The sequence below is a fragment of the Amaranthus tricolor genome, chromosome 10 (assembly GCF_026212465.1).
Source record: "Amaranthus tricolor cultivar Red isolate AtriRed21 chromosome 10, ASM2621246v1, whole genome shotgun sequence".
In the NCBI taxonomy this organism is placed as follows: domain Eukaryota; kingdom Viridiplantae; phylum Streptophyta; class Magnoliopsida; order Caryophyllales; family Amaranthaceae; genus Amaranthus; species Amaranthus tricolor.
Window position 1 is genome coordinate 23,213,915 of NC_080056.1, and position 72,089 is coordinate 23,286,003.

Consider the following 72,089-nt stretch of genomic DNA (forward strand, 5'->3'; position numbering starts at 1 on the left):
CACAACACTATTCGATTTTATGGAATTTTATGCTTTTTTTGGACTTTTGCGCATAAAGTAGCTCAAACTTTGGTTTGTTTTGCACGAAACATTGCACACAAGACTATTTGGTATATATTATTGTGTTGAAGTGGTTAGAATTGAAAATCATAGTCATATGCTAGAAATTACGTGATAAGTTGCGATTTATGGGTTTATAAGCTTTTTTCGCACTTTCGTGCATAAAGTAGCTCAACCTTGGTATCTTTTGCACGAAACTTGGCACACAACAGTATTTGGTATATATTATTGTGTTGAAGTGGTTAGAATTGAAAATCATAGTCATATGCTAGAAATTACGTGTTAAGTTGCGATTTTATGGGTTATTAAGCTTTTTTGGCACTTTTGCACATAAAGTACATCAAGCTTGTTTTGTTTTGCACAAAACTTGGCACACAAGACTATTTGGTTTATATTATTGTGTTGAAGTGGTTAGAATTGAAACTCATAGTCATATGCTAGAAATTACGTGTTAAGTTGCGATTTTATGGGTTTTAAAGCTTTTTTGGCACTTTCACGCAGAAAGTAGCTCAAACTTGGTTTGTTTTCCATAAAACTTGGCACACAACACTATTTGGTATATATTATTGTGTTGAAGTGGTTAGAATTGAAAATCATAGTGATATGATAGAAATTATGTGCTAAGTTGCTATTTTATGGGTTTCTAATCTTTTTGGGCACTATCGCGCATAAAGTAGCCCAAACTTGGTTTGTTTTGCAAAAAACTTGGCACACAACACTCTTTGGTATATATTATTGTGTTGAAGTGGTTAGAATTGTAAATCATAGTCATATTCTTAATATTACTTGGTGAGTTGCGATTTTTTGGGTTTTTTAGAGTTTTTGGCACTTTCGCGAATAAAGTAGCTCAAAACTTGGTTTGTTTTGCACGAAACTTAGCACACAGCACGATTTGGTATATATTTGTGTTAAATGGTTAGAATTGAAAATCATAATCATATGCTAGAAATTACGTGTTAAGTTGCGATTTTATGGGTTTTTAAGTGGTTTTGTCACTTTCGCGCATAAAGTAGTTCAAACTTGGTTACTTTTGCACGAAACTTGGCACACAACACTATTTGGTATATATTATTGTGTTGAAGTGGTTAGAATTTTAAATCATAGTCGTATGGTAGAATTTACGTGTTAAGTTGCGATTTTATGGGTTTTTAAGGTTTTTTAGCACTTTCGCGCATAAAGTATCTCAAACATGGTTTGTTTTGCACGAAACTTGGCACACAATACTATTTGGTATATATTATTATGTTGAAGTTGTTAAAATTGAAAATCATAGTCATATGCTGGAAATTACGTGCTAAGTTGCGATTTTCTTGGTTTTTAAGGTTTTTTGGCACAAACATCTATTTTCTCTTAGTGCTTTCGACAAGCTTATAATTCCGTTGATTGCAGCTACTACACTCTCAAATACATGGACGATATCTTACAATCCGTGAAGGAGGTTGGAGTTGAAAACATAGATGCCGTAAGTATTTGTTACGTTCTTAAATTATAATATATATTATATATTTACTATTATTGGTAAAAGCTAATGTTTATGTATCTTTTAATTATATGTTATATTATAGGTTTTATACGACATTCCAAGGGAAATATGCCCTTTGAGAAATACGAAAATATGCGAATTGAAAGACAAGATTGCTGCGTATCTTGCTAATTTTTGTTCTTTGTAAATAATGTAATTAGTTTAGATTTAGGACTTTAATTTGTATATGTATATATTATTATATTATACATACGATCGAGAGTTTACAAAGAGATTATTGGTGATTACTGGTGTTAATTGGTGATTATCATTGGATTATTGGATTAATAATTGTTTATTAAATTGTACATTACTGGATTATTTATTAGTATTAAACGAAAAAATCAAAAAAAAAAATAATATAAATGTTGCGGGCCTCCCTAAAACCGCAGCATATAGTTTATGACTATATGATGCGGTTTTAGGGAGGCACGCAGCATATAGTCTTACACTATATGCTATGGTTTTGTGGTGGCCCGCAGATTATGGTTAACTTTTTTGCTGCGGTTTTTAACCGCAACATTTAAAATAGGCCATCTGGTGCTATCACTAATGCTAGGGGATAATAGCGCAACATAATATGGCCAAAAAACCGCAGCAAATGAGGTTTTTTTCATTAGTGGTATTTTTAATGTTAGGTTACCCTAATTTGCATGGATGCTCTTTTTCCATGACATACACCCAATTTTTTACGTAGTGTTATTTAAAATGTCAACTGAACTTTTTTTCTTAACATTCATTCATATATATATATATATACTAAATAGAGTATTTCTTATACCTCATCTTCGCTTTCATTGTTACATCATTCTTCAATTCTTTCATCTAGTAAAGCAAGTATAGACAGAGATAAGTTATACAATTGAGCCATTAGTAACTCCAAGGTAATTATTTTTTTATTTGATTTTGTTTAAGTGAAATTACTATGAGTTATATCCATTTTCTTGCATGTATAAAAAAATTTATTCTTTTAATAATTGTCTTACAATTTTATTTTTTATTAAAAAAGTCAAAAGAAAGAACTTTTAGCTAAAACGAATAAAGTAAAATTTATTTCACCATTAAAACATAGTAGTACAAATTTCACAATTGGATTCTACTCGATGAGTGAGACGATGATGATGCTCTAAAGACCAATAATAACATAATGGAAATTTTGTTTTGTAAAGGGAAAAATGAAGCTTACTGCTGAGTACTCCGGCAATGTAGTGATGGACAATAATACTTCTTATCCGGGCTTTTACATGGTTGAACATGAACCAGTTATAGCCAATAAGATATTTGAAGTTATTCACAAAAACGCTCATTCTAGTTTTGCGGATTGTTTTCCTCCGGTTTGTAGCTGGGAAAAAATATGTTTTAGCTCACCGCATATCTGGAACAACCTTAGCCACGTGGATGTTCAATAATCGCTCTAGCTTGGTGTATCTTGATTATAATGGAATCCCTATTCAAATGACCGATATGTTAAAATTAATTATCCTGTAAGTATACTTTTTGTAAACTCACTTTTTCAAATGATTTACTTCATTTTTTATTATATTATTAACATTTTATCAATAACATATGTAGAGATTTGGGGTTTATGGTCGTGCATGGTTATTCCTCTGGAATCAAGTTATTTTTGGACAAGAATAGCATCTATATAAGCAAGGATAAGCCTTATCGTGTGTTAGCGGTTGCAGAATCAATTATACAAGGTAAGTGCGTTGGTGTAACTCATTAACCTCACTTTTTTATTTAATTAAGTGTTGTAATCCATTTATTAAATATGTAATTTATTTCTGGATGTGTAGATGGTGGAAAGAAGACTTGGACGGATTTGAGAAGCTTACTGAATCAAATTTGGATAGATTATCAACTCATCAACAATGATGAAACTAAGATGATAACTCACACTTTAACAGAAAATTTTGTTATGGGGTAAACTTGGGTAAACTTTGATACTTCGTACAAAGTATTATTTTTCAAAGTTCATTGTATCATTCCTATTTAATTTACTCCTTTTGATGTGAAAACAAGTGAATTATCATTTTAAAAACTAGGCCGTGCCCATAGTGTAAATTGATTTTTATTAAAAAAAAAATTAAAGATATTAGTCTTTAGCTCTTTAATAGGGAAATTCTGTCGTAATATTTAATTAAAAAAATCTCGGATTCTCTTTCCTCCTCTTCTTTTTCTCTTTCTTCCGCCTCTTTTTGGATTCTCTTTCCTATTCTTTCCTCTTATTTTTGCTTTTCCCCTTTCTCTTTCCTCCTCTTTCTACTGTTTCTCTTTCTCTTTCCTTCTCTTCATCTCTCCTTCTCCTCCTCGATCTTCCTCTACGCCCCTCCTCTACTGCCTTCTCTTCCTCCACGCCCCTTCTCTTTCCTCACTTATCTTCCTTTTGCAATGTTTTCCAGCCGGTGGTGTGGTGTGGAGGTGTGACGGCGATGTTTTCTCTTCCTCACAAACCCTAATGGTTTTATTGGTCAAATTCGACCATGAAAATTCTAGATCTAGGCTTTTCATGGTCAAATTTGGCCTATTTAAACCAAATTCAAGCATTTAATGCCAATTTCGGTTACTAATGTATGTTTTTCGAATCTTTATTTTTTTTTTTTCGGTTATTACTGTGGTGGATGTGGATGTAGTGACTGGTTCCGTGTTCGGTGGATGTGGTGGCTAGTGCTGCGTTTGGTGGATGTGGTGGTTGGTGCGTTTTTTGATTTTTTTAATCGTGGTGGGTTATCAATCATAGAATTCATGAATACAAGACCTAAGAGGTTTATTTTCGAGATTCGTTTGAGGATTAAACACGAAAAATAACTAATAAACACAATTAACAAGGAATTCATGCAATAAAAACAAACGCTAGGGGTTCCGGGGTTCCAAACATGGTTGACATATCAAAATAATGATAGAAATCAAGCTTAACTTGCTAAGGAATATAAAATTCCACCTAAACAATTCATTCTCATGCAATTGTTCAAGCAAATAGATAATCGAGATCTAATACCTATATTAAATCACTCTCGTGCATACAAAATAGGCAACAATTCAAATAAGGGAATTAAAAGTGCAGTCAACAATCTCAAGCAATTAATAGCACAAATCATCAATTCAACACATAGTAATCAATCATTCATCATCATCTAGTCAACATTAATCCATGCTCTTTACCTCCTTCACCTATCTAGAAATCTAGCCTAGAGAAGGGAAGAGAACCCATTGAGACAAAGCTAGAATAAACAACTAACAATACAAATATAAACATCATTCATTAACAAGGATGAACAAAACAGAGCAACAAAACTAACCATAAACTAAGAAAACAATCAAAATAGAAAGCAACAAAAAAAATAAGAGATATAAGGGTAGTAGATTACTAATTGAAAACGTGGATTGAAATAACTTGAAGTTCAACAATGGAGGAAATAAAGCAAAACCCAAACTTTCTCTCTCTACAACTACTCCTAAACAAGAGAGAGAAAATCCTAATGTAAACCTAATCTTAATTAGAGAAGAGAGATAAATGTAAAAAACTTCCTTAAGGAAGTCTAAGAAGTCCTCCATTTATATTACAAGAAGAGAAAGAAGTAAATCCGGATTTTTAGACCCTCTATGCGCACCCACTCCCTTCTTTTGTTGGGTTTCATAGTGACCCACACTACACGAAATGAAACCCGCCAAGACCCGCCCACATAATAAACGCAATTAACAAGCAAAACATAATTAAAAGCATAATAAAGAATAAAAGATTATACCTTTGATGCGTGCTTCGCTCAACTATGAGCTCTTACTTGAACCTCGACAACACGAGGTCTCCAACGGGATCATAACCTCGAACTCGACCCGAGCGTCCTATGTTTCGAAGGTTAGTCGAGACCCGGACAAATAAAACTATTAGTTTTATGAATTAAGGTTTACTCAAATCAAGAGTTGCCTTTTAATTCCACTTAAGGTTGTTCTTTCCCAAATACCCAAAACTTTGGTATTTATAGGGAAATGAACCCTTGATCTTCATTTCCCAACCAATGTGGGAGAATGAATAATTTTGATAACTAATTTAATTCCAATATAATTTTATAATTAAATCAATCACAATGCAACAAGTGTCAAGGGGAGAGAGAGAGAATTAGGTGAGGATTATGAACCTTTTGGGGGACCATTGCCTTGCTCCCCAAGGCATGCTCCAAGCCTTTGGTCCCCACTCACCTAAAACCGCCTCAAGCAATGGGGTGAGCTGGCTACTTGCTTTACTGGCCAGCTAGCAAAGCTAGCCCAGCTAACAGTCCAAGCACTGCCAGCTAGCCCAGCCAGCCAGCATCGCCGCATCACCCCAGCCAGCATGTGCGTGTTGCGCTAGGCGGTGCTCGTGCTGCTGTTGCGTGTTATCGCTGGGCGCTGCTGCCCAGCCCCTCCACGCACACACTCACATAGCAATCACACTCATAGCCCTTCGCACTCCTAGTTGCATGCACATGCACAGGCCCTCTCGCATAGCAAGCACAGCCAAGCTAGCATACGCATAGCCCAGGCAGTGCACTCACGCACGATAGGCCTAACATGCGTGCTGCTAGCAAGCCACGCATGCTGGGCTTGGGGCTAAGGGATGGTTCATATGCTCACGCACTGAGCGAGGCTAATGCTACTTGTTAGCTTCATGTTCTTGGTGCGGCCATGCGAAGGCACGTACGCAAGCACACAACTATGCGAATGCTCGGTGCTGCATTGCGAGGCTGCTGGGCGATGGTGCACATACACACGCACACACACATCTGCCTAGCACTGCGAATGTGCTGTGCGTGGTGCTAGGGCTGCGATGGCACCTAAGCATGATGCTTGGGCCGCGATGGCGCCTAGGCATCATGCTAGGGCTTGCGATGGCGCCTAGGCATCATGCAACGCCTAGTACACCACAGTGTGCCTAGCACACACATGGTGCGCCCGGGCTTGGGATGAGCCAGCCTAGCCTAGCTACGGCTATGCTCGTACCCTAGGCTCATTAAATCCTTCGGATTAATTCGTCGTCTCGGATTGGTTGATCGATTGGGTTCGACCCAAAGGGTTTAGTTAAGATTAAGCTGTAATATTAATTATACCTTCATATTACTGATCAGAAGTGGCCTCCACCTATGCATTCCGATCACTTGACCTTACTGAAGAATTAGCTCTATAATAATTCTGAACCCTTTATCAGAATAATACATTTGTTGGAAGGACATCATTCCTTTCATCTTTACCGCGCCCGCGGCATGGCCTGGAAAAGCCTCTACGAGCCGTCTCCAAGGCATCTCCATATTTTCCAAAGGCTGGGAAAAAAGAGGGCCGCGCCCGCGGCACCATTAGCCTTGGCCGCGGTGGCTTGGGCCACGCCCGTGATGGCTGCGTCGCCTAGCAATGTGTTGCAGATTCAAACGGCCATAACTTCTGGTCTAGGAGGCTACTTGGGGCGTGAAACCTACTGTTGGGAAGGTCTCTAAGTCTAGTTTCTAAAGCAATTTAAATCGCCTCAATCCAATTTGTAGATCAAAAGTTATGGCTGAAGGAGTGAATAAGACTCGATTTAAGGCCTTTTACGAACTTCAAGCTTTCTTGCCTCAAGCTTCTTAGCTTCAAGCTTCTTCTATTAAAATTCCTTGCCTTCTCTCGGGTTATAAGCATCAAAGAAAGCCCCAATAGACCGAGAGAGAAAAGGGTGAAAAAATACATAGGGAAACACGTAAATCTGCTAGAAGTCGAGCAAAATGCATATTATTCACAACTTAGGCCTAAAACCATAATCTAAGACAAAGATAACTAAAACAAGACTAAATGTACTAGATATAACAATAAACACCGAAATAGACCTAAAACTAAGGGAGGAAAATGCTCTAAAATGTGTCATTAATGATACTTACCAGCCCCCAAGAGAGGTGGCTGCTGAAGGTATTACAAGCTTTAATCCCTTGCCCTATCCTTATAGATTCAAATTCAATCATCAATCGACCAGTACGTCTGAAAGCAGCCGGTTAGTAGGCCGAATTTACAACATCTATTTACAAAGGGTTGAATGTGCAGATGTACCCCAAAGGCCGGATCTTCAACAGCTGGCCAAGAATATGCTGAGGCTCATCTCCCTCGAGGACAGGGAGTCTGTTAGTGGAGTCGGCACCCTCAATCTAGATTCCATTCATGCTCTCCTATCAGAGGTACTTTATTTATTTTTTTATTTTTTGCACAACTGTTTGAGTCGCCTGGTACTGATATTTTCCCTTCTTAGTCGGATGCAGTCTATGCTGCAAGTGCACGGTCTTAGAAAACCAATCAGCTAGAAGACCAAAGAGGAAGAAGCTGCGAATGCTCGGTCCACCTCTTCTATAGAAAAGACCAAAGAGGAAGGAGTCTGATTAATTGACAATTCTTACTGGTTGTGCCGGTTAACTATTTTTTTTCGACCATGAGGCACACTAAGTTTAAGAACCATTCGGCCATTAGGCCGGTTTTGCCAATTTGCACTTCCTTTGAATTTTTGCATCTCATAGATTTTAGCTAAGTATAACTTGCTTTTTTTTATGAAGATTTTCAATTTTTTACTATACCGGCTATTTCCCCTAGGCGGCTGTGCGCCTGGTTTTCAAAGGTAAATTGATTGACTTGGAAATTTTTGATACTTTAAAGAGTATGACCGAGTTTCAAGTTAATCAATCACTAAGTTGATTGCCCCAAACCAGGCGGAAAAAGTCGGCCATTGCACAGATGGATAAGTGTTCAATATTATTAGATAGTTCTAAGACGAACAATGCTTAGCTGCTATGTTTTTTTTGACTTAGCTTATTTTATTATTTGGAAATTGGTCGTTTGTATTATACCTTGGCTATAACAGGAGTTAAATGGGATATCCAACCAAGATAGTGGCCGCTTGTTATATTACAAGTGGCAGCTTTTAGTTATCATGGTTTTCTTAACCTAAGTGAGAATAATGGCCGAATACCGGCTAGTGTCATGAGACATGTAGTTTTGTTCATACCATTTAGGTTCCCTTTTAGGCTGTTCAGATCAAACGACTATGAGTTAGCCCTTTTTAGGTTAATTAGTCTTTGTCGCTTGTTTTTGGGTTTATAGAGCAATGTGCCACCCAAATGGGAGATGCTCTCTGCAATGAGTTGTGGGAAAGGGTGATAGAGAGGAGAATTAGATAGGAAACGGTGATTAGAGAGAACGAATTAGGTTTTATGCCAGGAAGGTCAACAATGGAGGCAATTCATGTTTTGAGGAGAATGATGGAGAAATATAGGGACCGAAAGAAGGATTTACATATGGTGTTTATTGACTTGGAGAAAGCGTATGATAGCATACCATGAAGTGTCATCTGGGATAGCCTGAAAGCTAAAGTTATTTCCCCAATGTACATTGAGGCTATACGGGATATGTACGACAGAGTGTCAACTAACATCCAAACATGGGTGGGGATAACAAAGCCTTTCCCGGTTAAAGTTGGGCTACATCAGAGATGGGCTCTAAGCCCGTTTATTTTTACTGTCATTAATCATTATGGAAGAGATTTCACAATCTATTTGGGAGATAGTACCGTGGTGCATGCTTTTCGTGGACGACATAGTGCTGTTAACAGAAACTAGAGAGGAGGTTAGTAATAAATTGGATGAGTAGAGGGAAGCTTTAGAAGGTAAAGAGTTGCGCATTAGTCGTACAAAGACGGAGTATCTGCGATGTGACTTTAGTGGGATAGCACCAGTAGGTGAACCAGAGGTTCCCATTGCAGAAGCAGTTGTTAAATGTATGACCAAGTACAAATATTTGGGATCGATCATTCAAAGGGATGGAGAGATTGACGGAGATGTAAACCATTGCATACAAGTGGGTTGGATCAAGTGGCGTGCAGCCACCGCGGTGCTATGTGATAGGAAATACCCAAGCAGGCTAAAAGGAAAATTCTACCGGACGACTATTAGGCCTGCTCTTCTACATGGGACCGAATGCTGGCCTGTTAAGAAGATTTTTGAACACAAGATGGAAGTTATATAAATGCGTATGCTAAGGTGGATGTGTGGGCACACGTTGATGGACTGAATTAGGAACCAAGAGTTTAAAGACAAACTAGGAGTAGCCCCCTATTTCTGGAAAAATTTGCGAAAATAGATTAAGATGGTTTGGACATGTGCAGAGAAAGACTCTCGCCGCCCCTGTGAGGAGAGTAGAAAGCATTATAGTGGAGGGTAAGAGTAGCCAAGGAAGACCCAGGAGAATTTGGGATAAGCAGATAAAACTTGACTTGCGAGAGCACAACCTCTCCGAAGGCCTGACAAGGGATAGGGGTAGCTGGAGGCGTCATATCCAGGTTTTAGATTATTGATGTCCTCGTTGACTTTTGCCATCCTGCTCCTTTCACTTCGTTATTAGTTTATTAGTTTTATTATTTGTTTATCCCCTTTTGTTAGTTTATTAGTTTATTAGTTTTTTTCCCCTTGTACCTACGTCATCGTATCTTCCTCAAGCCGAGGGACTCCTTTGGCCGCGCTCTCCTCTATGGGTATGAGTTGCCACCGTCTTTCCCTCCCCAGACCCTATCCATAGTTTTTTCTATGTGCGGGATATACTGGGTCGGATGATGATGATGATGATGACTAGAATATGATATTTTTCACCAACTTTCTAAACATGTTCAAATATTACTAATTAAAATACTAAAAATACTTTTAGCATAAACATACTTAAATAATCTTAAATATAAATTCATTAAACTAACATCTCACTTAAAGATACTCATCATATTTGATACTTTGCATATAATGTAAAAATTCCACATAAAGAGTAGGGTAAGAAGTTATACCATACTAACACCAAGGAGTAGTAGTACTAAGTACTAATAAGCAAATATGATCCTCCAAGCTAATTAAATACTCCAAGTTACATGCTCCAAACGTGATGTTATTCTAAGCTCCCAAAATAATTATCCAACTCTAAAATGATGATCTTCTAGGTACCAAAAATAATTATCCAACCCAAAAATGCTAGGAAAATAATTATTTATACTCCTTCTTCTTGAATTTCATTAACTATATAAAAAAAAATTGGGAATTTAGTACTTGAAATTATAAAGTGAATTTAGGAGGAAAATGGAAGAAAAATTATGGGCCATGAAATTGTAGATGTATACGTAGAAGAGTGGGAAATGGATGAGTTTTACTTCAAATTTCCAATGTAGAACCCTTAGGTAAAAGCTAGTATATATGGAAGGTATTTAAGGGAAAAATCTTAAAGAATTTGGATGAAACATAAAAAAAAAAAAAAAAAAAAAAAAAAAAGCATGCTCCAAATCTAAGTCCATATAGTAAGTATACTATTTTAAAATATTATGGTAGGTTTTGACCAAATAAGTTTAAGTATTTAAAAATTAGTTTTGGTATTAAACTAGCTTAAAAACTTATTTAAATTTATTATTAAAAATATAATAATTTAGAATAGTTTAATAAAAGTGTTAAAGTCATCAAAATAGTTGTTAACGAAATTATTTAAGAAATAAGAATTTTAAATTTAAAGTTTTAGTAAACTGTAAACTAATTAACGATTTTGAAATTTCGTAATATAATTAAAGTAATAATCAAAACTTTTGGGCTCATAAAAAGAATCATATTCAAAAATCATAAAAAAAATTTAAAGTTTCATATTCAGATTAGTTTAAGAAATCGGACAAGTATCGGGAATTCAAAGGAATTAAATAAGTTAAGAACTTGAAAATCGAATCGGGAATTAAACATGAAATTTAATCAAGAAATAAAAATATGAATAGTTGAAATATAAAATTTTAAGGATTAGATAAAGTTGGAGTTTAATAATCAAGAATTAGAAATTAAATTAAATGAATTAAGAATGAATCATAAATTATTAAGATTTGGAATTTCGAGTCTGTTACAACTCTTCCTACCTTAAGATAGTTTCGTCCCGAAACTAGATCTTACGAAAAAGGTTAATGTATCGCTCTCTCATGTATGTGTCCTTTTCCCAAGCAGCAAGCTTCCTCGACTCTGTGGTTTGACCAGATAACCTTAACCAATAGAAGCCTTGATCATTGGCCATTAAGGTAGTTGTAGAGTCGGGTCAATCGGCCCACTTGAGTCCGAACCGCGTCCACTTTGACTTGCCCTCTTTGTCGTCATGTTGTATGTGGGTCTTCAAAAAAATTATGTTCAAAACGTAACCAAATTGGTATAATAATGTAGAGTATGAAGAGAGGAGTAAAAGTATGTAAAATTTTTTAATTTTGGGTCCAGCGAAATTAAAATCACTAGGCTCGACCCTAGTCAGGCGGGTTCTCGCCCAGTCGGGTGAATTTTGACACTTTTTCGTTTTTATTCTCTAACCTGGTCGGGCAGCTTCTCGCCTGGTTGGTTGAATTTTGCTCGTAAACAGAGTTCCTCTCGCGCTCGGTCCGACTTGCTACAGCACTATGATTCCAATTTTCTTTTCTGCTTTTCTTCAAAATTTGGCTAACTCTTTTTCTCCAACTTGTACAAAATACTCTAAAACACATTAAGTTCCCTCTCTCTTCTTCTCAAGAAAAACAAAAATAAGGGAAAAATTATACTAAAAAGCAAGAAAAATACGGGTTGCCTCCCGCAAAACGCTTTTTTATCTAGGTCCCGCACAACCCTCTTACCATATGTCGATCAAAATGAGATGGAATCGTTTAGGTGAAGTAACTCAACTACACCACTCAAATCTCCTTCATGGTATAATTTCATTCTTTAGCCATTCACCTTATCACCCTCTTTGAATTCTCTCGAAAGGATCATCTTATCATGTCATTTCTTGGTCTTCAATTTCTTCATATTTTTATTTGATTGGGAAAATGCCGCCCGATCGGGTGGGATTTTCACTTCGGGCTTGATTTTTGCAACTTGCTCATTTTTCTCCATCTGTTCATCTTCAAACCCAAGCCCTACACAGTTTTTCCTGTGGAAGATGCAACAAGAGACACAGGCTCCAAGGGGTCTCTAACGAGAGCTTGGGGCTTATTAGAAATATTATTTACATCAACCACACCAATACTAAAGCACTTTTCCTCTAACATGGGGCTTTTAGGGAAATTATTTAATTTAAAAGTAATATTGTCATCCCCTACACATAATGTAAGTTTGTCACTTTTCACATCTATTATTGCCCCTGCAGTATGAAGGAATGGTGTACCCAAAATAATCGAAATTTGCAAATCTTCCTTCATATCAAGAATAACAAAGTCAACAGGCATATAAAATTTACCTACCCTAACAGGAACATCCTCTAAAACACCTAAAGGGTATTTAACGGAACGATCGGCCATTTGTAGAGTAATATTGGTAGCTTTATTAATAATCAGATTACCAATGTGACAAGGAATAGAAAAGCTACTCGGATTTTTTAGTTTAGGTGGAGATTTATTCTGTAATATAGCACTACATTCTTCAGTAAAATCAACTGTCTCTACCTCACTAATAGATCTCTTTTTGGTCAAGATTTCTTTCATAATTTAGAATATGCAGGAATTGAGTAATTAATTTTGTGAAAGTAAGTGTTACCTGCAAAATCTTGACAACCTCCAGAAACTTACTAAACTGCTTATCTAACTTACTCTTAAGATGTTTATTTGGGAATGGAAGTTTGATAATTGGTTTCACACATCTCCACCCTTGCCTTGAGTTGTAACTTTCTTAATTTCGATTTGTACCCTGCAATGTGTCATCATAAATGTTAGTTTTACTGTAGGGACCTGCAGGGCTAGTAACAACAATATTCGGTCTAATGAAATCGGGGTTAGCAATTTTTGTAATGATAGGTTCATGATCTTTGGGCAAAGAAGTCCCATCGTATTTTGAACCACTTCTCAGAGTAATTGCATTCACGTGATCTGTAGGTTGCACTGGCCGCGATGGTAGGGCTCCCTGCTGGCAAGTTTGTAGAGAAGAGGAAAATTGCGTAATTTGATTATCCATGATCTTATTATGTGCTAGGATCGGGTCAGTTTTCGCATTTCTTATTTGCATCTGTTTTTACATATTAACTAACATTGTTTTGATTTCTGATAAGCCAGAGTCAGAAGGAGTAACAGCTTGTTGTGGTCTCTGATGTGGAGGTTGGTAGTACCTGTGCTGTGGTTGTTGTACCTATGGTGGGGGTTTAAGCACATTCTTACCATTGTACGACATACTTTTGTTATTCTTCAACCCTGCATTGTAGGCATTAGTGTATGGACTAGTTTGCTTATAAGTCTAAAGAGCATTAATCTTCTCAAGCGAACTGATACATTCCTGCGCCCAATGACCTAAAAGACAACAATTTTCACAAATTATTGTAAAGTTAGTACCAATAGCAGAAACATTAACAACGGAAGATAAATTAGAATTATTAATATTGTCTAGTATCTAGCTAATAGCATTTAATTGTGCTTACAAAAAGGATATAGAATCGACTTGGTGTTTTCCCTTATTTGCAAATCCTCTGGGATTCCCATATTGGGAATTATGAATAGCCATCTCTTCAACAACATTGCTTGCTATATTCACATCCAAATTCATAAACCTTCTGTTAGCTGCAGAGTCCAAAATCATTCTTGAATTATATCCAAGCCCGTTGTAGAACGCTTGCATTATCTGCCATTGTGCTGGCCCATGATAGGGGCATTCTCGCTGCAATCCTTAAATCTCTCCCAAGCTTCGTATAAAGATTCATCTACTTCTTGGGAAAAATTTTGGATCGAACTCCTTAACAAAGTTGTCCTCTCTACAGGGTAGTATTTATTATAAAAATTCAAACAAGTGTTCCCATTTAGTAATACCAAGTGCAGCTCTGTTCAATCCATTGTAGCACAATTTAGCTTTACCACATAAAAAGAAGGGAAAAAGAATCTCCCTAATTTGGTCCTTTGTGACCCCAGCTTGTTTGGTAGTGTTGCAATATTGGCAAAAATCTAAGATGTCAAGATTTGGATCTTCCCCCTTAGCTCCGCTGAATTGCGTCCTTTCGATCATAGTAATAAACTGGGGTTTAATCTCGAATTGTGCTCCCTCGAGATTTGGTGTAGGAGCAAGGTGTGCAAAATTTGCCAGGGACGACTGCGAATAATCGCTCAGCTTGCAATGTGGTTGAGCCATCACTGATTCTGGTGTTGAAGAAACTTCTGTGTCACTAGAGTCAGATGAGGGTTCCAAAGGTGTATTATCCTTGGGAGTAGCTAGTACCTGTCTAGAAAGGTTCTTCTGTCTATGAAAAGAACGTTCGATTTTAGGATCAAACGGAATGTAACCTGATCTAGAACTCTAGGGCATAAACACAGAACAAAACAAACAGAAATGCGAAACTGTCCTAAAGAACTTGCGTTCTCTTAGACGAGATAGGGCAAGGGCCACTTCTTCTATATGCCTCGCTCGGCTGAGTGTGCCTCAGGACGAGGGCTTACCTGGTCGGGCGAGCTCTCAGGCAAGCATGGACTTCTCAATTAGGCTATTTTCTTAGCCCAATCCGAATTCCTCTTAGGTCTTGAAACATGGTCCATTGCCTCGAACTCTTCTTCTTCACCGAGCCCTTAATCACCGATTTGATTGTTCCAACACGGCCTTGGGCTTCGGAATGTGGTCATAATAATGCGTTCCTACTCCAATGCTCGTAGTGGCTCAAATAAGTCCGGGAAAATGCTCCAAATCCGCAATTTCCTATAAAACAATACCACAACTACGAAAACACTAGAAAACGATATTAGTAATAAAAGTGGCTCTAGAGAGCCAATAATACTCCTAAATATGACAAGGGACGAGGGTAAATCTCTATATAAAGTGAACATATCAGTTGTAAAAATAAAAATATATTTTTTTTGTAGTGTTAAAAACATTTTTGGTCTTTTTGTGACGTTAAAAATCAAAATTTCCTAAATATAAATATGATAAACATATACTTCCTCTAAATTTTATTACTTGCTCCATTTCTCTATGCGAGAAGTTTTAGGTGAAATAGTAAAAAGTAATAAAATATGATGGAACTGCTGTTAGTTGAAGAATTAAAAAAAAAATCTAAAAAAGCAAAAAGCCAGTATTTGTAGGGAGGAGAAAGAATATTAAAAATATTAAAATATGGTATGATGGGACCAATAGTGGTGAGGGAATTAGTAAATACTGTTAAGAGTTTTGAAAAAAAGAAAATAGAGCAAGTAATGAAATAAGGGTACATAAAAAATTGGAGAAAGTAATTAAATACGAAGGGAATGATAGAATTGTTGGACCATGGCCTAATAATGACCATTTAGTAAGAAAAAGTTATGAACACGAAAAAATGATCATCTAGTAATAAAAAATTAATACATACAAAAACGAACATTTAATAATAAACAGTGAACACGTAATAGAGACTGAAAAATTTAGTGTAATTAAAATGAACATTATGATACAATCATTGAACAACCAGATCATACCTAATAAAATGAACATTTGATAAAAATATATCAACACAATAAATTAAAATGAATATCTAGTATAAAAAAAATTAACACCGAAAAATTTGAAAAGCAAAAAAAAAATTAAAATTTAGTACATTAAAAATGAACTTGATTTTTGTATATTCATATAGGTTTAACTCATTGTTTATAATTATTTAAAAAAAGATTAAATAAATCACAAAAATATGATTATTTAATTTTTCTTATGTACTATATATTTAAAATCATTTTTAGTGTACTAAACTATTTTGTGGCCCGGGCAATGCCAAAGATTCTATTTAAATACAAAATAAAAAAGTTACCGTAAATTTAAATAACATTTTGAAACATTACCTTACATTTATTAAAAAAAATTAAAGAATGGAAAAAAAATTGTGGGAATAGAATGAGAGATAATGTAATTGTATACTTGTAAATATTACTCTGTTTAATTGTTTGACTTGTATTGAATCAAGAAAATTAGCATCCAAGGAATCAACAATTATTAGTATATATGTGATTAATTTCTTACAAATTAAATTGTAGTTTATTGTGCAATTACTTAGAAGATAATTCTATCGAAAAATTAGGTACGAAAGCTACACATATAAAGAGTTTTAGAATGATGACACGTAAGAGTCACACATAGCGTTGATATGGTGCCAAATCATATCGAGAGAGTGGTGAAGCGGCGACAACATGCTGTCCCATTGTGTTTTAATAATACTAGTAGTTCTATCGCGCGATAATCCAATGTTATTTTTGTTAATGTAATTATTATTAGCTTAATTAGATGTAATTAATTATAAATTGTTTTTGTTGTTGATTTAATATTCACCAAGTATATCTATCATCATTATTGATTAGCGATATTTAATTGGGAAAAACATGTAGAATCGTAGGGAGTTCAAAGATTAAGAAATTTATTAGTAATGTTTAATACTCATAAGAGACTAAGGCATGTCACTTATTTCATAATAACACGAGCTTTTGGATAACGCCATAAAACAATGTAATTTCATTTGTCTCACTATTTTTTAACATATTTGATGTACCTATATAGTATTGTAATTACAATTTACATAAATATGCTTTCCTTAACTTCTTTAGATAAAGACGTATATTTTCATCTTGTATACATTCATATACCGTATTGGACTTTTGAAGGCTCAAAGCTTCCAAATTCTTACAATAAACATCATACTTAAAAAACAAACTCTTACATCCAAGAAAAAGGAATGAGTGTCTTTGCTCGATCAATGTGTTTGATATATAAAAATTGTGCTTTGATTAATGTGTCTTTTTGCTTCAATTGAACAAAGTGTAAGCTTATCAATAAAGGTCATCTCAAACTCTTTGATGTGATATTTTAAGGCATTATCTCATGGAAGTGACTTGCATCAACTCAATTAGATCTAAATGGCTAGCCTTCTTAGCCAATTTCATGGTGTGCTTGAGGATATGTTGCACATTGAGACCATTCCTTAATAGAGGTATTGGATTGGCAATACTCTACAACCAAATGAATTAAATTAAGAAGAAAATATTTTTAAACACACACCCAGCATAAAAAAGAACCTCTTAAGAAGGAAAAACGGTAAAAAATATCATTTCCGATGAAAAATTAAAGTTAGAAAAAAAAACCCTATAAGCAAAGATCGAAGAATGAAGATCAAAAGCAAGAAGAGACCCTTGTATTATAATAGGGAAGTAAAGCAAGGTGCACAAATTTTAATTTGTTTTGTTGAACGTACTATCAACACCACTAAATTTAGTAATTTAGCGAGCCTTCTAATTAAATCTCTAAAAATGTCCAGTATTCCAAGCTAAAAAATCAACTAATAATCAACATCTTAGTTGTATTTTATCCGATAAACGATAAATTCCAAGAATTTTCTTAACCGAGAGAGAGAGATAGAGAGAGAAAGAGAGTTTTCATTGTTGTAATTTCTTTAGTATGTATTATAATAATGAGCTCAGTGTATAACAAAGTAGTTAACACAACTAAGTTAGTTAAAAAAACATCAAACATACTGTATGTTTTCAATATTTTATTTAATTTCACTATATATTAGCTAAGTCAAATATTTTTGTATAATATTTATTTTGAGTAAAATTCATGAATGACCACCAAAATTAGAGAAAAATGAACTTTAGGGATTTTTCCAGCCTCATAATTGTCAGTGTAAATTTAAGGGGATGTTCAGCGAGAGTGACATGCATATCAGAGAGGTAAACATACATTTTCCTATCTTTTTCTCTCTCTCTCTCTCTCTCACATTCCCCTAACCCCTCTTATATCCCCTCTCTCTTCCTTTAACTTGTCTTTTATGATCTAACTAATTTAGAGTATTATGGTCTAAATATTAATAAGTCTAGTCCTTAGACCCCTTCTACCTCTCTCACTCCTAATATGGAATATAAATTTGAAAAAGGCTTTTCTTTTTATCCCAAACTCAATTACTAACTAAGAATGGTCTTTAAAATACTCTCCATCTCTTAGTTGCTAGTCTCTTCCTTGAATCATCTTTCCCTCACTCGTTTCTTCGATTCTTCTCTCCTTTATTCTTCAAAATTTATGGTAAAATCTCGTCTAATTTGTTCTCCTATTTCCCCTTCCCTCTTTCCTTCTCATTTTTCTTTTATCAAGATGAATGTGAATTTTAAAGTAATTGCTTATATATTCGTCTTATACACTAATATAATCTCTTCTTTCTCTTTTTGCATCAAGTCCACTCTCTCTACATTGCATTCCCTTCCCTTACCAATCTCCTTGCCAACTTTAGAACTTCTCACTTGGTGTTCAATCGTTTTACAAATTTCATAAAGTTGGTTCCCATCTAACCTCTGTGCCTTTGCCCACACTCACTCTACCACTGCTCTCTGATGGCTTTGCATATTTCATAATATAATCTCTTACTTTATATAATAATCTCTAAGTGCTAGTCTTCTGACCCTTGCCTAGCATCATCCCCCACTTTCTTCCTTACATTCATTTTCTCCTAACTTCTCTACCATAATTTCTTGTGATTGTGAGTGTCTTCTCTCCCATAATTGGTATTTTAAATACTTGAATGGTATTTAAGAAAGAAAAATGATATTTTAAATATATTTTACTGTAAATTTTTTACTTTAAAATAAACCCAACTAGATGTATAGTGCATAACAGCTATTGTAATACCCCGTATTTTTATACAAATTTTAATTTAAATAAGTATTTCTTAAAATACTTAAATAATTCGAAATGAATTATTTAGGGTTTTCATTAACTTAAAAAGAATGATTTTAATTAAAAGTATATTTTTAATTATTTAAAAATATTGAAAATATTAGTATTTCATTATTTGAAAATATTGGGGCATATTATTTTATCGAAAGATAATTTTTAAAGTCAATGTATTAAGGAAAGTCAAAATATAAGTTTGAGCAGGAAAGAGATTATTAAGGGTAGTAAAAGAATTTTAAGTAGGAGGGATTTTTAGAGGGGATATAAATACCCATCATAAGCGTAAGGTGAAGTGCACCTAATAGTAAACTCTCTCTTTCTCCTCTTATTTTCTTTTCTCCTTAATTTTCCCTTCCCCATAATTTTAATTATTTTAATGTTTTAATCACCACACAACCGCACATCGGCCGACCACCACCACCAACCTTCGCCGGCGGTAGCAGCCACCAGGAGGCGCGACGATAACAGCCTAAGTGGTTGCGTGCGCCAGTGGTAGTTCTTTTAAAAAAAATTAATATTATTCTTTTTGTTTTAATTAAATCTACCTTAAATCTAATTATTGTTTTTGGGTTTTGTGATGATTTTAGGATGTTTAATAATGAGTGTTTCATTTATAAATTTTCAGATTTAGTTTTTAGTTAAAGAGCCCCAAATTGTAAACCTAGTTTTCTAAATTAATGAGTATTGATGGAGTTGGATTGTGGGTAATTTAAACTATTGAAATTAATGTGTTTAAACATAATTACAACAATTTTTTCGTGGTTCAATAAAGCTGGAATTTTTATATAAAGGTTATAATTAGGTTTCTTGAAAAGGATTTTTAATTACCCATTAATTGGGAATAAAAATAAGGGTTTTCAATAAAATTTCAGATTATTTTAGAGGGTTTATCGTGATTCAAAGTGTGTATATATTGCTGGAAATTTGTGTGAAAGAGGTATTAATACTTCTTTATAATTTTGGTTTGTAGGAGACTTCTAAGTGCGTGATTTTATTTAGTCGTGGCGATTTTGAGATCATATTCAAGGTACGTTCGCGTACTTGGAAATGTTTAAGTGTATAGAAGCATGCTAGGATTTGTTTAATTAATTCCAAGTAGTATCATGATATGTGTTGGATGGAATTTGTTAATTGGATTGATGTTGGTGAATGATTTGTGATGTGTGAAATATCTATTGGCATGTCGGATATGAACCACACTTTTATTATTGGCATGTTAGAGAGTATGTTTAATTAAACTAAATGCTTAATTTGGTTTGGAACATAAAAAGGGAATTTTATGATGGTTCACGTAATATTTATTGATGCTATAAGCATGAGGAAAGAGCTATTAAAGTGTCTTAGTACACAGGAAAAAATTATATTGCGGTGCCTATGTGCACTTAAGGAGTTCTTAACATCGAAGGATAGGATTTGCAGTGCCTTTATGCACTTAAGGTGTTAATTAACATCGAGGTAAATAAAAAAGGATTCCACACTTAATTTAAGTGGTCACTAAATATTCAAGAATTAAATTGGGTTGTTTGATTGCTTGAATGAATTGTAATGTTTTGTTGTGTTGTATTTGAAAGAGATTACGCACCAAAACTCTTGGAATGTATATACCTTGAGTATGAACATATGGGGGGAGTTATGGGGTTTTATATTTAACCATGACTTCTACTGGGTGTACAGGACGCTATATTTTCCTTTTTATTATTTATTATACGCACGTCACTACAAGTTATTTTTAGCAACAAAAAAAGTTGTTGCTAAAAACCTGATTTCGTTGCTAAAAATGATTTTTGCAACAAATTTCATTGTTGCGGGTACAGCCGTAGCTAAAGCTTTTAGCAACGACTATGCTGGTTGCAAAAGGTATCTGTTTTTTGCAACGAGTTCTATTGTTGCAAAATAAGTATCGTTGCAATTCCTTCCAAAGTTTTTAGCAACAAAAAAGCTCGTTGCCAAATTTTCTGTATTTTTAGCTACAACTGTTTTCGTTGTTAAATATCTGTTTTTCACAACAATTCAAGTTGTTGCAATACATGATAGTGAATTTTTTGCAACAACTTTACTGTAGGGAAAACAATTAAGTAAAATTTGTTATTAATGTTTTTAGCAACAACTATTACCGTTGCAAAAAACATACACATTTTTCGCAACGACTTTGTTATCTTCCGAAACAACCTACAATCTATATATAAACTAGAATATAAAAATAATAAATAATTTATAACCAACTAAACTAATATCACCGATTATCATTATATATTAATTCGTATCTCAAAATATCACACGTCCCAAATATTATCGTGTGTCAAAAATATACGTAATTCATATACATGTAACGGATAACCAATTTTCCAAAATAATTCTCCTACCATATACAAGTTTTCATTCAAAAATTTACAAGTGAAAGGCACTTTGAAAAAGTCCAAAAATTTACAAGTGCACATATAGCTACTTCATAACCCAAAACATCGCGCATCAAAAATGCTTGTAACTATCACCAACATTGTCATTGACTACAAAAAATTTCCAACGAAGATATGTTTGCCTACACCAAATAATTTTGTTAGTAATTAAGAATCAAATGAGCCCCAATATTGAGTACTTTATAGAGAAAGCATTAGCATGATATTCACAATCAAACCATCCCTACACTTTTTGTTGAGACATAATAAACAAAGCATTTAGCATGATATTCACTAACAAAAGCATTACGTGTATAGGGAAAGCATTTAGAATTTAGCATCAAATTCACAATCAAACCATCACAATTCCAACTCAAACATAGCGTGAAGCATATGCCAAAGACCAGAACCCATGACAAAAAAATCCAACATAAGCAGCAATACTTCTAATTGGACTAAAATGCCAACGAGCTAATGCCATTGTAACTAAAACACAATATAATAAAATAGGTTTGTCTTACCAATACATCTTCTGATTCAGGAAATGATAAATTTCCAGTCGTATGCTTAGTTCTCTTGTCAGAATTCCGATTTTTAGAGTTCCTCTCACTTATGACCTGTATGATGATTACAAAAGTTGATGCCAATCAAGTTCTTGCTATTATTGGTAATTCCTAAATGGCATCATTGACGTGAAGATACATCAAAAAAATTTTTGTTTAGACAAATGGATGTATCTATGCACGTTAGTTTTACATATACATCGGCTCAATGTTGAGTTGTTTACTTACATAAATATCTATCCTAATTGTCCTATCCTCATGGTTTCCTGGTGTGAGGTTGGGATTGTGTTGGTTATTGGGTCTGTCATTGTTCATCAAGCCTTCATTGGCTAAGGACTGTGTGATCTGTCTTAATGCTTCCTCTACATTATTCATCCTAGCATCCATCGTCACAGAAAACAGAAACAAAAGCAACTTAATCAACAATTGATGCACACAACACTTCAAAACAGAATCAAAGAAAAACAGAATGAGACAAGGTTTTCTGAAAAAAGGTCTTGATATACACGTTCTGTATTGCACAACAGAAAAAACCAAGTATTTAATCCCTGTAAAACAAATTTTCTGTAATTATTTAACAAAAACAACAAAGAAATCAGCAATGCACAAAGAGCAGCCATACAGAATACAGAAACTGATTTCTGACAGCAATTACAGAAATCTGCTCTATGCCCAATTTTGCAATACACACGTTGTTTAATCTCTTTAAAACCAATCTTTCTTTTAACAAAAAATACACCAAAGACTCACACTATGATTACGTAAGGCTGTAATCAACGAAAATTGGAAAAATCTCACCAATCTTGAAATTCTAGAAATTTCAGAAACTCTTCAATCCTCTGTCTGAGTTGAGTGTTTGTGAGTCTCCTACTGCCCTTCCTCAACACAAAAATAAGCTTCAAGAAACAAAATCTTGATTTTTCGGCTGACTGATTACCCTCCAATGGCTTCACTCACCACCTTCGTGTAATAGATAATGTAACCCAAGGATTGACTATCTTGTGGAATGCAGGATAGAATTTGATGTTGTGTGACTAACAACTCAAAGGAATGAGTGTATGACTAACACTTAGAGGCTCAAACAAACAAAGTTTGAAAGAAAAACAAAAATGTTGTTTTATTTTGAAAAATCTGAAATCTGCGTTTACAAGAGATTAGGCCTCTTATTTATAGAGCTATGAGACCTTCTAAAAATAGGTAAGACTAATTTTTATGCAGCCAAACAATAATAACGGCTAAAAAGTATCACGTGACAAACATGTGCACGTTTTAAAACAGAAAATCAGGTTATGTTTGGTCTGACAGAATATCTTCTGACCACCCTACCGTCCACACTGATTCTTGGAGTCTTTCTGCGGTATTTAGGAAGTCCCTTGGTTCATGACAGCAAGGTTCAAGTAGAGAGATTCCAAAACTACTCTTTGTGTTCCCAAAGAGGCACAGGTTTGCTCTGGAAGATGTCTGCAAGGTATGCTGGTCAGCAGGGACCTGCGTCTGATCTGGCAGCAAATCTTCTGAACATCCAACCTTCTGTACTGTTTCTTGGAGTCTTCCCATGATAGTTAGGAGGTTCCTTGGACCATGAAAGCAAGGCCCATGTATAGAGATTCCCAAACTACCCTTAGTGTCTCCTGGGATGCTCAAGTTGGCTCTGTGAAAGAGCTGCAAGGTATGCTGGTCAGCAAGTGGTGGCTGACAGTCTTGGTTGCCTTCTGTGCTGCTGTCTGTGTAGTCTTGGACTGTTTGTGTGTCTTGGTTGGCTTCCTCTTTGTGCTTATCTTCCTTTAGGGTCATGCTTGAGCCATGTGTGCCTTGCATACTTGGCTCACTTACACCGTGAAATCATAGGCCATAAACTTACTTTTGCTTTAATCTTATCATCTAGAACTTCAATTTTAAGTAACTCCATCAATTTTTCTTAGCATTACTTTGGAAGAATCTTAAATTTTAATAAATTATCCATATAAATCAAAAGCAATCTCACCTTATTCAAGAAACGGCGTTTTATCCCCCTAAAACCACTGCTAGCTAATTCCACATGAATTGCACTAAAAAAATAATAGTAATAAAAAACCGCAAGTAATTTCCCAATCCAAAAAAACACACAAACAAAAACCCCTAAAACACGCAAGTAATCAAGCCCTCAAGATCTAATTGTAAATCCTCAGTGGCAAAGAAAAAGGTTAATCTATGTCATGAAATACAACCCAACATTTCGAAATCATGAAATACACATACATAAATCTGATAATTAGAACAAAGCCCAAGAAAAACACGAATTATTGTTCCTTCACTGCCAAGAGGGTTAAATTTTGCACAACCCAACATTTCAAACTGACGAAATACGCATACATTAATCTGATTATTACAACAAAGCTCAAGAAATTCAAAGAACAACCCATAAATTGAAAGCAACAAGAAACAAGAACAAGAAATTCAAAGAAACAAAAAGGAAAAAAAAAAAAAACAAACAACCTGTCGTGGGTTATTTGAAAGGCGTATGTGCAGAAGGCGGTAGCACCGGTGTGCTGAAGGCGGCAGAAGCTCCAGTGTGCGGGAATAGGGTTATTGAGGGAATCGGGTTTGTGAGGGAATGGGGTATGTGTTTCTGAAAATGCGAGGGAGGGAAATGGGGATTGTGAGGGATTGGGGATTTGGGGTTCTGATTTGGGAGGGAAGTGAAAAAAAAATTATTAGTATAAGGGTTTTTGTAACGACTTTATTGTATCTGTATATTTAAATATTTTTTGCAACAATATATACAGTTACGAATTATTTATTTAATTTTAACAACTAAATTGTTTGTTGCAAAAAATTGGGTTTTACTGGAAAATTATTTTAAGGGGTGGGGAAGTTTATTTTTTTTTTATGGCAACTATTATTTAGCAACAACAATGGATTTGGCAACAACTTGTATTTTTCGCAACGAAAATAATATAGTTGTTGCTAAAACTTGTTGCTAAAAACAAGTTTTCTTGTAGTGTCATTTCATATGACATTTGCTTACCTGGTTAGCTCCCGGTGTAGTTTACCTCAATTTATTGAGGCAGGTAGTTGGTTGGAAACTCTTTTGATGGTAATCAAAATGTAAATGAACATTAGCATTTGTCTAGTTAAGTGTGAGTGTCTTGAATGCTTGTTTACAGGTGTAACACGGTAAGTTGTGTGTTGATAGGATGAAAGCATGTTAGTGTGTTTTATTACGCTTATGTACTCGACGTTGCTGATTGTGTGTTTGTATGTTTGTTTGGCCTTGTCTTTACCTTGGCCCTACGACGACCCATTTCCAATGGCGAGTAGTGGGGACAAGTAGAGATGAGTTTTTTAGGTGATGAAGAATTTTCATGATGGAGATGAGTGAAGAGCGAATTATGCTTAGTTTCTTATAAGAATATGATGTGTTTAGGTACTTTGAATATTATTTATTTTATTATACTCATGAGACTAACGCAGAGGTTTTAACATTTATTTGGTTTTAAGGGCCTACGATGGTTCCAAGTTGTTGGTTAACTTTGTTTGACTTAGCTTGGTTTTCGTTTGACTTTTTAAAAGTTGACTTGTTTTAAATGGTTTCTAAAATGTAATCTTTCGCTGTGTGTCTTTGATAAATGCCTTAGCCGTTTTCACGGTGGCGATAATGTCTTAGATTTTCCTATTTTGTATTTTAAAAAGGGCAAAACAAGTATTTTAAAGAAAAGGAATTTCTAGGGTGTTACAGCTATTACCTGAGTTAATGTAATATGGAAAATTGTTATTGACTAAGAAGTATGTATGACTACCATGTTTATTATACAGAAAATCATGAAGTATTGTAATCAAGGTGCAATAGTTAGATGTGTATTGAAACCTGTATGGTTCGGAAAATATACAAGAAACTTTGCCTGCGTATCATAGAACTTTACGGGAGAAACATGCCTTAAAAAGCTCCCATTTTCATAATGCAAACTTTTTTTAGGACAGAGCTAAAGGATGACTCCTTGGTTTGTCATATGGATCAGACAGAGTTTATCCAACCATCTTCCCAAATTGAGAATTTCTAAATGCTTCATCAATTTTTTCAACGGAAATAAATCGTTAAGATTTCAAAATATATGCCCAATATATAGTCAGGTAACAAAGAAATGATAAAAAATAAACGATAGTCAGATAAAACAAAGAAATGATAACAAAGAAATATAAAAAATAAATATAAAATCAATTGAAATAAAATAGGAAAGAAGCAACTACAATCATCTAGCAACAATTTTAACATTATATCCTGTTGGATTGATTCAAAGTAGCTCCTATAGTTTAGGATAGGAGCTGTTAAATTTTGTCCTTCAAAGTAGTAAGTAAATACAGTTAGTTCCTATTAGTAGTAGTATCTAGATAGTTGTTTACTTAGTCCAATGAACAAATTAGCATATTCTTATCTAGATACATTTGTTAAGGAATAGTGGTGTAGCCCACTACTTGTTAGTGCTCCTAAATTTGTGTCCAGTTTGTTATTTCTCTAAGCATATTTAATGGCTCTTCATTTACTTGTGTAAAATGCAATGTGATAAATCAACTATTTATCTTTCATCTCTCTATATTTATAGTTTTAACATATCCTTCGCCCATAATCCTTAATTAATTAAGCAACTACTTTACAACCAATCAAAATACATTTAGAACAAAGTTTGAAATTACCACGTACAGCTTAATTCTACATCTTATATGCTTATCGTCAAGAAGGCCTGGCTGGCTGCCAGCTAGCACTGCCTTGCTGCCCATCATCCCAACTAGCCAGTGCGTGATGGTGTTCGGCTGTGCCGGTGCTGGTGCTTTATGCTAATGCCTAGCGCAGCTAGCACATCGTGCTGGCGCTAGTCCCAGCATCCCACGCACCACATGCATCCCCGCTGCACCTCTCGCACACGCACCTGCCTCGCACCATGCGCACCTGCCTCGCACTACACACCAGCCTTGCACAACACACCAGCCTCGTACACACTCGCATGCTTTTGTTGCTGCGATGCCTTCCACGCATACGCACACACACATAAGGCCTACCATGGTGCTGTGCTTGTGCGAGGGACCTGCGATGGTGCCTAGCACCCAGCCATGCATGCTGCGATGCAGTGCCATGCGAAGGCACGCATGTGCGCAGGCATGCTGCTGTGATGATGCGATAGGCTACGGCACAAGCACACGCACACACGCACTGGCCTAGCCATACGATGGTGCTGTGCTTGTGGTGCGATGGGCTGCGATGGTGCGCTTAGCCATGCTAGGTGCATGCTAGCTCGAACTTTCCTAGCATCCACATGGTTAGATCATTGTGGTGCTACGGCTACGTTCGTACTTCTTGCTTGTGATTTTGCGACGCTCGGCCTCGACACCCTAGGCTCGATATCCGACGTCTGTATTCGTAAAACTCTATCAACTCATTAAATCCTTTCAGATTAATTCATCGTCTCGGATCAGTGACTCGATTGGGTTCGACCCGAAGGGTTTAGTTAAGATTAAGCTGTAATATCAATTGTACCTTGATATTACTGATCGGAAACTGCCTCCACCTAGGCATTTCGATCACTTGATCTTACTGAAGAATTAACTTTGTAATAATTCTAAACCCTATATTAGAATGATACTTGTTGGAAGGACACTATTCCTTTCAATCTCCCAGCACAAGTGTGCGTATAGTGTATAGCCCATTTCCTGTGTCTGTTAATGTTTCTTCGTGAACTATAAGGTAAGATTCATTGTCATCCTTATTACATTTAGAAGTGTTTCTCGATCTCTGAGTTCAACTGTCAATACGCAGATGATTTCTAAAATCCATCTGAGCACGGCCATGCATTTTCACAGTCTCGCTCTTCGTGCGGCCTTGTAAACAACAAAAACATTTTCCCTATTGTTAATAGGGAGACAATCTCAGTCATGCATTTTATGTTTCTCTTACTAAGAGGACTTAGTCTCCTGAGTGTTCTTGTTATGATCCCCAGTTACGGCAGACGTAAGGAAACATCAAAGAGTCTAGACTCAAACAAGAAAACTTCACAATACTCATGGTCGGAGGAAACAGGTTTCGAAAGTCATAATGAGAAATGTTGTTATAACCATTTTGAAATTTCTTAAAGTACTCTCATAGGTTTTATCCATTACAGTTCCAAACTGTACCCGTGCAAATGATTTATGACTGTCACATCCTTGCAGCACAAGAAACCGTGTTGTAAATAATACTACACACTAATATATGGCGGTCATCAATCGTCCATCTATCAGATGACCTCGATTAGGGACAATTTTCGATTTAAATATTCAATGTTCACTTAACAGGTTTTTCTTTATCTAAGACATGGTCTTAATATCCTGTTTCGAATTTTTCGTAAATCGAATGGACTCATTATTAAATTCTAAACCACAATTAAATAGTAATGGAGTGAATGAAAATTTTGCACAAAAATTAATTACTCCATTAATGAATGGTTTCAATATAGTGCCTTACATCAAATCAACCAGTTTAATTAAAACACATGTATAGGGAATTTCAAAGCTAATCTCCAACATGCTTGATTCCCATTGCCTCAACGTTTTTTTTGTGTTTCACTTGAGGAAAAGGTTTAGTCAAATCATCGGCTATATTATCATCCGTGCCGATGTAACAAATTATGATTTCACCTTTGGATTTCCATTCCCTTATCATGTGAAATCGCCTCTGGACATGCTTGACCTTCTGGTGTTCTCTTGGCTCCCTGGCCTGAGTGATAGCTCCATTGTTATCACAATAGAGGTCTATCGGCCCCTTGATTGAGGGTACAACACCAACTTCACTGATAAACTTGCGAATCCAAACAGCTTCCTTAGAAGCTTCTGAAGTAACCAAGTATTCGGATTCAATAGTAGAGTCTATAGTGGTGCTCTGCTTGGCACTCTTCTAGCTAAATGCTCCTCCATTTAGGCAAAATATGTACCCTGACTGTGACTTGAAGTCATCTCTGTCAATCTGGAAGCTAGCGTCGGTGTAACCTTCAACAACTAGTTCTTTGTGGCCTCCATACACCAGGAATTTATCCTTGTTCCTTTTTCAGGTACTTTAGGATTTTCTTGGTCGTTGTCCCATGCGCCTCTCCTGGGTTTGATTGGTATCGGCTCATTACACTCAGGGCATGCGATATATCTGGCCTTGTATATATCATGCATACATGATCGATCCAATTAGCGACCATATGGGATCTGATTCATTCATTCTCGCTCAACAGGTGTCAGTAGACACTGTTTCTTGCTCAGAGTTATACCATGGCACATGGGTAGATGCCCTCTTTTGGCATTCTCCATGTTGAATCATGCCAGTACTTTATCAATGTAAGTACTCTAGCTCAATCCAATCATCCTTTTAAATCTATCTCTGTAGATCTTGATGCCCAATATGTACTGTGCCTCTCCTAAGTCCTTTATTGAAAAACACTTTCCTAACCAGCCCTTTACGGACTCCCGTAATTTTATGTTTTTTCCAATGAGAAGTATGTCATCGACATACAAGACTAGGAATGCAATATCACTCCCACTAACCTTCTTGTATACACAAGATTCATTTGGATTCTTGATAAAACCAAACTTGCTAATGGCTTCATCAAATCGCATATTCTAGCTTCTGTTGACTTGCTTCAGTCCATAAATGGACTTCTTCAGCTTGCAAACCTTTAAAGCGTTGCCTGGATCGACAAAAACTTCTGGCTATGTCATATACATAGTTTCTTTCAATATTCCATTTAGGAAGGCGGTTTTGACATCCATCTGCCATATTTCATGATCATAATATGCAAAAATCGCTAGGATGATCTGGACGGATGTTAGCAACTGGTGAAAACTTTTCATCATAATCAATCCCGTGGATTTGTCTATAACCTTTTGCCACCAGTCTAGCTTTCTATATCGATACATTTCCATCCTTATCTGTCTTCACTTTTAAGATTCATTTGCAACCAATGGGTGTATAACACTCGGGAAAATTCACCAAGTCCCAGACTTGATTTTCAAACATGGAGTCCATCTTGGATCTCATGGCCTCTTTCCATTTTGCAGATTTGGGGCTCATCATAGCTTGCTTGTATGTCGCTAGCTCACCAACATCCATGACTAGGATGTCCTGATCATCGGTTAAGACGATATTGAGGTATCTATCTGGTTGAGATCTTTGTCGTTGCGACCTATGAAGAGTAATCGGTTAAGCATTTTCATTGTCAGTTTGATTCTGTTCAATCTTTTTAGATGCTTCCAAAGCATATAGATTGTAATTTTTGTCAGGTTGACATTGTTGCTTGTCCTCTTGAACTTTATCGAGTTTTATTTTCCTCCCACTTGTCATTTTGGAAAGGTGATGCTTCTCAAAAAAGACACCATCACGAGCAACAAACACTTTGTTCCGGATTTATTGTAGAAGTAATACCCTTTGGTTTCTTTTGGATATCCCATAAAGAAACATTTATCCGATTTGGGGTGAAGTTTGTCCGAAATTAATCGCTTAACATATGCCTCGCATCCCCAAATCTTGAGAGAAGACAACCTAGGAGGTTTCTTAGTCCATAATTCATATGGAGTCTTTTCAACAGCTTTTGACGGAGCGCAATTCAGTGTTAGTGCCGCGGTTTGTAGCGCATGTCCCCAAAAAGAGATAGGAAGTTCACTAAGACCCATCATCGATCGAACCATGTCTAGCAAGCTTCGATTTCTCCGTTCGGACACTCCGTTTCATCGAGGAGTTCGGGGAGGCGTCAACTCTGAAAGAATACCATTTTCTTTCAAGTGATTGTCGAATTCATGGCTCAAATATTCGCCACCTCGATCCGATCGAAGCACTTTAATTTTCTTGCCAAGTTGATTTTCAACTGCTTACTCAAATTCTTTGAATTTCTCAAAGGATTCAGATTTATTCGACATTAAGTAGATATAGCCATATCTACTAAAATCGTCGGTGAAGGTGATGAAATATCGGTAACCTTGTCTTGCAGGTGTACTCAATTGTCCACATACATCCGTGTGTATTAGACCTAATAAGTCACTTGCCCTTTCTCCCAACTTGGAGATTGGTTGTTTTATCATCTTGCCTAATAGACATCCTTTGCAATTTTCAAACGACTCTAAGTCAAATGAGTCAAGAACACCTTCTTGAAAAAGTTTCTTGATGCGTTTGATGTTAATATGGATAAGACGACAATGCCACAAGTAGGTTTGATTTGACTCAATGGTCTTAGCCCTTTTGGCAGTATTATCGATGTTATAAACCTTTTTGTCTAGAGAATGCACATAAAGACCATTTTCTGAATGTGCCTTACCATATAAAACATTATCAAAATAAATAATACAACTATTGTTTTTGATTCGACATTTGAATCCTTTGGCGTCCAACGCCGATATTGAAATAATGTTTTTGGTCACTCTTGGAACATGATAGCAGTTTTCAAGTTCTAGAATAAGCCCTGAGGGCAAAGACAAACTGAGAGCTCCAACGGAGACGGCAAACATCCTTGCTCCATTGCCGACCCGAAGTTCGACCTCTCCCTTCTCTAGCCTCCTATTTATCCGGTATCTAATACCCACGATGTTGTCCTAGAAAAGTTTAAGTCTATAACGAAAATACCTGATGAAGAAGAAAAGTTGTCGTTCTTCTTATCTTCCTTGAATTTGAGGCAGTCCCGTTTCCGACGTCAACATTCGGAATCAGATTTAGAAGAGGTTACCTTTTTGTCCTTGCTGCCGTTGGCTGAGTTTGACTTAGACGGGAACTTCTTCTTTTTCCCTTTAAAGCTCTTCTTTTTCCCCGAACGTTTGAATGGACTTCCCTTCCTCACCATGAGCATGTCATGCTTGCCCTCATCCTTGAGGGTTTGCTCGGCTTGCTTCAACATACCATGAAGCTCGGTGAGGGTTTTCTCCATACTATGCATATTATAGTTCATTTTGAACTGATCATAGCCTTTGTGAAGTGAGTGGAGAATGATGTCGATTTCCATATCGGTTGAATACGTAGCATCAAGCCTTTCCATGTTCTCAAACAATCCAATCATTTTGAGGACATGCGGGCTGACTAGCTCTCCTTTCTTGAGCTTGCTCTCAAGGATCTGCCTGTGGTTTTTAAACCTTTCAGTTCGGGCCTGCTCTTGAAACATATTCTGAAGTTCAGAAATGATCTCAAAAGCCGTCTCCTTTTCAAAGAAAGTCTTTTGAAGGTCCGGAGACATAGTGGCCAACATGATGCATTTGACATCCCGATTGGCACTTTGCCATCGGTTAAGAATAGCCTGAGTGACCTCCTCATTGGGAGCGTCGGGCATTTCCTCATCAAGGACATATTCCTTTTGCTCTTGCATTAGTACAATGCGCAAATTTGTTTGCCAATCAAGAAAGTTTGGCCCGCTCAACTTCTCCTTGTCGAGAATTGAGCGTAAAGAGAATTGGTTGTTGTTTGAGTTACATGCAGACATGGTTCTACAATTGAAAGAATTTGAAGTGAAAAACCATTCATAATTCAATAAGTTGAAATTTAAAGGCGTTCATGCATATTTTAAACTTATTGAGCATTTTATCCATGCCTTTATAAAATAGTCCCTTTTAGGCGAGAATAAAATGATTCCGAGATCCCAAAGATCAAGAAATGGTTAAGCATGCTTTGGCTTGTCTTAATCATTAAATATCTTAAGGTAAACAATCCAATTTCTAATAGCTCTAAGCTACACGCGGTTTGATAAAATGTCGCATCTAATGCATCCTTGACATTTTATCTCTTTTGCCACGACATCTAAGGACTCCTTACTGATATCGTTGAGCTTAACCAAGACAACTTGTATCCTAGTATACCTTACGTTCCTAGGGAAGTAGCGATGTCTCGCTTTCGTGTAGTCCATCATGTACGCGCATTAGTTCGGTAAGTGTTGTTCTTGGAACGACAAATTTTAGCTCAATATTATTAAGGGACCTAGGGTTTCTATATTGGTTGATTTAAGTGAACTTAACCAATCGTTGCAACATATAGAAATCCTATACATGCATCTAGCAATCATATATAGTAACAAAATATAAAGCATAAAAATAGATGCATTTGGCAACTAGCATGACCCCTTGAAATCTTCAATTTCCATGGGTCTTCATCTTGGCTCGTCTTCATTGAAACGCCGTCTTGAGTCATCTTGGTCAAAATAAAATAATTAGCTAGAACGACTAAGACTAATCTAATAGTACAAAAATACTTAACGGCTTGCAGACCGTATTTAGATTTACAAAAATACATAACGGAACGCAATCTGTATTTTCAATCCTAGTCGGGCCCCACTAGTTGCCATTTTCAATAACCTGTTTTGAAAACAATCTTTCATTCACACATTCACTATTTGTGAATGGCCCATGCAATTTTACGACATAGATAATTAAACACACAAAACTAGTAACTAACTTAGGTGGTTAATCCGATTGATGCGCCTAATTAAAACTAGTCAAAGTTGTTTAATCCATTATTTCTAAATGCAAAATGCTCAAGCAATCAACAAAGCTCCCACTAAAATCCGCATCCACACTTACGTTGGAATAACCAAAAATTTGTCAAAATTTTGCCAAACCGAGAATCAAGGTTTTTTAACCTCGTTAAAATATATACCGAAAATGTTTTAAATACAAGATAATGCAAAAAATCATAGCCCAAGTTTTAAGCAAAAATGTCACAACATAACCCTTTGAGGGTGCGCAGCATGGCTGCTAAGCAGCCCATGGCCTGGTGTCGTGGTGCATAGGCGAGGTACGCTGTGCGTAGCATGCTTTGCTGCTAGCGCCAGCTGCCTACTAGCATGCTGTGCATGCTTGCTAGCACGCTGGTGCCTGCGAGCATCTAGCCTGCTAGGCTGGCACCTCTTGATGCTAGCCAGCATGCGCGTACTCCACACAGATAGACAGCCAATCCTATGCTGCTGCGCACAGTGCCTTCCCTGCCACACAGGCACACACAGCGCCTTCCCATACGCAGCCTACATGCGAGCTACTGGGCAGCTCGGTTGGCCTTGGTGACGCTTGTAGTTTTGCATCAATTTGCGTGCATTTCCTCGGAATTTTAATTATGTTTTGTGTGACATGAATAATTCTAAATTACATTTTAGAATCAATTTAAGGGAAATTAAAAATAAGTCCAACTAAATAAATTTAATTTTATTGGTGCACAACCCCAAATTATAAAAAAAAAGTTATTTTTGAACAAAATTAGGTCTTTCTTTATGCTTAAAATAATATTGAAAATTAATAATGCATTTGACAAATGGGAGTTGGAAAAATAAACTAATCATCTAATGATAAAATTTTCCAACTTGTATACTTGTGTAAAATACCAAGATTACATCTTCAAAGATGAAGATTAATCAAATTTTACTCACAAGTATTTGAACTTGATGGATTTTAATCAACCAAACATAAAAAATCCAAACTTTGTTCAATATGAAATTTAGGGTTAGGCTTCCAATCATTTAAACCTTTAAAGATTAGAACTTTAACATTTTAGGAACATAAAATTACAAGTTCACAATAAGCTTTCTCATTTTATTGCAATTTATTTGCAAAACTTGTGAAAAAACAAGTTAATGTGAAAAAAGGTATATCAACTTAAGCACTAATAAAAAAACTCCACTATTATGCTTAAGGATATTTTTAAAAACAGTAGATTAGTGATCCAAATATGCATTAATCAAGGTTTAAAAATAATTAAAATTTTCGTTGAAAAACGAAAAACCACAAAAAAAATGGGTATCTGGTTCGAATTTGTCTTCTCGATAGCCCTCAAAGAGAATTGAATCTTTTCCAGAATGTCGAATCCACCGAAAAATCACTATTTTTGAGCCAAAATCTGGGTTTGACAGCCAAATTGAGAATAAAACCGAGTTTTAAAATTAATTAAAATGAGCTTCTAATCTAATTAGAAGAACATGAACTAGAAAAATAAAATCTTTTAAAACGCCTTCATTAATAAGTAATTGCAAAAATCAAAAGAACCGTGGCTCCGATACCGCTGTAGGGTTTCATAATGACCCGACACTACGCGGAAGGAAGCCCCCCAAGACCCGCGCCTTAATTAATGCAATAAACAAGCATAATAAACATAATTAAGCAAGACTAAAAACAAAAATTATAGCTTTGTTGCGTGCTTCGCTCCCGAAGAGCTTCTACTTCAAAATCCCAAAACTACAAGATCTCCGACGAATCGTACCCTCGACCCGACCCGAGCATCCCATGTCTTGAAGGTTAGTCAAGACCCGGACAAACAAAACTATGAGTTTTACGAATCAAAGGTTTACTCTAATTACAAGAGTCGCCTTTTTAATGCCACTCAAGGTTGTATCTTTCCAATGCCCATGCCCTTGGTATTTATAGGGAAGAGCACCCTTGATTTCCAATCTCCCATCAATGTGGGAGAGTTAGTAAAATCAACAATTTATTTAATTCCAAATTAAATAAATAATCAACTTAATCCCATTGCGACAAGTGGCAGAATCACATGCTAATGAGTCATGGCCAAGGCTAGGTGGAATGGGGGGGGGGGGGGGACCATTTGCCTTGTTCCCTAAGGCCCTTGATCGGTCCCTACAAGCAAGCACAAAACCAGGTCAAGGAGGGATGGTTGGCTTCCAGTTAGCACTGCCTTGCTGCCAAACATCCTAGCTAGCCTGTGCGTGCTGGTGTTGAGCTGTGCTGGTGTTGGTGCTTTGTGCTAGCGCCTAGCGCTGCTAACACATCGTGCAGGCGCTGGCCCCAACAATCCACGCACCACACGCATCCCCGCTGCACCTCTCCCACACGCACATGCCTCGCATCATGCGCACCTGCCTAGCACCCAGCCACGCATTCTGCGATGCAACACCATGCGAAGGCACGCATGTGCACAGGCATGCCACCTAATGAAGTAGCAACCCTCCGAGCAGAAATTACGAAGGACGTTCTCACCAAACTGGCACTCATGTTGCAGAAGATGGGAGCACCTGTTGTTGGCCTGGCAAACCTGATTATCGAGGATCAGCAAAGTCAACATGGGGATCCTAATGCATAGGTCGAGCCAACACCCGAGCCCATCACCCCCGTAGCACCCCAGCCCATTACTACCCCTAAAGGGGAAAACCCCACACCGGAGACCATGTACTCCGTTGCTCAAAATCCGGAGCCAACTCCGGAGCCAGTGGTATAAGTACATAGTTTTTAAATATATAAGCACTTATTAATTTAAATTGCAACGCATTTTAATATTTTATTATGATGCTTATTATACTAAACTTAACAATTTTTAGGAGGCGACTCCTTGTTCTCTTTTGCTGCCTCAATTAAGTGTTGCTATTTATGGCGACTAACTGAGGTTGCATATGGTGTGGCCCAGCCAACCAAAGAGGGCCAAATAGTGCATTCAATGCCTGTTACAAGTGGCCACATCAGTGTGACCGTGGAAATTATTCTAAAGGGGTTTGAAGATTTCTCACTCCCTGTTCTAATACTAGAATGGAGCCTTGAGAAACTATCAGACGCCCTAGGTACCAATTCACTAACATGGTAATAATCATTTGTACCTTATTTATTTTGATTTTTTTAATTGCATGCTTACACTAATTTCGTTGTATAAATTGAAATAGCAAAAGAGTCCAAAGGAATCTAGGAGAGAGATCGGTTCCACAGCAAAGGTGTCGACTGGGTCAAAGTCGATGCCAAGCACTCCAATTTTGACTGATGCAGAGCTAAAAGATCTCTCTTAAGATTGCAAATGGCTACACACTGGTGCAACTTGCATAAGTGAGGAGGACCCAATCATTGTAAACCTGCAGAAGGAACAATTCTGCTTTGTAGAGAGCCCATTTGTAAATATTGGTCCTAGTGACATTGGGCAATTTTTGAGAGGAGATATGTTGAACGTAGCTCTTATCCATGTCTACATGAGGTGATGTTCATTATCTTACAAGTTAGGCATTATTGTTTAATTGTTTTAATAACTAAATTACTGACAAAATTTTCTTATTCGTGACTCAGTGCGGCTTACGAGGAGCTAAAATTCTTGCGAACCTCCAATAAAAATTGGATGGTTTTGTCCTGAGTCGATTTTGGGTACTAAAAGTGTAAATGATCCAGATGACGTCAAAGCATACATTGAGACTGCTTTGACTAATTCCCTTGCATCTAAACACACGTTCATTCTGGCTCCATAAGTGGAAAAATAAGTATTATTTTTGAAATTGAAGTTATCTTTTGATTTTTAAGTTCACATAATCTCTAATTTGTTGATTTTAACTTTGCGTTTGCAGTTTGCATTGGATACTTTTGGTGATTTGTCCTTTCACGAACACTGTGCTTGTCTTCGGCTTATTACAAAAACCATAAAGCCCGCCTCACAACACAAAATACAAAGCGTTGTTGAATGCGTACGTAAAATTAACTATTTTATAAATTTGATTTAATTATATGTTATATATATATATATATATATATATATATATATATATATATATATATATATATATATATATATATATATATATATATATATATATATGATTAACTAATCATATGTTAGAAATTACGTGTCAAGTTGTGATTTTAAGGGTTTTTAAGCGTTTTTGGCACTTTTGTGCATAAAGTAGCTCAAACGTGGTCCGTTTTGCACGAACCTTGGCACGCAACACTATTTGGTATATATTATTGTGTTGAAGCGTTTAAAATTGAAAATTATAGTCATATGCTAGAAATTAAGTGTTAAGTTCCAATTTTATGCGTTTTTAAGCTTTTTTGGCACTTTCGCGCGTAAGTAGCATAAACTTGGTTTGTTTTGCACAAAACTTGGCACACAACACTATTTGGTATATATTATTGTGTTGAAGTTGTTAGAAATGAAAATCATAGTCATATGCTAGAAATTACGTGTTAAGTTAAGATTTTATGGGTTTTTAAGTGTTTTTTGCACTTTCGCTCAAAAAGTAGCTCAAACTTGGTTTGTTTGCATGAAACTTGGCACAAAACACTATTTGGTATATATTATTGTGTTAAAGTTTTTAGAATTTTAAATCATATTCATATGCTAAAAATTACGTGTTAAGTTGCGATTTTATGCGTTTCTAAGCTTTTTTGGCACTTTCGCGCATAAAGTAGCTCAAACTTGGTTTGTTTTGCACGAAACTTGGCACGCAACACTATTTGGTAAATATTATTGTGTTGAAGTGTTAAAAATTGAAAATCATAGTCATATGCTAGAAATTACGTGTTAAGTTCCGATTTTATGCGTTTTTAACCTTTTTTTGGCACTTTCGCTCATAAAATAGCTCAAACATGGTTTGTTTTGCACGAAACTTGGCACACAACACTATTTGGTATATATTATTGTGTTGAAGTGGTTAGAATTTAAAATCATAGTCATATGCTAGAAATTACGTGTTAAGTTATGATTTTATTGGATTTTAAGTGTTTTTTGCACTTCCGCGCATAAAGTACCTCAAACTTAATTTGTTTACATGAAACTTGGCACACAACACTATTTGGTATATATTATTGTGTTAAATTTTTTAGAATTGTAAATCATATTCATATGCTAGAAATTACGTGTTAAGTTGCGATTTTATGCGTTTTTAAGCTTTTTTGGCACTTTCGTGCATAAAGTAGCTCAAACTTGGTTTGTTTTGCAAGAAACTTGGCACACAACACTATTTGGTTTATATTATTTTTTTGAAGTGGTTAGAATTGAAAATCATAGTCGTATGCTAGAAATTACGTGTTAAGTTGCAATTTTATACGTTTTTAAGCTTTTTTGGCACTTTCGCGCATAAAGTAACTCAAACTTGGTTTGTTTTGCACGAAACATGGCACACAATACTATTTGGTACAGATTATTGTGTTGAAGTGGTTAGCATTGAAAATCATAGTCATACGGTAGAAATTACGTGTTAAGTTGCAATTTTATACGTTTTTAAGCTTTTTTGGCACTTTCGCGCATAAAGTAAGTCAAACTTGGTTTGTTTTGTACGAAACATGGCACACAATACTATTTGGTACAGATTATTGTGTTGAAGTGGTTAGCATTTAAAATCATAGTCATATGCTAGAAATTACGTGTTAATTTGATATTTTATGTGTTTTTAAGCTTTTTTGGCACTAACATCTATTTTTCTCTTAGTGCTTTCGACAACCATCTAATTCCATTGATTGCGGGTACTACACTCTGAAGTTCATGGACGATATTTTAAAATCCGTGAAAGAGGTTGCAGTCGTAAATATAGATGCTGTAAATATTTGGTACGTTCTTAAATTATAATGTATATATATATATATATATATATATATATATATATATATATATATATATATATATATATATATATATATATATATATATATATATATATATATATATATATATATATATATATATATATATATATTATTAGTAAAAGCTAATGTTTTTAAATCTTTTAATTTTATATTATATTATAGGTTTTATATGACATTCCAAGGGAAACACGCTCTTTGAGAAATGTAGAAATACGAGAATTAAAAGACAAGATTGCCACGTATCTCGCAATTTTTTGTCCTTGGTAAATTGTAATTAGTTTAGATTTTTTAGGACTTTAATGTATATATGTACGTACATATTATAATATTATATATACGATCGAGAGTTTATTATTACAAAGAGATTTTTGGTGATTATTTGTAATTATCATTGGATTATTGGATTAATCATTGTTTATTACATTGTACATTTTATTGGATTATTTTTAGTATTAAACGAAAAAAGAAAAAAAAATTAAACTATATGCTGCAGGCCACCAAAAAACCGCAGCATATAGTTTAACACTATATGCTGCGGAATTTTGGTGGTCGGCAGCATATAGTGTTCTACTATATGCTGCGGTTTTCTTGTTGCCCGCAGCATTTGGTGCCTTTTTCTGCTGGGGTTTATAACTGCAGTATTTAAAATAGGCCATCTGTTGCTATCACTATTGTTTGAGGCCAAAACTGCAGCATATTATGGCTAAAAAACCGCAGCAAATGAGGTTTTTTCCACTAGTGGCTACGGTTCCCTTTTACTAATATTAGCTAAATTTGTTACTTACTAAATTTAGATCCAAAACAAAAGCCTTTTTAAAAGGATAAAAATATTCCATATTTGAAAAATCACACGGTTGTATTTTAGGTGGTTATAAAATATTTTTCCAATTAACTTAATAATTAAATAATGCAACAAATTAATTTTAACTAATACATCAACTAAAAAATCAAAAAATAACTTAATCAGAATTTCCAGCAGACGAATCTTCTCCAGACTCCAGTCTGGGAACAATGCACTGTTTCCATTTTTCAGTAACGTTAGATCATCAAACTTGGGAACAGTAGACCTCCTGTCTACATTTGACATCCTAAGCGATATACCTTATCTAACTTCTTTGGTTTCTTTTGTCAAGTACACGTTCATAGACAAAGTCATAGGCTCTATCAATGATCTTAATCACAACCAGATATCGACCTGCAAACAATCTCTAAATATACATTTGTTTTTATAAAGTGTAGTCATCATCAAAACCTAAGAGTGCCAACAGATAAGTTATTCTTGAGATTTGGCATTAAGTGTAATTGGTATAAATAGACATCTAGATATTGAATAATTAGGTCTTGGATACAGTCTTGCAACTATTTCTAGGTTTATTTGGAGTAGGATTTTCATTCAAATTTCAGATGAGGGTTTCAATTGTAGTTAGTGAAATCATCTTTATTAATAGGCATGAAGATATTGAAATTCTGCGATTTTTGTTCCATATTAACTATCTAGTATTTTCTAGGTTTCACTTTTCCCTTATATTTTGTTTTCTTTGGTTAGGGATATAGTTTCCATTGAATTAGAAAAGGAAGAAGTCGGGTGTCGACTCCATGGAGGAAAGAAAATTAAGGTAGTGAAACAAACTCTTAAAATTTAATTGTCGTGTTGATTGCTTGCTTGAAAATTCGTAACGCATAACATTATCAATTGATGCCTTCTTTTAGGCAAGAACTTATATGCTAATTTCAATTTAAATGTTGGTTACTCATTTTTCTTCTAAGGTGGAATATTGAACTAATAAATGTAATAAGTGACATTATGAAAGATTATTAGGGGTTAAGAAATTTTGACGATCAATTCTATTCTAAATGGCAGATATTGAAATAGTGATTTACTGTATAAAATGGGGAAATTCTACGTGGTGGCTTCATGAATTCAACTTTTCTACGTAGAAGATGAACATTTTTCCAACTCTCTTAAATGGCACCAAGGTTTAGAAAAATTAACCATAGTGCCGTTTTTTAGGTTTATGGAGAACTTTTTTAGTTAAAATGGTTAACCTTTCATTTTTTTTTTCTTAAAAAATTATTTAAATTACTTCCTTCGTTCTATTAATATTGCAACAAGGATAAAATTATGCATCCCAAAGCACATTTTATATGCTAAATATCTATAATTGTGTAAGAGTAAAAATTATAAAAAATTGATATTGTGAAAGTATTTTATGAGACAAATCCAATATGATCCTACATGACTATATTTTTCTTAATTTATAAATCATATTATATGGTAAAACAAGAGTGATGAATACTGCAAAAAGTCCATTGTTGCAATATAAATAGAACGGAGGAAGTACATTATAAAATAATAAAATTAAAAAAAAACAAAAAAATTCCAAAAAATTCCCAACCACCGCACAAACCCTAACTTTGCCAGAATTCGGCCAGCCACCAACTCCCGACCACCGAAACACCTCCCATCCAACCCCTGACCACCGAAACCACCAAAACTGGCTAGTGGGCCTTCCACAACCCCATATGACCTAGTCGAATTTAGGGTTTTGCAGTGGGGGTGGCGGTGGTTTGGACTTCGTAGTTGTTTTGGGGATCGGGGTAGCGATTTTGGGGGTCGGGACAAGGTCAGGTGGGGTTGTGGAAGGTCGACCAATTTTAGTGGTTTCGGTGGTCGGGGGTCGGATGGGAGGTAGTTTCGGTGGTCAAGGGTTGGATGGGATGTGGTTTCGGTGGTTGGAAGTTGGCTGGGAATTGGTTTTGGACGTCTGGGATTGGCTGGAAAGTAGTTTCAGTGGTCGGGAGTTTGTACCTGGTCGGATTCCGGCAAGGTTATGGTTTGTGGGGTGGCTGAGAATTTTGGGAGTTTCTTTTTTTACATTTTTTTTAATTTTATTATTTTAAAATATAATTTAAATAGTTTTTTAATAAAAAAAATCATAGGTTAACCATTTTAACTAAACAAGTTAGCCATAAACCTATAAAAGGACACTATGGTTAATTTTTCTAAACCTTGGTGCCACTTAAGAGAGTTGGAAAAGTTTAATTCTTGAGGCCACCACGTAGAACTTCCCTATAAAATAAATATATATAAAAAAAAAGAGTTGGGTTGATATCATAAGGCTGATGTTGTCTTTACAGATGTTCAAAAAAAGAGACTTTACATCAATTTAAAATATTCCTAACTCTGTACCCTTGGCAGTTTCGATGTAAAATATAACGCTATGAGTACGTAAGTTTAGTTGTCTACAATTGTGCAGTTGTAATCATATATAAATCGTTGTGAGTTTAATTTTTCATTTTTGGGGATTTTCATAATTGGGGACTTTTGATTTTACTACTAGATGCTCAAGGTGCAAGCGAATCCTTTTCAGGTAAAGTCTGCAACTTTAAATTAGTGCATACAGGGGTGATTAAAGGTAGTTATGTTGAATGTAACATGGTCTAACAATACAAATCAAGTTCATAAAATTGTAACATGTAGTTGCAATCTATATAGTGTTTTAATTTGTTTTACTTGCAGTGGTTTGTTTTCTTAGTAAGGGTGAGCAGAACTGGGTACCCGGTTAACTTCACAGGACCCAGTCTTAGAATCGGTTGTACCGGGTATCCAAATCTTGGACCCGGTTCCGAAACCGGTTGAAGCGGGTCCAGGAATTTCAAAACCCGTCTTAATCGATTGGAACCGGTTCCAAGACCGGGTACCCGAATCTTCAATCTTCATCCCACCCACCCCAAAACAACCCGAAACCCAACCGAGCACCCTGAATCTACCCCCGCTCACCCCAACCCACACCACTACCTTCAACCTTCCAAGAAACCCTCACCCCTCCTCCTTCGCTTCCCCACTATTTGTGACCTTAACCCTACACCCCAAGCCCCACCCCGATACCCCAACCATTCAACCACTGTCCTCTGCACCCTTTATAGAATACATTCAAAAAGAACATGGGTGGAGTACTTAGCGGCGAGGAGGCGATAAAAGATGGGCAAACGGCTTGTGGTCCAACTGACAACCATTCATCTAGTAGATCTGAAACAACGATAGATGTGAAACAATTTGTACTTACAAAAAATAAGAATTAAGAGAAGTAGGACTTACTAGCGTCGGGGAGAGAACGGAAGTGGACGGTGGATTACTGGATGCTAGGTGACAATGTCGGTTGCTGGTATCAAGAGCAACGAGAGGCGGCGATTTTAATGAAGACCATAGTGGGGGAAGAGGAAGAGTAGAAAGAGAAAGAGAGAGGCGGTGAATCGGTGATAATGATTAGTGAATACTGATGAGGGCAAGAAGAGGAAAAGAAGGAGAGAGAAAGAGAGAGGTTGTTTTACAAAAAAAAATTAGAACATATTAAATAACTAGGTACCCGATGGGTACCGGTTTGAATTTCCAGGGCCCAGAATTGGAATCGATTTCAACAGGGTTCGAAAAATTTTAGAACTGGTTCCGGATCTGGACTCGCTGGGTCCTAAATGGTTCTGGGTCTGGTACCGGGTACCCTGGGTCTTTGCTTACCCCTAGTTCTTAGTGTCCTAGAATAATGTATTGAAAACCAAAATCCTTTTATTTCAAGACTCAAGATATGTGTCACAAATCAATGACATGAATGAAACAATAAATTGTAGCACCCTTCAATAACCAACCAATCTTACCGCTTCCTCTCCTCAAGCTTGAACCTTCCCCAAGGATGTTCAACCATATTAGCTCATACCTCACTTTGATTTGATGACCTTCGTCAAGACTTGCACAAAATCTTACCCTCCACCGGTAGAAGGACCAAATTACAAGTAAAGTCAAGAGGACTTTTGAAGGGTAAGCTCGGGTTGAGAATGTGGTGCTTAAAATCAATCCAATAAAACTCATACGTAACATCCTTGAGTGTAATATGCAAGGAAAAAAGAAGCATCAACTATGAAATTAATGAGATCAAACATCACACCGCCAACATTGAACACATTACTCTTCCTTGACGATATTAAACAAAGAACACCGTAACAAGTATATGTTTGAAGTTTTGAGTCGGTTATCTTTTTTTCTCGCAATTTTAAGTATTAAGTCCGGTTATGTGATTTGCAAGATATATGGAGGAACTTATTTGATTAGAGAAAGAAACAAATATACATCCAAACCTAGAAATAGATGCGTATATGAAGGTTGTGTTTTAGAAATGACCTTGTTCTCTGCCTCTTACGTAGAGAGTAAACTCAGCAATTTACGAATAGTGTAATTATTTGATGACATGTACTCTAGGTGTTATCAGTTGCTGGAAAAACGCACAACATTTCAAAAGATTACCTTCACAAAGTTCTCGCCCTTAATATATGTGTTGATACAGTAGTTGGTGATGACATGAATCGAGGGGTTTCGGGTGGTCAAAGAAAGAGAGTTACTTCAGGTTGTCTATTCTTTCATTCAACTGACTACTAGTTGTCAACTTTTTTTTTATTCTAATGACATATGCACTTCTTCGCAATCTTTTGATGCTATCTCACCTAATGCAGGAGAACTCATTTTTGGGTTGAAGAAAACACTCTTCATGGATGAAATATCAACTGGATTAGATAGCTTGACTACATTCCAGATTGTAAAATGAAAGGAATAGTGTCCTTCCAACAAGTATATTATTCTGATAGAGGGTTTAGAATTGTTACAGAGTTAATTCTTAAGTAAGATCAAGTGATCGAAATGCCTAGGCGGAGGCCGCTTCCGATCAGTAATATCAAGGTACAATTCCTATAACAGCTTAATCTTAACTAAAACCTTCGGGTCGAACCCAATCGAATCACCGATCTGAGACAACGAATTAATCCGAAAGGACTTAATGAGTCGGCAGAGTTTTACGAATACAGACGTCGGATATCGAGCCTAGAGTGTCGAGGCCGAGCGTCGCAAAATCACAAGCGACAAGTACGAGCGTAGCCGTAGCACCACGATGGTCTAACCATGTGGATGCTAGCCTAGTTCGAGCTAGCATGCACCTAGCATGGCTAGGCGCACCATCGCAGTACAAGCACAGCACCATCGCATGGCAAGGCCATTGCGTGTGTGCGTGTGCTTGTGCCTTAGCCGATCGCATCATCATAACAGCATGCCTGCCCACATGCGTGCCTTTGCATGGCACTGCATCGCAGCATGCGTGGCTGGGTGCTAGAAACCATCGCAGGCTCCTCGCACAAGCACAACACCATGGCAGGCCTTATGTGCGTGTGCGTGTGCGTGGAAGGCATCGCAGCAGCAGCAGCATGCGAGTATGTGCGAGGCTGGTGCGTGGTGCGAGGCTGGTGCACATGGTGCAAGGCATGTGCGTGTGTAAGAGGTGCAACCGGGATGCGTGTGGTGGGTGAGATGCTGGGGCCATGTCCCGCACGATGTGCTAGCAGCGCTAGGTGCTAGCACAAAGCACCAGCACAGCCCGCAACACCAGCACGCACTGGCTAGCTGGGATGCTGGGCAGCAAGGCAGTGCTGGCTGCCAGCCAACCAGCCCTCCTTGACCCGATTTTGTGCTTGCTTGTGGGGACCAATCAAGGGCCTTAGGGAACAAGGCAAATGTTCTCCCTGCCCCCACCTAGCCTTGGCCATCACTCATTAGCATGTGATTCTGCCACTTGTCGCAATGTGATTAAGTTGATTATTTATATAACTTAGAATTAAATAAATTGTTGATTTTACCAACTCTCCCACATTGATGGGAGATTGAAAATCAAGGGTGCTCTTCCCTATAAATACCAAGGGCATGGGCATTAGAAAGATACAACCTTGAGTGGAATTAAAAAGGCGACTCTTGTAATTAGAGTAAACCTTTGATTCGTGAAACTCATAGTTTTTTTTGTCCGGGTCTTGACTAACCTTCAAGACTTGGGACGCTCGGGTCGAGTCGAGGGTACGATCCGTCGGAGATCAGTTTCGGGATTTTGAAGTAAGAGCTCTTCGGGAGTGAAGCACGCAACAAAGGTATAATTCTTATTCTTAGTCTTGCTTAATTATGTTTATTATGCATGTTAATTGCTTTAATTAAGGATCGGGTCTTGGGGGGCTTCCTTTTGCGTAGTGTCGGGTCACTACGAAACCCTACAGTGGTATCGGAGCCATGCTCCTTTAAATTTTTGAATTTATTATAAATTAAGGCGTTTTAAAAGAGTTTATTTTTCTAATTCATGTTCTTCTAATTAGATTAGAAGCTCATTTTAATTAATTTTAAAACTCGATTTTATTCTCGATTTGGCTGTCGAACCCAGATTTTGGCACAAAAATAGTGATTTTTGGGTGGAATCGACATTTTGGAAAAGATTCTATTCTCTTTGAGGGCTATCCAGAAGCCAAATTCGAACCAGAAACCCATTTTTTTAGGGTTTTTCAATTATCAACGAAAATTTTAATTCTTTTTAAGCCTTGATTAATGCAACCATTACAAGGTTAGATTAATTGCACATTTGGATCACTAATCTACTGTTTTTAAAAATATCCTTAAGCATTATAGTGGACTTTTTTATTAGTGCTCAAGTTGATATACCTTTTTTCACATTAACTTGTTTTTTCACAAATTTTGCAAATAAATTGCAATAAAATGTGAAAGCTTGTTGTGAACTTGTAATTTTAAGTTCCTAAAATGTTAAAGTTCTAATGTTTAAAGGTTTAAATGATTGGAACCCTAACCCTAAATTCCATATTGAACAAAGTTTAGATTTTTCATGTTAGGTTGGTAAAAATCCATCAAGTTCAAATACTTGTGAGTAAAATTTGATTAATCTTCATATTGGAAGATGTAATCTTGGTATTTTACACAAGTATGCAAGTTGGAAAATTTTATCATTTGATGATTAGTTTATTTTTCCAACTCCTATTTGTCAAATCCATTATTAATTTTGCATATTATTTTAAGCATAAAGAAAGACCTAATTTTGTTCAAAAATAATTTTTTTTTTATAATTTAGGGTTGTGCACCAAGAAAATTAAATTTATTTAGTTGGACTTATTTTTAATTCCCCTTAAATTGACTCTAAAATTTAATTTAGAATTAATCATGTCACAAAAATCGAAATTAAAATTCCGAGGAAATGCACGCAAATCGATGCAAAACCACAAGTGTCACCAAGGCCAACCGAGCAGCCCAACAGCCCGCATGTAGGCTGCCTATGGTTTAAGCAAGGGCATAGCACCAATGCGTGTGCCTATGTGGTAGGGAAGGCGCTGTGAGCAGCAGCATAGGCTTGGCAGTGTGGCTGTGTGGAGTGTGCGCATGCTGGCTAGCATCAAGAGGCGCCAGCCCAGCAGGCCAGATGCTCGCAGGCACCAGCGTGCTAGCAAGCATGCACAGCATGCTAGTAGGCAGCTGGCGCCAGCAGCAGAGCATGCTGGGCACAACGTACCTCACCTATGCACCATGGCACCAGGCTATGGGCTGCCTAGCAACCATGGTGCGCACCCTCAAAGGGTTATGTTGGGGCATTTTTGCTTAAAACTTGGGCTATGATTTTTTGCATTATCTTGTATTTAAAATATTTTTGGTATTTATTTTAACGAGGTTAAAAACCTCGATTTTCGATTTTGCAAAATTTTGACAAATTTTGGGTTATGCCAACTTAAGTGTGGATGCGGAATTTAGTGGGAGTTTAGTTGATTGCTTGAGCATTTTGCGTTTAGAAATAATGGATTAAACAATTTTGACTAGTTTTAATTAGGCGCGTCAATCGGATTAACCACCTAAGTTAGTTACTAGTTTTGCGTTTTTAATTATGTATTTCGTAAAATTGCATGGGCCATTCACAAATAGTGAATGGGTGAATGAAAGATTGTTTTCAAAACAAGTTATTGAAAATGGCAACTAGTGGGGCCCGACTAGGATAAAAAATACGGACTGCGTTCCGTTATGTATTTTTGTAAATCTAAATACAGTCTACGCACCGTTAAGTATTTTTGTACTATCAGATTAATCTTAACGTTCTAGCTTATTATTTTTTTTTGGCCAAGATGACTCAAGACGGCGTTTCAATGAAGATGAGCGAAGATGAAGACCCATGGAAATTGAAGATTTCAAGGGGTCATGCTAGTTGCCAAATGCATTTATTTTTATGCTTTATATTTTGTTACTATATATGATTGCTAGATGTATGTCTAGGATTTCTATATGTTGCGACGAGTGGTTAAGTTCACTTAAATCAACCAATATAGAAACCCTAGGTCCCTTAATAATATTGAGCTAAAATTTGTCGTTCCAAGAACAACACTTACCGAACTAATGCGCGTATGTGATGGACTACGCGAAAGCGAGATATCGCTACTTCCCTAGGAACGTAAGGTATACTAGGATACAAGTTGTCTTGGTTAAGCTCAACGATATCAGTAAGGAGTCCTTAGATGTCGTGGAAAAAGAGATAAAATGTCAAGGATGCATTAGATGCAACATTTTATCAAACCGAGAGTAGCTTGGAGCTATTAGCAATTGGATTGTTTACCTTAAGATATTTAATGATTAAGACAAGCCAAAGCATGCTTAACCATTTCTTGATCTTTGGGATCTCAAAATCATTTTATTCTCGCCTAAAAGAGACAATTTTAAAAATGCGTGGATAAAATGCTCAATAAGTTTAAACTATGCATGAATGCTTTTGAATTTCAACTTATTGAATTATTAACGGTTTTTCACTTCAAATTCTTTCAATTGTAGAACCACATTTGCAAGTAACTCAAACAACAACCAATTCTCTTTACGCTCAATTCTCGACAAGGAGAAGTTGAGCGGGCCAAAATTTCTTGATTGGCAAAGAAATCTGCGCATTTTACTAATGCAAGAGCAAAAGGAATACGTCCTTGATAAGGAAATGCCCGACGTTCCCTATGAGGAGGTCACTCAGGCTATCCTTAACCGATGGCAAAGTGCCAATCGGGATGTCTAATGCATTATGTTGGCCACTATGTCTCCGAACCTCATAAAAACTTTCTTTGAAAAGGAGACGGCTTTTGAGATCATTTCTGAACATCAGAATGTTTCAAGAGCAGGCCCGAACTGAAAGGTTCGAAAACCACAGGCAGATCCTTGAGAGCAAGCTCAAGAAAGGAGAGCTAGTCAACCCGCATGTCCTCAAAATGATTGGATTATTTGAGAACATGGAAAGGCTTAATGCTAGGTAATCAACCGAGATGGTAATTGACATCATTCTCCACTCACTTCACAAAGGCTATGATCAGTTCAAAATGAACTATAATACACACGGATGTATGTGGACCAATGAGTACACCTGCAAGACAAGGTTACCGATATTTCATCACCTTCACCGAAGATTTTAGTAGACATGGCTATATCTACTTAATGTCGAATAAATCTGAATCCTTTGTGAAATTCAAAGAATTTGAGAAAGAAGTTAAAAATCAACTTGACAAGAAAATTAAAGCACTTCGATCGGATCGAGGTGGCGAATATTTGAGCCATGAATTCGACGATCACTTGAAAGAAAGTGGTATTCTTTCAGAGTTAATGCCTTCCAGAACTCCTCAATTGAAAGGAGTGTCCGAACAGAGGAATCGAACCTTTTTAGACATGGTTCAATCGATGATGGGTCTTAGTGAACTTCCTATTTCTTTCTGGGGACATGCGCTACAAACCGCGGCACTAACACTGAACCACGCTCCGTCAAAAGCCGTTGAAAAGACTCAATATGAATTATGGAGTAAGAAACCTCCTAGGTTGTCATTTCCTAAGATTTGGGGATGCGAAGCATATGTCAAGCGATTAGTTTTGGACAAACTTCACCCCAAATCGAATAAATGATTCTTTGTGAGATATCCAAAAGAAATCAAAGGGTATTACTTCTATAATAAATCCGAGAACAAAGTGTTTGTTGCTCGTGATGGTGTCTTTTTTGAGAAGGATCACCTTTCCAAAATGACAAGTGGGAGGAAAATCGAACTCAACGAAGTTCGAGAGGATGAGCAACAATGTCAACCTGATAAAACTGACAATCTAGATGCTTTGGAAGCATCTAAGAAGATTGATCAGAATCAAACTGACAATGAAAATGCTCAACCGATTACCCTTCGTAGGTCGCAACGACAAAGATCTCAACCAGACAGATACTTCGGTATCATCTTAACCGATGATCAAGACGTCCTAGTCATGGATGGTGGTGAGCCAGCGACATACAAGCAAGCTATAACGAGCCCCGACTCTACAAAATGGAAAGAGGCCATGAGATCAGAGATGGACTCCATGTCTGAAAATCAAGTCTGGGACTTGGTGAATTTGCCTGAGGGTTATACACCCATTGGTAACGGATCTTCAAAGTAAAGACAGAAAAGGATGGAAATGTATGATATAGAAAGCTAGACTGGTGGCAAAAAGTTATAGAAAAATCCACGAGATTGATTATGATGAAACTTTTTCACCAGTTGCATGCTAAAATCCGTCCAGATCAACCTAGCGATTTTTGCATATTACAATTATGAAATATGGAAGATGGATGTCAAAACCACCTTCCTAAATAGAATTTTGGAAGAAACTATGTATATGACACAAGGAATTTGATCAAGCCATTAGCAAGTTTGGTTTTATTAAGAATCCAAATGAATCTTATGTATACAAGAAGGTCAGTGGGAGTGATATTGCATTCCTAGTCCTATATGTCTATGACATACTTCTCATTGGAAACAACACAAAATTACTGGAGTCCGTAAAGGGCTGGTTGGGAAAGTGTTTTTCAATGAAGGACTTAGGAGAGGCACAATACATATTGGGCATCAAGATCTAGAGAGATATATCTAAAAGGATGATTGGATTGAGCAAGAGTACTTACATTGATAAATTATTGGCACGATTCAACATGGAGAATGCCAAAAGAGGGCATCGACCTATGTCCTATGGTATAACTCTAAGCAAGAAACAGTGTCCACAGACACCTGTTGAGCGAGAAAGAATGAATCAGATCCCATATGCTTCGCTGATCGGATCGATCATGTATGCCATGATATTTACAAGGCCAGAAGTATTCTATGCCCTGAGTGCAACAAGCCGATACCAATCAAACCCAGGAGAGGCGCATTGGACAGCGGCCAAGAATATCCTAAAGTACCTGAAAAGGAACAAGGATAAATTCCTGGTGCGTGGAGGCCACAAAGAACTGGTTGTTGAAGGTTACACCGACGCTAGCTTCCAGACTGACAGAGACGACTTCAAGTCACAGTCAGGGTACATATTTTTCCTAAATGTACGAGCATTTAGCTAGAAGAGTGCCAAGTAGAGCACCACTACAGACTCTACAACTGAAGCCGAATACTTGGCTGCTAAGGAAGCTGTTTGGATTCGCAAGTTCATCAGCGAACTTGGTGTTGTACCCACAATCAAGGGGCCGATAGACCTCTATTGAGATAACAATGGAGCTATCGTTCAGGCCAGGGAGCCAAGAGAACACCAGAAGGTCAAACATGTCCAAAGGCGATTTCACATGATAAGGGAATATAAATCCAAAGGTGAAATCAGAATTTGTAAGATCGGCACAGATGATAATGTAGCTGATGCTTTAACTAAACCTTTGCCTCAAGTGAAACACAACAAACACCTTGAGGCAATGGGAATCAAGCACGTTGGAGATTAGCTTTGAAATTCCCTGTACATGTGTTTTAATTAAACTGGTTGATTCAATGTAAGGCGCTGTATTGAAACCATTCATTAATGGAGTAATTAATTTTTTTGCAAAATTATCATTCACTCCATTACTATTTAATTGTAGTTTAGAATTAAATAATGAGTCCATTCGATTTACGAAAATATTCGAAACAGGGTATTAAGACCATGTCTTAGATAAAGAAACACTTGTTAAGTGAACATTGAATATTTAAATTGAAAATTGTCCCTAATCGAGGTCATATGACAGATTAACGATTGATGACCGCCATAGATTAGTGTGCAGTATGATTTACAACACCGTTTCTCCTGTTGCGAGGACGTGACAGTAATAAATCATTTGCACATGTACAATTTGGAACTGTAATGGATAAGACCTATGAGAGTACTTTAAGAAATTTCAAAATTGTCATAAGTACATTTCTCATTATGACTATCGAAACCTGTTTCCTTCGACCATGAGTATTGTGAAGTTTTCTTGTTTGAGTACTAGACTCTTTGATGTTTCCTAAAGTTTGTCGTAACTGGGGATTATAACGGGAACACTCGGAGACTACGTCCTCTTAGTAAGAGAATCTTACAATGCAAGACTGAGATTGACCTCCTATTAACAATAAGGAAAATGTTATGGTTGTTTACAAGGCTGCTCGAAGAGCGAGACTATGAAAATGAATGGCCGTGCTCAAATGGATTTTAGAAATCATCTACTTATTGACAGTTAAACTCAGGGATCGAGAAACACTTCTGAACGTAATAAGGATGATGATGAATCTTACCTTATAGTTCACGAAGAAACATTAAGAGACACTGGAAATGGGCTATACACTATATACACACTTGTCCGGAAGGACAAGTGGGAGATTAAAAGGAATATTGTCCTTCCAACAAGTGTATCATTCTAATAGAGGGTTCAGAATTATTACAGAGTTAGGTCTTCAGTAAGATCAAGTGATCGGAATACCTAGGTGGAGGTCGTTTCCGATCAGTAATATCAAGGTACAATTGATATTACAGCATAATCTTAACTGAACCCTTCGGGTCGAACCCAATCGAATCACTAATCTGAGACGATGAATTTATCCAAAAGGATTTAATGAGTCGACAGAGTTTTATGATTACAGACGTCGGATATTGGGCCTAGGGCGTCAAGGCTGAGTGTCGCAAAATCACAAGCGACAAGTACGAGCATAGCCGTAGCAGCACAATGGTCTAACCATGTGGATGCTAGGCTAGTTTGAACTTGCATGCACCTAGCATGGCTAGGCGCACCATCGCCGCGCATCGCACCACAAGCACAACACCATCGCATGGCTAGGCCAGTGCTTGTGTGCGTGTGCTTGTGCCTTAGCCTATCGCATCATCACAGCATCATGCCTGCGCACCTGCGTGCCTTCGTATGGAACTGCGTCGCAGCATGCGTGGTTGGGTGGCAGGCACCATCGCAAGTCCCTCGCACAAGCACAGCACCATGGTAGACCTTATGTGCGTGTGCGAGTGCATGGAAGGCATCACATCAGCAACAACATGCGAGTGTGTGCGAGGTTGGTGCACGGTGCGAGGCTGGTGCGCATGGTGCGAGGCATGTGTGTGTGCGAGAGATGCAGCGGGGATGTGTGTGGTGCGTGGGATGCTGGGGGCCAGCACTAGGCGCTAGCACAAAGCACCAGCACATAGCACCAGCACCAGCACAGCCCAACACCAGCACGCACTGGCTAGCTGGGATGCTAGGCAGCAAGGCAGTGCTAGCTGGCACGCTAGCTGGCAGCCAGCCAGCCCTCCTTGACCCGGTTTTGTGCTTGTTTGTGGGGACCAATCAAGGGCCTTGCGGAATAAGGCAAATGGTCCGCCCCCCCAACCTTGGCCATCACTTATTAGCAGGTGATTGTGCCACTTGTCGCAATGTGATTAAGTTGATTATTTATTTAATTTGGAATTAAATAAATTTTTGATTTTACCAACTCTCCCACATTGATGGGAGATTGAAAATCAAGGGTGCTCTTCCCTATAAATACCAAGGGCATGGGCATTGGGAAGATACAACCTTGAGTGGAATTAAAAAGGCAACTCTTGTAATTAGAGTAAACCTTTGATTCATAAAACTCATAGTTTTGTTTGTTCGGGTCTTGACTAACGTTCAAGACTTGGGACGCTCGGGTCGAGTCGAGGGTACGATCCGTCAGAGATCTAGTAGTTTCGAGATTTTGAAGTAAGAGTTCTTCGTGAGCGAAGCACGCCACAAAGGTATAATTCTTATACTTAGTCTTACTTAATTATGTTTATTATGCTTGTTAATTGCTTTAATTAAGGGGCGGGTCTTGGGGGGTTTCCTTCCGCGAAGTGTCGGATCACTACGAAACCCTACATTAAATGCATTGGGAATTTTTTCCATTAAATCGATGGGACGGTGGTCTTGGCTCTACTTCAGCCAAGGCATGTGACATCTTTGATGATTTGATGCTCTTGTCATAAGTTCATTTGGTCTATCATGGCCCTTGTGCAGATGTTTTGGATTTCTTTGAATCTTAAGGCTTTCGTTTGGCCCCTCGTAAGGTGGTTGCAGAATTTTTACATGAGGTTTGATTTTTATCAATTCATTGTCTTTGAAAACAAGTTTGCTTGTTCTTTTAGTTATTTGATCCTTGAATTTGCCTTTCTTTTTAGGTTACCTCTACGAAGGTTCAAGAGCGATGTTGGGCAGATTTGAAACTAAGGATTATACTTTAATTATCCAAAGTCCCTCCTTCAAACTAGACTGCAAATGAATCAATACACTTACTAATGAACGTGATCAAAACTCAGGCAAAGCGCTCTTGTTAAGAAAACAATTGAATACCAACAATATTTATCTACTCTCCAGGTAATTAATTGGTTAAATTTTATGTGTTTTATAAATAAAAAATAATTTAAAAATTTTAAAACATATTTAATCCCCTGTATTTGATGTTATTTATCAAAAGTTCCCACTTACAGAGCATTTTAGGAGTTGGATAGACAGACATTCAGTTACAAGACTTACAACTACATAAAGCAAATATATTTGGCTAGACATTGTCTAATCAAGTTAATTGGCAAAATATTTTATAACCACCTAAAATATAATCGTGTGATTTTCTAAGTATGGAATATTTTTCTGCTTTTAAAAATGCTTTTATTTTGCATCTAAATTTAGTGAGTAACTAACTTACCTATTATTAGAAAAGGGGAACTGTAGCTAATATTAGAAAAGGGGAACCGTAGCTAACTTATCCATTATTAGTAAAGGGGAACCGTAACTAATCTACCTATTATTAGTAAAAGGGAATTGTAGCTTTTGCTTAAGCATCAAGCTTCCACTTATTTCTCCCTTATTTATGAGAAAAGGTACAAGTGATTAACCGTAGGTTTTGACCTTGTATTCAAGATCCATTTTATTAGGGATAAGGGAAAAATGGGTAGTTACCTTCTTTTTTATTAGGAAAATTAACTCTATAAATAGAGGACTTGTTTGTTCCTCAAAATGAGCCTTCGTATTAGCCTTGAAAATCATACGTGAGTTCAAATAATTAACAAGAAATATTTTGTTCAAAAATTGCCAATTAACTTATAATATTTTCTTGTGCAACTCTGTAATTTTATCTTTAGAGAATTTATCCTTGTAAAGGGTTTTTGAGAGAATTGTTGTAACTAGACAGGGGTAAGTCTAGGGGAGAATTAGAAAGCTTCTAGTGAAGCTAGAGAAGAGAATAGCTTTGAGTAAAGCTGCGCGAGTGAAGCTAGAGAAAGAGAAAGAGAAAGAGAAGTTGGCCTAGTAAGAGAAGCTTCGAGTGAAGCAAGTTGTTTTATGTAATTGTAACGAATTGCCTAAAACAGATTGGAGAGTTTTGAAATCCCGAGGGGTCGTGGTTTTTCTTTCTATTTAGGCCAAGAAGGTTTCCACGTAAAATTGTGTTGGCTCTTTTACTTTTTCGCATTAAGTTTAAGTTTTAATTCTTCAATCTAATTCCGCAAAAACAGAGCTAAAATACTTAAACTTATTAAAACACCGATTCACCCCCCCTCTTGTTGTCGTTCCCATCTCTAACACAGTTTACAATAGGTATCAAAGTGTTGTTCCTCATTTGATCAGAAAACCCTGAGAGCAATATCCTGGTATTTTTAGAGATGTCGATAATGAATGAACGAATGGAAGAAGGGTACTCTACTCAAAGGCCACCTATGTTTGTATAAAATTCTATACATAATGGAATAATAGGATGGAGAACTTCATCAAAGCTGAAAATTATTAAGTTTGGAGAGTTATCGAAATTGGAGATTTTGAGGTAACAACTACAAACTCCAATAACGAAATTATTCCCAAACCTATAACAAAATATGAAAAGGAAGATTTTCACAAAATGGAGATAAATGCTCTTGCCATCAAGTTACTTCACTGCGGCCTTAGACCAAACGAGCATAACCGCATTATGGGTTGCAAATCTGCCAAATAGATTTGGGACCTGCTGGAAGTTACCCACGAGGGAACAAGTGAAGTAAAGAATTCCAAGATTGACTTGTTGGTGTCAAAATATGAACGGTTTGTAATGGTTCATAGAGAAAGCATCCAAGAGATGTTCACAAGATTTACAAACATCACAAATGAACTTGTCTCTTTTGGAAAACTTATTCCTACCGATGAACAACGAAAATTCTAAGGAGTATCCCTCAAGATGAACGCTGGAGAGCTAAAGTCACAGCCATCTAGGAATCTAAAAATTTCACAAAGTTCAATCTGGAAGAGGTTGCTAGTTCCCTTATGACTCACGAATTACATCTGGGAACAGCAGACAGTTCCCGAAACAAGGGATTGGCTCTGATAGCAGCAGTTCAAGAAGAGTCATAATGTGATGAAGAGGAGGCTGCCATGTTGGTATGAAAATTCAAGAAGTTATTCAGGAACAGCAGATACGCCAATCAAAGAAATAACAAAGAAAGAACTACCAATACCAAATCCAACCTTGAATGCCATAAATGTGGAAGAACTGATCATTTCATCAAAGATTGCCCTATGTGGAAAAACGAAAAGGGCAAGGGAAAGGCGAGGGATACAGGAACACTACCAAGCAAAGGAAATCTCAACAAAACCAACTTTCGCAAAGCCATGATAGCTGCATGGGGAGAATCCGAGAATGATGCTTAGACCGAAAGCCCCAAAGAAGAAGAAACAGCTAATTTATGTCTCATGGCCTCACACGAAAGCAAGAATGAAAAGTCCAAAGAAAAAGAGGTAAAGTCTTCTAATTCATTTCCTGACCATCTGTTTAGATTAAATAGATATAAATTAATTAAGTTGCTTATGGAGACACAAGATAAATTGAAAGAAAGTAATGATAAATGTCTCCAACTTGAAAAAGACCTTAAGATTAGTAAAGACCATGTTTCTTATATAAATGCCTTTAGATCCGATGTCCAAAATAGATTCTTTAATTTGGTAGATCAAAATGTCATTTTAAAGGAAACAATGGAAAGAGTAAAAAAGGAGAATATTATTCTTAATGTTGAATTGACCCAATATAAATTACTAAGCTTAACAAGGAATTAAATGACCCATCTTTTAATGTATGTTCTGATTTTCAAAAATTGAAAATCAATGTAGAATCCAACAATACCGACAATGATGAATTAGAACATGAATTAAATTCAAGAGGAAAAGGGAAAATCAAAAATGTTCCCATATGGATTCTAAATGCTAAAACTAGAAATACAGAAGGCCTAGATTACCTTAATAATAATAAAAAGGAGAATATTATTCTTAATGTTGAATTGACCCAATATAAATTACTAAGCTTAACAAGGAATTAAATGACCCATCTTTTAATGTATGTTCTGATTTTCAAAAATTGAAAATCAATGTAGAATCCAACAATACCGACAATGATGAATTAGAACATGAATTAAATTCAAGAGGAAAAGGGAAAATCAAAAATGTTCCCATATGGATTCTAAATGCTAAAACTAGAAATACAGAAGGCCAAGTAGCAAAGTCTGTACCTTTTGCGGAAAAACTAGACATCTAAAAATCCAGTGTGCTAAAAAGGAACAGCATACCGTCTCCAATAGAGACTATGTCGATCATATTTGGATTAAGAAAGTTGATATATGTCAAATCGACAAGGAACCCAAGAAAATCTGGGTTCCTTATTCTAACAATTAATTTTTCATGCAAGTTCTAGTGAAGGGGAACAACTCATGGTATCTCGACAGTGGGTGTTCCAAGCACATGACAGGTGATAAATCAAATCTCTCACTGGAAACCTATAATGGGGGAATTGTGACTTTCGGTGACAACATGAAAGGTGAAATCATCGCCAAAGGAAAAGAAGGAAGGTCAAGTTCCCATGCAATTGATAATGTATTTTTGGTCGAGAATTTAAAACATAACTTACTAAGTATTTCTCAGTTCTGTGACAAAGGTAAATCTGTAAAATTCACTTCTGAAAAATGTATTATTTCTAGGAGTGACACAGGAGACACTATTCTGGAAGGGATCCGAAATAGGAACACATATGTTGTGGACATCAACACTATTCCCAAATCGAGTCTGACTTGTCTCAGTGTCATAGAAGAAGACCCTCTTCTTTGGCACAAACGTCTAGATCATGCTAGCTTTTCTTTGATTAATACCTTAAGATCAAAAGACCTAGTAAGAGGTTTACCGTGCATAAAATTCTTAAAGGATGAAATTTGTGTTCCTTGTGCCAAAGGAAAACAAGTGAGGAAGTCCTTTAAACCAAAGAATGTGGTGACCACTTCAAAACCGCTTGAGCTAATCCATATGGATCTTTGTGGATCTATGAGAATCCAAAGCCGTAGTGGCAAACGATATGTATTTGTTAATGTTGATGATTATAGTAGATTTACATGGACTTTATTTTTAGTAAACAAAGATGAAGCTTTTAATGAGTTTGTTTCTTCCACTAACAAAATACAAAAATCTGGTAATAATCAACTTATTCGCATAAGGTCAGATCATGGCAAAGAATTTGAAAATTCAAGCTTTATGAATTACTGCAATGAACATGGAATAAGTCATAATTTTTCAGCACCTAGAACACCACAACAAAATGGTGTGATAGAAAGAAAAATAGAGCATTAGAGGAAATGGCTACAACCACGTTAATTGCTAGTGGTCTTCCTAGGAATTTTTGGGCCAAGGCTGTAAATACTGCATGCTATATTTTAAATTGTGTACTGATAAGAACTATCATTTCTAAGACACCCAATGAATTGTTTAAAGGTGTAAAATCGAATATTTCCTATTTTCGTGTGTTTGGATGTGAATGCTTTGTTCATGTTAATGGAAAACGAAACATAGGAATATTTGATGAAAGAAGTGATGAAGCAGTAATTCTTGGCTATTCATTTCATAGTAAAGCTTATAGAGTTTACAACAAGAGAACTATGAGCGTAAAAGAATCCGTTCACATTATTTTTGATGAAACTAACTTTATGACAAGTGGACAGGATACAAATAATTTTAAAATAGGTCTTGCAAATTTGGAAGATGATGAAGATGTAACGAAAGAGCAAGATCAAAAAATAGTAGGTGATCAGCTGATTCAAGAACAAACCAAAGTACCAGACCAAACAGAACAGCTAGTAAATGAGGACCAGCAAGCTGTTCCCAATACAGCTGTTCCCAGAAATGAGCAAAATGATCCAGTAGAAGCTGAGCAGAATAACAATCAAGTCAATGACCCTAAGCCTACAACAGTTCCCACAAGAGAATTTGTCCCCAAACCTTAGAGATATAAAAAATGTCATCCAATTGATTTGATAATTAGTGATTTGAATAAGGGAACACAAACCAGATCCCAAAATGAGAAATTTCTGTGCACACTTTGCGTTCCTCGCAACATTTGAACCCAAGAATCACGAAGAAGCTTTAAAAGATTCCGAATGGGTTATTCCCATGCAAGATGAACTAAATGAATTTGAAAGAAATAAAGTATGGCACTTAGAACCCAAATCAAAACACAAGAAGGTAATTGGACTAAAGTGGGTTTTTAGAAACAAATTAGATGAGCATGGAGTCATAGTGAGGAACAAAGCAAGGCTCGTGGTTAAAGGGTACAATCAACAAGAAGGGATTGATTATACCGAGACATTTGCTCCCATAGCGAGGTTAGAGGCTATCAGAATTTTAATTTCTTTTGCTGCATTTAAGAATTTTAAACTATATCAAATGGATGTGAAATGTGCTTTCTTGAATGGTTTTCTTGATTAAAAGTCTTTGTGGAACAACCCCTTGGTTTTGAAAATCCCTTTTTTCTTGATCATGTCTATAAGCTTGATAAAGCTCTTTATGGGCTAAAACAAGCTCCTAGGCAATGGTATGAAAGATTATCAAAGTTTTTGATCAAAAATAACTTTGTTCGAGGTGAAATTGACAAAACCTTATTCTTTAAGAATAGAGGTTCTGATATTTTAGTTGTTTAAATTTATGTTGATAATATTATTTTTTGTGCTACCAATGAATTGCTATGTAAAGAATTTGCTAACCTAATGAGCACTGAATTTGAAATAAGCATGATGGGAGAATTAAATTTCTTCCTTGGTTTGCAAATTACACAAACAGCTAATGGAATCTTTATTCATTAACAAAAATATATAAAAGAACTTCTCAAGAAATACGATCTAAAGTATCAAATGGTATTGATGTTGATCAAACTATGTATCGAGGGTATGATTGGTTCTTTATTATATCTAACTGCAAGTAGACCCAATATTGCTTTTAGTGTTGGTTTATGTGCTAGATTTCAACCCCATAGAATCACATCATACAGCAGTGAAAAGAATTCTGCGATATTTGAAGGGAACAGATGACTTGTCCCTATTTTATCCTAAAAGTGATGTCTATGATTTGAAAGGTTATAGTGATGCAGATTATGCAGGAAATCTTGTTAACAAGAAAAGCACTTCAGGTATGGTAAAATTTATTGGCTCATGTTTAGTATCGTGGTGTTCCAAGAAGTAGAACACCGTTGCACTATCCACCGCTGAAGCAGAATATGTGGCGGTAGCAGCTTGCTGTTCCCAAATGCTTTGGATCAAACAGCAGCTAAGAGATTTTGGTATTAAATTTGAATGTGTTCCTATTTATTGTGATAATACCAGTGCCATATGCATATCTAAAGATCCAGTGCATCATTCTAGAGTTAAACATATCCATATAAGACATCATTTTCTTAAGGATAATGTAAAAAAAAATTATTGTTAAGCATGTTAATACTAATGAGCAAATAGCAGACATCATGATTAAACCACTTCCAAGGGAACAACATAAAAAATGAGTTTAGAACTTGGCATGATTAAGCTACACTAAAGTTTTTGACAAGCATTATCCTCAAGGCAAAATGAAAATTGAAAGGGTTAAATAATCCACAAAAACCTTGATTGAGAAATCAATTATTGAAAGGATCAAGAATGTAGTTATTTAAAGTACGTGCTATGGATGTTATCATGTTTGCATGTTTAAATTGATCGGACCAAAGCAGCATGTGTTTGTTGATGTGCTCATTATTGAGCACATTTATCTCCTTATTTTAGTGTCGAGTCTCGCATTTTAGAATGGTTTTTACACACTTTACGCATGATTTTACCTTGTTCTTGTCTCCAAGGTGTTTTGAGGTAATTTCAGATATTTTTCGGAGAGTTCAAGGTATTTTACGTTGCGTACAAGACTTAGAAGCTTTTATCGAAGATTAGAGACACGTAGAGAAGCTTTCCAAGCATTCCAAGTCTTCCTCAAGGTTCCCGCGAAGTCCGAAAGGCATCAAAAGCTTCAAAAGACGAAAAAAGGCCATGAAGATAACCATTCGACCGAATTGATGCACCATCCGAGCGAATGGGCATTGATTCGGGCGAACCACACTTTGATTCGGGCGAATGGCTGCAAAACCCCATGGAAATATGCCTAGACTTGCTAGAAACCTCGAATGGAGCCCATTCGGTCGAATGGGTGCCCATTCGGTCGAATGTACCCCCAATTCGGCCGAATTCATGCCGTAGACTGCGCGCGACTTTTTTTTTCGCAAACCAAATTCCGAGGGTTTTTAGGGCATTTTACCCCTTTTGTTTCTTAGCTTATAAATACCCCTCAATTCTGTAAAAGAGGGATGCCTAAATTGAGTGCCTTTGTGCCTCATTTTAGAACATCAACCCCTTTAATGCGTTCACTAGTTTTTGCCCTAACAGAGATTTGTAGTTCTTCATTTATGCTTTCATCATCTTTCTTTATGTAAGTTTACATTTCCTTTATGCTTAAATGTTTTCTTGTTTTCATTTATGCTTTCCTCTATTGGTTTCCTAGTGTAGATTTATTGCTTCATTGTCTTTCAATTCCTTTAATGCTTTCTTTATTGTTTTCTTGCTTTTAATGCTTTCTTTGTTCATTGTTTTTGTTTCTAGTATGTTAGAGTAGTTTCTTTAGGGGTTTTAGGTTAGAGAAACTCTAGGTTTGGTCTTGTCTCCAATGTTTAGGATTAGGGTTGAGGTTGATGATGGTTGTTGATAGATATTCTATTCAAATCTTGTCTTGCCACTCCTAGAGAGACATAGGGCGATTACAGGTTGTTCGTGTCGGTTATAGGGTCACCAACTTCCTCTCGATATCTACAGTGTCTTGATTGATTATCATTCGAACTCCCTTAACCTAGCTTTTCTTTATTTCCAATACACGATCCTAGGGTGGACATAGTCTACTCCCCGCTTGTCTTTCATTGTTGAGTTTTGCTTTTTATTCTTGTTATTAGTTAAGTTTACCCACCAACCAACCTTCCATATAACCTTCCCACACCAAGTCTTTAGTCTAGCATCCCTTGTCCTTGTGGTTCCACCTCCGACTTACCATTACACTTGTTGTAGTAGTATCAGGGTGATTATAAATGTTGTTTGTTTAACTTGGTTCTTAGTATTAACGACATGCTAGAAACCGGTTATCAAAATGGCGCCGTTGCCGAGGACAAGGCGTTTGTTTAGATTCTTGTTTTGGTGTGCTTGTGAGTAGCTTTTATTTTTGAAATTTTTGTTTTTCTTCATGGTTTGCTATCCCTTGCATCAACACGAGCATGAATCTTTAGGAGATTCTTTGTTAGATATGGGGATTCTTTCCCTCATGAGCATAATGTTGAACAATGGCAAATTTGCCTTGATCTTTATGAGGGTTTGAACAGTGAGACTAGGGGATTAGTGGATGATGTTTACTCAAGCGCACTCCTCCACCAAACCCCGATTCTATGTCTAAATTTCTTTAGATGGTTGGCCAAGGACGACTTTAAGAAAGAATATCCCGGCTTACCTCCCCTTAAGGTTCCACTAACATACCCTTTTATCAATTACACATAGTGATACACCAATGGGGGATGAGTTGGAGGGAACGTGGAGTGTTAACTAATTGATAAGGGCTTTTAAGGAGAGACTAGAGACCCATGACCACCTTCTGTCCATGGCGTTAGACCACGACCTAGACTCCCCTTGCTCTGTTGCTTACTCCCCTCCATCTCTTGATGATCAACTTATGGATTCAGTTTTATGATGATATGTACAATTAGGAGGAGTTTATATTCCCTACATTCTTGCATCATAACTCTCCCGTTCCTTGTGTTGATGCACCACCTACCGGTGAGGTTCTTGTTAAGGTGCCTTGTACACTTCACCATGACGAACCCCTCACATATGTGCATGATCATCTAGCTAGTGAACCCAATGACTTAGAGGTAGACATGCCCTCGATTGAGGAGTCTCAAGTGCATATCCTTAGTGTGCCTTTTGATGAGTCTTACCCCACACCTCTTAGTAATTATGAGGCTTCCCATCGCCCTCCATCATGCTCAACTTGATGCTTGTGATGCCTTGCCGCTTGTTTCCCTCCCCCTCCCTTCGTTCGCTCTTCCTTCGGCTTTTCATCTCGTTATGAAAAGTCGATCTTTGTTTTGTTTCTTCTTTTCTTCTTTCTTCCCTCCCTCTTCCACTCCCCAACTTCTACTGTTGTGGGGAGTGAGTTTGACTAACTCCTCCGGAGTTTGACTCACTATATAGTGAGTCAGGTCTAGCTAAAGACCTTAAATAAGTGCTTGTTGGGAGGCAACCAAATTGTAAATATTAGTTTTTGTTTCATCTTTATTCTCTTTCATTCCATTGCATTTTTTCTAGTCAGTGCTCACGTTTGGTTTGTAGTGTTGTTTGTTAGAACTTGCAGATATAAACGACCATTAGCATTGACCCCCGACAAGGTTTGTTTGTGATTGATTTGATGATGTTGAGAGGGTCAATGCTAACGGTCCCAAGAGGGCGAAAAAGAGGAGAAAGGAGGCTCAAAAGAGCAATACATCAAAAAATGAAGATTATAGCTTCACCCTGGCTTGGGGGAGGCAATCACTCTAGCCTCGCGCTTCTTACCTCCACTTCTTCCAAGGAGCGGAGAGTTCTTTGCCCATTATGATGGCGGTGATGGTCGTGCTAGGAGTGAGAGCCCTCCTAGCCTAAGTATGACCTTCTTCCCTCTCTATTATTGACTAGTTTTTATTTGAGTTAGGTATTGTGACAATCTTGTTGACCTCTATTTTTAACAGTTCATCTTTTCCTTCTCTCTCCTTCTTTGCTAGAGACTAGCAAAGGTTTATCTTGGGGGAGAGTTAGTCAACACTATTGTCACTATTACCCATTTGTTTGTGCATTTAGTGTCATTTAAGTCTAGGTTAGTGCATGGCATGATTATTTTGTATATATTTTACATGTCACCTTGCATTCATGACATACTGTATATATTGCATATTCATGCTTTGTTTTTCTGTTTTCAATAAAAAAATTTTGAGTTGTGAAACTAGTATGCAAGCTTCTGGTGTGTACATTTGTGGCCTTATGCATACTCATATTTTCTTAGCCCTGTGCCTGTTTTTGGACAAGTAATAGACCGTTTTTTGCCTGACTTGGGGAATCTGGGTTTGCTTGGTTGGTGACTTGGATGACTACCTTTTGAGGCACATTTCGACTAGCCTATGAGGATTGAGCCTTTTTGGACTCCTTACGAGTTCCATTCATTTTGAGTGCTAGTTAGAGGGTCTAAGTATTGTGTCTATTCTCCTTCAACATAGTCTGCTTTTCCTAGGGCCAGGGATGATAACACGTTTGTTAGATTCGAACTAAATAGCCAAATAGCCTACCATGGACGTAAATTGACTTTAGGTTAAGCCAAGTTCTTGCCTTTACCTTTTCCATTGTAGCCACGCTATTTAAACTCCACATGAGTCAAATATTCCCTCTTTTGACCTAGAGGATAGCGTAGTGATGGTGGGGTCGGTGTGAGTTACATTGTGTTGTGGGCTTTTTGGTTAGTCTAGTGGTTATTGGTTTATCATGACTCTATTCATTCATTTGTTGCTCATATTATTTCTCCCTTTTACTCTTGTGCTTCACATAGTGACTATCACACTTATATAGATACACATTCATTGAGTAAGTAGACATTCCTCTTGTTTTTCATATATATAATGGGTAATATTTGAGTAAGGAAATCTATACTTTCATTTGGGAGATGAGCTTGAAAACACAAATTGTGATATTCAAAATTTTTCATGATGTTTTATGATAAAGTTCATTCGTGCTTATTTGTGATTTTTGGGTTGATATCATTATTGGATTCGGTGTTTATTGGTTTTTCATGAGGTGTTTGTGGTATCTTTAGTCTTGGTTCATTTGTTATCCTCTACTTTAGCGCCACATTCCCAAATGTATCCCACCTTAACCCAAAGCCAACGTTAAAACCCTTCATAAACCTGTTTGACTTGGTATGATTAGTATGTTCTGTGCTGGAGTGTAGATATGACACAATCCCCAAGATTTGCCCCTATTAGGTGTTTGATTCCCGACTCATCTTTAGTTGGATGATTATGAGTGAAACACGTACCATAATCAAACAAATGAGCATCATTGCATATTTCTCACATCTTTTGAGAAATAACCCGGGGAGCGTAGACTTGTGACCTCTCTAGGTAGTGGGTGGTATAGCCTGTGTTGTAGCTTACCTAGTGATCCCAAGTCCGTGGAACTGGTCATTCTTCTTGGTATGCGCTCTTTTAAGACCATTGTACTTGCACACCCATGGCTAGGGAAGAGTATTGCTCGTGTACAGCTTGCGTTGCTTTGATTTCCACTCACCATGTATGTTTGTATTGGATTTGTGGGTTTCCTTCTGAAAAACCCTCACGAGACCTTACTCGTCCTCTACGAGAGACCTAGGGTTTAAAGGGCTTGTCGCACATGCTAAGTTCGAACGTGATTCCTACGAAAGTGAGTCTTAGGTTTTATTGCATTCCGTAGTTAAGGTTTGTTTTTGCCCCGCGCTTTCATGTTGCCCTACTAGTTCTTTTGCTAGGGACTAGCAAAGGTTTGGCTTGGGGGAGTTGATGTGCTCATTTTTAGAGCACATTTATCTCCTAATTGAAGTGTCGAGTCTCGCATTTTAGAATGGTTTTTACACACTTTATGTATGATTTTACCTTGTTCTTGTCTCCATGGTGTTTTGAGGTAATTTCAGGTATTTTCATAGAGTTCAAGGTATTTTACGTTGCATACAAGACTTAGATGCTTTGATCGAAGATTAGACACGCGTACCGAAGCATTCCCAAGCATTCCAAGTCTTCCTCAAGGTCCCCGCGAAGTCCGGAAGGCATGCAAAGCTTCAAAAGACGAAAAAAGGCCATGTAGATAACCATTCGGCCGAATTGATGCACCATCCGGGCGAATGGGCATTGATTCGGGCGAACCACACTTTGATTCAAGCGAATGGCTGTAAAACCCCATGGAAATGTGCCTAGACTTGCTGGAATCCTCGAATGGAGACCCATTTGGTTGAATGGATGCCCATTCGGGCGAATGTATCTCCAACTCGGCCGAATTCAAGCCCCAGACTGCGCGACTTATTTTCTTTGCAAACCAAACTTCGAGTTTTTTTAAGGCATTTTACCCCTTTTGTTTCTTAGCTTATAAATACCCCTCATTTCTGTAAAAGAGGGATGCTTAGTTTGATTGCGTTTGTGCCTCATTTTAGAACATCAACCCCTTTAATACTTTCTCTAGTTTTTGCCCTAACATTGATTTGTAGTTCTTCATTTATGCTTTCATCTTGTTTCTTTATGTAAGTTCACATTTCCTTTATGCTTAAATGTCTTTCTTGTTTTTATTTTATCTTTCCTCTATTGGTTTCCTAGTGTAGATTTTTTGCTTCATTGCCTTCCAATTCCTTTAATGCTTTCTTTATTGTTTTCTTGCTTTCAATGCTTTCTTTGTTCATTGCTTTTGTTTCTAGTATGTTAGAGTAGTTTCTTTAGGGGTTTTAGGTTAGAGAAACCCGAGGTTTGGTCTTGTCTTCAATGTTTAGGATTAGGGTTGAGGTTGATGATGGTTGTAGATAGATATTCGATTCGAATCTTGTCCTGCCACTCTTAGAGAGACATAGGGCGATTATAGGTCGTTCGTGTGGGTTATAGGGTCACCAACTTCCTCTCGATATCTAGAGTGTCTTGATTGATTATCATTCGAACTCCCCTTGACCTAGCTTTTCTTTATTTCCAATAGACCATCCTAGGGTGGACATAGTCTACTCCCCGCTTGTCTTTCATTGTTGAGTTTCGCTTTTTATTCTTGTTATTAGTTAAGTTCATCCACCAACCAACCTTCCATATAACCTTCCCACACCAAGTCTTTAGTCTAGCATCCCTTGTCCTTGTGGTTCGACCCCCGACTTACCATTACACTCGTTGTAGTAGGATCAGGGTGATTATATATATTGTTTGTATAACTTGGTTCTTAGTATTAACGACGTGCTAGAAACCGATTATCATTTGTTCAATGTATTTTTGTCCTCAGATCAAAAGGGGGGACTATTTCTTAATTTCGATTTCTATACTTTTTTTTATTATTCCAGCAATTGTTTATTTAATAGATGGTTAACGCAAATTATTAATTAAATAGTGGGAGTGGGATCATCGTAGAGTTTCGAAAAACCGTTATTAACTACCCATTCCATGAACCTACCCTCTCAAACACATTGTTCACACATGCACAATTAAAAAACGTGCAGTGGAACCTTTGATTAACCATCCTTTCATCATCAATATAACCCCTCACCCTCACGTCACACCTTCTCACATTATCACTCTTACTTTACCAACTCTAAAACCGTCAATTTCTCTCTTTCAATCCCATTTCTTCATCTTCAGACCAATATTCCACCATGAAAACCCCCAAAACCACCTCAAGCAAGAAATATAGCAACAAAACACCCAAAAGCACTCAACCAAAACCTCTCAAAGTAGTCCATCCTTCACCATTAATCACAGCTGCACCACCTACCTCCAAAGAACCACAAAGCTCAGACACACCAAGTCTATCTACGATGCATGCTGGAAATAAACGCCCTAACGACACTCCAAAAGGTAACTCATTATCCAAATAACCAAAGACAGCCAAGCAAGTTGATCACAAAAGCACTAAAGAAATCTCCAAGGAAATGTCAGTTGGGTTCGGGTTTGAAAAATATTGGTATGATTCCACACCATTCCCTCAACTATATGCTATTTTGCAAAATCAATGTTGGGAAACACTAATGACTGATTATTGCTGTAACCCTATTTATCCAAATTTGATGCATGAATTCATTTCAAATTTTTCAATTGATAATGGGGTATGTTCGAGTGTAGTTAAGGAGATCAAAATAGAATTCAATAGTTTGATGTTGGGTGAATGGTTCGGTGTACCAGCAGTAGGTTTTAACATGTACTATGTTGGATCAAAGATTGTCTTTTCTGGAATAACTGAGAAAACGGTTCTTAAATTTTTGGGAATCAATGAGAAGAAGGGGAGGATCAATCATAATTCACTGTCTCCCCTTTACAAATTGCTTTACAATATTGCTCGTCGTTTTATGTTACCCCGTAATTCAAAGCGAAGTGAGGTAAATCTTCGCGACGCTGCATTAATTTATTGTTTAGCTAATCATATAAAAATCAATTTTCCTTCTTTAATGATTTCCCATTTGTGTGATTGCATTGAAAAGAAATATCTTGTTCGGTATGGAGGGTTGTTAACGTGGATTTTTAGAAAATTTGGAGTACTTCTTGAGGGCCTGCAGTTCCCAATGAGTCCCAACAACAAAATTGGTGCAAAATGTTTGAATAATTTGCATTTAAAATTAAATGATAATGGGATTCTTGAGGATGCCAATGAGGAGGTTGAGATTGTTGATTCTTAAAAGGAAGAGGAGGTACAGAAGAATGAGGAAGGATGGAAAGAAAAAGAAGAGGAGGATCTGGAGAATAAAGATCAGGAGCCTGTTCCCTCTGTCACTACTGAAAAGGCAGAAGCTTATTTTCCAAGGGAACAGGGGGAAGCAGTGAGTAAGGGGGAAGCTCATGAAAAAGGTGAGAATTTTAAGGATAATAATGATGATGATGATGACAATGATGAGGAGGTTCGAATGCCGGTTAAGAAGAAGCCTGTTGTGACCCCAAGGAAAAGTCGTAGGCTTGCTTCTAAAGGAAAACGTCCGGTTGTTAGTTTGGACGATGACACTTCCTCTCACACCACACTTGAGCCTCAAACTACTGCACCTCCTTCACCAAAGCCAGCCACTCCACTAGCACTTCAAGTTCCATCACCACCACCATCACCTATACCCTTTACACCACCACCATTTACCACACACTTCACCTGGTTTAGGCTTTGCTAATTCCTCTTCTGTTCCTACAGCTCCACTAGATTCCGTCCTCTCGAAGCTCAACGATCTCCAGTCTCAGTTCTTTAATTTCTAAGACGAAATTCGTGTCACACTTGCATCGATTACTGATCAGCTTACCTAGATGGAGGCCCGTCTTGGTGCCAAGCTCGACATAGTAGAAGTGCAGACCGAGTTTGTAGATGAAGAAGAGACTGCATCCTGATCCCTCTTCCTGCTAAGTTTTATGTTTTGTTGGCTTAACCATCTGTCTGTCTATCTATCAAACAATATTTCTATTATATTTTATGTACCAGCTGAGGTACGAATTATGTATTTTTATTTTGATGAACAAGTTGCTATCATTACTTTACTCTGCAAAGGTATGTGATGTTTAAAACTTTGCATATCTTGATTGCGTTCCTTGGTATTTGCTTTCATTCATTGCATATCTTGTTTCCTTCTTTGGTTATATCTATATGGTTAGCGCTGTGGATTGATTGTCCCATTCCTTTTTGAATGATGTCAAAAGGGGGAATATTTGGCACAAACTTTGTTGGCTCTCTTAGGTTTTGATGATGACTACATTTCGTATAAAAAAATGTATTTTTAGAGATTGTTTGCAGGTCAATATCCGGTCGTGACTAAGATCGTTTATAGTACCTATGACTTAGTCTATGGACGTGTGCTCGTCAAAGGAATCCAAAGATGTTAGAAAAGGTATATTGCTTAGGATGTCAAATGTAGACAGGAGGTCTACTGTTCCAAGGTTTGATGATCTAACGCAACTGGAAAATGGAAACAATACACTATTCCCAGACTGGAAGTCAAGAGATAATGCGTCTGCTGGAAATTCTGATCATTATGTTTTCTGATTTTTTAATTGATGTATTGGTTAAAATTAATTTATTGCATTAATTAATTATTAAGTTAATTGGCAAAATATTTTATAACCACTTAACGTATGATTTTCTAAATCCTTTTTATTAGGCTTTTGTTTCGGATCTATATTTAATAAATAACTAAATTGGCTAAATATAGTGAAGGGGACAGCAGCTGATATTAGTAAAGGGATCTTTAGCTATTATTAGTTAAAGTAACCGTCCCTAAAATTAGTAAAGAGGAACCGTCTCTAATATTAGTAAAAAGGAATCGTCCCTAAAATTAGGAAAAGCTAACCGCTGCTATTATTAGTAAAGGGGAACAATAACCAACCTTTCTATTGTTAGTAAAAGGGAACTGTGGTTATTGTTAGGAAAACCGTGACTTAGTTTAAATTAAGTGTATATTTATTTAATGCAATAACTGTAGGTTTTGACCTTGGACTTAAGATCCATATTATTCTCCTTATTTTTTGGGATAAGGGAATTGTGGGTAGTTATCTCCTTTTTATTAGGGAAATTAACTCTATAAATAGAGGATTCGGTTGTTCCTCAAATAATGCATTTCTATGAGCCATTAATTTCATACGTTATTTTTGGAAAATCAGCAAGAAATAATTTTGTTCAAAAATTGCCAATTAACTTATAATATTTTCTTGTGCAACTCATTGATTTTATCTTTAGAGAATTTTATCCTTGTGTAAGGGTTTTTGAGAGAGTTATTGTAACTAGACTTGGGTAAGTCTAGAGGAGAATTAGATAGCTTCTAGTGAAGCTAGAGAAGAGATTAGCTTTGAGTAAAGGTAAGAGAGTTGCTTTGAGTGAAGCAATTGCAAAGAGAAGTTGGCCTAGTGGAGAACGCTTCGAGTGAAGCAAGGTTTTTAATGTAATTGTAACGAGTTCCCTTAAACATTGTAGAGAGTTTTTGAAATTCCGAGGGGATGTGGTTTTTCCTTCTATTTAGGCCTAGAAGGTTTCCACGTAAAATTGTGTTGTCTCTTTCATTATCTCACTCTAAGTTTAAGTTTTATTTCTTTTATCTAATTCCGCAAAATTAGGGCAAAAATACTTAAACTTATTACAACAACAATTCACCCCCCCCCCCCTCTTGTTGCTATTCCCATCTCTAACACAGTCTACAATTGGTATCAGAGCCCTATTTCTCATTTGATCAGGAAACCCTGAGAGCAATATCCTGGTATTTTTAGAGATGTCGATAATGAACGAGCGAATGGAAGAAGGGTACTCTACTCAAAGGCCACCCACGTTTGATGAAAATTCTATACATATTGGAATAATCGGATGGAGATCTTCATCAAAGCCGAAAATTATCAAGTTTGGAGAGTTATCGAAATTGGAGACTTTGAAGTAACAACTACAAACTCC

General features: G+C 36.7%; 2 protein-coding genes across 2 annotated transcripts; both read right to left on the reverse strand.

Moving 5' to 3' along the window:
* Nucleotides 1-12,503: 12,503 nt before the first annotated feature.
* On the reverse strand, nucleotides 12,504-13,067 carry LOC130824979 (uncharacterized). The gene has a single exon (XM_057690004.1). The coding sequence runs from the start codon at nucleotides 13,065-13,067 to the stop codon at nucleotides 12,504-12,506; it is 564 nt and encodes a 187-aa protein (XP_057545987.1).
* Nucleotides 13,068-31,045: 17,978 nt separating this feature from the next.
* LOC130824980 (uncharacterized) lies at nucleotides 31,046-33,060 on the reverse strand. The gene is made up of 3 exons (XM_057690005.1): nucleotides 32,888-33,060; nucleotides 31,894-32,641; nucleotides 31,046-31,762 (listed from the first exon to the last, which is right to left on the reverse strand). The coding sequence occupies exons 1-3, from the start codon at nucleotides 33,058-33,060 to the stop codon at nucleotides 31,046-31,048; spliced, it is 1,638 nt and encodes a 545-aa protein (XP_057545988.1).
* Between the last annotated feature and the right edge of the window lie 39,029 nt (nucleotides 33,061-72,089).

Excerpts from the sequence above, each read along its gene's own strand:
- LOC130824979 (XM_057690004.1), bottom strand. The coding sequence starts at position 13,067 with ATGAAAGAAATCTTGACCAAAAAGAGATCTATTAGTGAGGTAGAGACA.
- LOC130824980 (XM_057690005.1), bottom strand. The coding sequence starts at position 33,060 with ATGATGGACTACACGAAAGCGAGACATCGCTACTTCCCTAGGAACGTA. Across the intron at positions 32,642-32,887 it reads GACATTTTATCAAACCGCGT|AACCATGTCTGCATGTAACT; the intron begins GTAGCTTAGAGC and ends TTTCAATTGTAG. Across the intron at positions 31,763-31,893 it reads ACGGCAGCAAGGACAAAAAG|GACAACATCGTGGGTATTAG; the intron begins GTAACCTCTTCT and ends AAACTTTTCTAG.